This window comes from Nicotiana tabacum, chromosome 4 (assembly GCF_000715075.1).
Source record: "Nicotiana tabacum cultivar K326 chromosome 4, ASM71507v2, whole genome shotgun sequence".
Taxonomy (NCBI): Eukaryota; Viridiplantae; Streptophyta; class Magnoliopsida; order Solanales; family Solanaceae; genus Nicotiana; species Nicotiana tabacum.
In genome coordinates this window covers 34,931,924-35,004,012 of record NC_134083.1, presented here as the reverse complement: position 1 = coordinate 35,004,012, position 72,089 = coordinate 34,931,924, and the positions used below count along the sequence as shown (strand labels likewise).

General features: G+C 38.2%; 3 protein-coding genes across 8 annotated transcripts; 1 reads left to right on the top strand and 2 right to left on the bottom strand.

The window, feature by feature from the left end:
* Window positions 1-42,982: 42,982 nt before the first annotated feature.
* On the top strand, window positions 42,983-51,394 carry LOC107803230 (zinc finger protein BRUTUS-like At1g74770). Of its 3 annotated transcripts, XR_012708615.1 has the most exons (13): window positions 42,983-43,388; window positions 44,449-44,667; window positions 45,502-45,696; window positions 45,777-46,063; window positions 46,376-46,607; window positions 46,786-48,485; window positions 48,962-49,183; window positions 49,285-49,422; window positions 50,111-50,345; window positions 50,446-50,505; window positions 50,610-50,681; window positions 50,773-51,039; window positions 51,193-51,394. XR_012708615.1 is itself a non-coding variant. In XM_016626877.2 (12 exons), exons 1-12 carry the CDS (start codon window positions 43,137-43,139, stop codon window positions 50,872-50,874), a joined length of 3,714 nt encoding a protein of 1,237 aa, XP_016482363.2. In that variant the 5' UTR covers window positions 42,983-43,136; the 3' UTR covers window positions 50,875-51,214. The 3 variants fall into 3 exon arrangements, 2 of the variants coding, with proteins under 2 accessions (XP_016482363.2, XP_016482364.2); XM_016626877.2 differs by having other exon boundaries at window positions 50,773-51,214; XM_016626878.2 differs by having other exon boundaries at window positions 42,984-43,831; window positions 50,773-51,214.
* Window positions 51,395-52,137: 743 nt separating this feature from the next.
* LOC107803232 (LOB domain-containing protein 27-like) lies at window positions 52,138-53,595 on the bottom strand. Its single transcript, XM_016626879.2, has 2 exons — window positions 52,653-53,595; window positions 52,138-52,474 (listed from the first exon to the last, which is right to left on the bottom strand). The coding sequence occupies exons 1-2, from the start codon at window positions 53,453-53,455 to the stop codon at window positions 52,372-52,374; spliced, it is 906 nt and encodes a 301-aa protein (XP_016482365.1). The 5' UTR covers window positions 53,456-53,595; the 3' UTR covers window positions 52,138-52,371.
* Window positions 53,596-54,987: 1,392 nt separating this feature from the next.
* Window positions 54,988-64,852, bottom strand: LOC107803228 (uncharacterized). Of its 4 annotated transcripts, XM_016626872.2 has the most exons (17): window positions 61,706-64,852; window positions 61,479-61,607; window positions 61,154-61,345; window positions 61,027-61,079; window positions 60,619-60,922; window positions 60,373-60,439; window positions 60,080-60,253; window positions 59,003-59,116; window positions 58,192-58,379; window positions 57,859-58,071; window positions 57,494-57,769; window positions 57,210-57,357; window positions 56,967-57,100; window positions 55,894-55,980; window positions 55,756-55,815; window positions 55,633-55,646; window positions 55,401-55,539 (listed from the first exon to the last, which is right to left on the bottom strand). In XM_016626872.2, exons 1-16 carry the CDS (start codon window positions 64,409-64,411, stop codon window positions 55,641-55,643), a joined length of 4,851 nt encoding a protein of 1,616 aa, XP_016482358.1. In that variant the 5' UTR covers window positions 64,412-64,852; the 3' UTR covers window positions 55,401-55,539; window positions 55,633-55,640. The 4 variants fall into 4 exon arrangements, 3 of the variants coding, with proteins under 3 accessions (XP_016482357.1, XP_016482358.1, XP_016482356.1); XM_016626871.2 differs by having other exon boundaries at window positions 54,988-55,646; XR_001651984.2 differs by having other exon boundaries at window positions 55,633-55,815.
* Between the last annotated feature and the right edge of the window lie 7,237 nt (window positions 64,853-72,089).

Here is a 72,089-nt window from a genome sequence, read left to right as displayed (position 1 = left end):
ATAATAGAGCTGATCATAATCAAGCCTGCCATACAACCCCGTGTGACAAACATGCAAACCATTCCTTGGAACTACAACAAAACTGTGGTGACCTACAAATGCAAGGAAATCATAGAAGAAGTGGGGGAAACTAGAGGTTTAACTCGATCGTGGAGGTGTTACTCTCCAGAAGAGTTGAGGAAGTCCAAGCAAATCAGAGAAGGCCAAATGCCAATAAAGAAACTAGTCACTGAAGAAGAGGCAGAAGAGCTTTTGAAAAAGATGAAAGTTCAGGATTACTCAATCATTGACCAATTGAGAAATACTCCTGCCCAAATCTCTCAGTTATCTCAGCTCATACACTCAGAAGAGCATACTCATGTACTAATGAAGATCCTGAATGAGGCACATGTCTCAGAGAAGATCACCGTGAATCAGTTAGAGAAGGTGGCCAACAGATTTTTTGAGGTCAATAAAATCTCCTTTACTGCTGATGAACTTCCCGAGGAGGGAGCCGGGCACAATAGGGCTTTGCACCTGATTGTCAAATGTGAGGGTCATTATATAAATCGAGTCATGGTTGATGGAGGCTCGAGTGTAGATATATTCCCTCTCTCTACCTTGCAAAGAATGAAGGTCAATACAAACAGAATCCGACTCAACAATGTTCGTATCTGAGCTTTTGATGGATCGGCGAGAGATACCATTGGGGAGATCAACCTCACCATGACGATTGGGCCGGATGATTTTGAAATTGTCTTCCAAGTAGTGAACATGGAAACTTCTTATAACTTTCTTCTTAAAAGGCCATGGATCCATACGGCCCGAGATGTGTCATCCACCTTGCATCAAATGCTCAAATTCGAACATGAAAGGCAAGAAATTATTGTTCACGGAGAAGACGAGTCATCCATTTATATAGACCCATTAATCCTGTGTATTGAGGCCAAGGAAGGATGTGAGTCCATTGTCTATCAAGCTTTCGAAGTGGTTGTTGCAGACCATATTGAGGAAGGAAAGCCCATTATGCATACTCGTCTCTCCGCCACATATGTTATGGTGGCTGCACTTATGCTGAGACAAGTTTATGAGCCAGGAAGAGGCTTGGGGGCATCATTTCAAGGAATTTCGGAACCAATTTCTCCGTTCAGTAACAAGGGTACTTTTGGTTTAGGCTTCAGGCCAACACAAGTAGATGAAGACAAAGCCAAGCACCGCAAAAAGCATGGGTGGGTCATGCAGCAACCTATCCCTCACATTTTCTACACTTTTGTCAAGCCACGACTCCAAGAGGGTCAAAATTCCTCGGCACAGGCAAATATTGATGAAATCTTCCATGGCCTTAGCCAGATGTTTTCTGAAGTGAATATGATCCAGGCTGGTAAAGGCACTAGTCATGCCGATATGCAACTAATTGGCCCAGACACCATGCTCAACAACTAGGAAGCAACTCATCTCCCCACAAGGAAGGAGTCTTGGTAGTTTGCTTTTGCATCTTCTTTTTTGTTTGGTACTTTTTGTTACTTTTAGGGTTGTAATCCAAACATCTCAGTATTATTGTTTTATTTTTATGTTAACCCTTTTATCCTTTCATATTCAATGAAATGCAGTTCAGTTTCGTATTATGTTTTGTGTCTTTTCCTTTTCCTAATTCCTGTCATTTTGTTTCCATTTCGGTTTTGTTAATGCCAGCTTTAATAACATGACATGCATGCGGAATTCACGCCCAGATCTTAGAAAGCTGTCTAAATTCGAAATAATACATCAAGAGGTTGAATATGATGAAGATGAGGTTGTTGAGGAAATAAAAAAAGAGTTTGAAAAATTTGAAAACAAGCCTAAGCCCAACCTCAATGAAACTGAGCTAATTAATATCGGAAGTCATGAAGAAGTTAGAGAAACAAAGATAAGCATTCATACCAAACAAAAAACCAGAGATTCCTTGATTTAACTTTTATTTGAATACAGAGATGTGTTTGCTTGGTCTTATGATGATATGCCGAGTTTAAGTGCTGATCTAGTGGTTCATAAGCTTCCCAAGTATCCTAATTTTCCACTAGTCCAACAAAAGCAACACAATTTTAAAACAGACATGAGTGACAAAATCAAAGAGGAAATAATGAAGCAACTGAGCGCCAATGTGGTCAGAGCTGTCTGATGCACCACCTGGGTGGCAAATGTACATGTGCCAAAGAAGGATGGATAAACCAGAATCTGTGTTGACTACAGGGACCTGAACAAAGCAAGTCCAAAGTATAATTTTCCTTTACCAAATATCCACATTCTTGTAAATAATTGCGCAAAGCATGAGATACAATCATTCGTGGATTTCTATGCTGGGTACCACCAGATTCTAATGGATAAGGATGATGCAGAAAAGACCGCTTTCACCACTCCATGGGGTATTTATTGTTATAGGGTCATGCCATTTGGTTTGAAGAATACAGGGGCAACTTACGTGAGAGCCATGACTACCATTTTCCACGACATGATGCACAAAGAGATTGAAGTATATGTCAATGATGTCATCATAAAATCAAAGACACAGGTTGATCACGTGCGCGATTTGAAAATGTTCTTCGAACGGCTTTGAAGGCATGACCTTAAACTCAATCCAGCCAAGTGTGCATTTGGGGTTCCATCTGGGAAACTCCTCAGTTTTATAGTCAGCCGGAAAGGCATCGAATTGGATCCATCTAAGATAAAGTCCATTCGAGATCTGCCACCCCCGAAGAACAAAACGGAGGTCATGAGTTTGCTCGGGAGGTTGAACTACATCAGTAGGTTCATTGCTCATATCACAACCACATGCGAGCCCATCTTTATGTTGCTGAAAAAGGATGCTGCTACCAAGTGGACAGACGATTGCCAAAAAACTTTTGACAAGATCAAAGATTATATGTCAAAACCCCCTGTATTGGTCCCACCTGAACTTGGTAGGCCTTTTTTTTTCTATCTATCGGTGATGGATAATTCCTTTGGATGCGTTCTGGGGCAACATAATGCAACAGGCAAAAAGGAACATGCAATCTATTATTTGAGCAAGAAGTTCACCAATTATGAGGTTGAGTACACCCTTTTAGAAAGAACATGTTGTGCCTTGACTTGGGTCGCTCAGAAGCTGAGGCATTATCTTTTGGCCTACACTACTTACCTCGTATCTAGAATGGATCCTTTGAAGTACATCTTCCAAAAGCCAATGCCCATTGACAGGCTCGCAAAATGGCAAATCCTGCTCACAGAGTTCGACATCATCTATGTCACTCGCACCGCAAGGAAAGCACAGGCTTTGGCAGAGAATCCAGTTGATGATGATTACAAGCCACTTAGCACATACTTCCCAGATGAAGAGGTTAACTCAATAGAGGAAGTAGTTCCGGACGACAACTATGTACGAAAAATGTATTTTGATGGGGCTATCAATATCAAAGGAGGTGGGATCGGGGCAATCCTCGTCTCACCTATTGGACAACATTACCCTGCAACGGCCTGACTTTGGTTCTTCTGTACCAATAATACAGCAAAATACGAAGCTTGTATCATGGGTCTGAATATGGCCCTCGATCTGGAGGTGCATGAACTATTGGTTATGGGAGATTCCGACTTGCTTATCTGTCAAGCCCAAGGCGAATGGGAGACTCGAGACATCAAGCTTATTCCATACAGACCATGTGTACAAGACTTGAGCAAAGGATTCAAATCCATCGAATTTAGGTTCATTCCCAAGTTTCACAACGAGCTAGCCGACGCCTTGGCTACCTTAGCCTCCATGCTCCCTTATTCAGGCAACACTCATATTGATCCATTGCAAATCCAAATTCGGAATCAACACGGTTACTACAATACAATTGAGTCAGAACCAGATGGTGAACCATGGTATCATGACATAAAACGATTCTTGAATACAAAGGAGTACCTAGAGCATTACAAGGGAGATCAAAAAAGAACTATAAGGCGGCTCGCTATTGGTTTCTTCCTGAATGGAGGAATTTTGTACAAAATTACCCCATATTTAAACTTGTTGAGATGCATAGACTCTATAGAAGCTGAACGGATCATGAATGAAGTGCATTCGGGGGTGTGTTGGCCTCACATTAATGGATACATTTTGGCGAAGAAGATTCTGCGGACATGGTATTATTGGCTTACTATGGAGCGAGATTGCTTTATGTCACGCCTCAAACCTGAAGAGGAGTGGCCGGCACCCGGTACCATACTCGGCCCGAGCATACCACTCTGTAACTGTGAACTCTAGAGGGGTAACCCTCAATCTAGGCCGATGAGGCCATATTCTGAATCATCTGAAAATATCGTCTCTCTCATTTGAGGGGTAAACATACCCAAAGATGCATATATATATATATATATATATATATATATATATATATATATATATATATATATATATATATATGTATATATATATATAAATGTGCAGGCTGACGAGGCCGCCATGAACATCTACTGATATACAAACTATACAGGACTTGTCTACAAACCTCTAGAGATAGTTGAACTGTATCATGGTCGGGACAGGGCCTCGACCTACCCATCAAACCTGTATATATAAAACGGACTCCAAAGTCTAGACCTGGTAACTCCGGGGAAGTGGAGCTTACCAACCAAGCTGATATTTGGCTCTGTCTACTGGGAAGGTCTATCCAGCTGTCTATCAGGACCTGCAGTCATGAAATGTAGCATCACCAGTAAAGGGACGTCGGTACAAAATAATGTACTGAGTATGTAAGCCAACAAAATAACTGAAAGCTAAAACTGAACTGATGATATAATAACTGAATGTAACAGGGAGTCAAAAATAGTTTGAAGATATGCTTACCTGCTGATACTGACTAAGCTCTCTCCATATAGTATGTAAAATAGTTGCCCGGCCCTATAAGGCTCGGTATGTGTAACTACATTGTCGTAGTAGGCTCACTCATAGGCGCTCGGCCATACTAGGCTCTGTATCTCGGCCATTTTGGGCTCGATCATAGGTGCTCAGCCACAGTAGGCTCGGTATATGACTTACCATCTGATCAGAGGTTGCCCAATAGGGGCCTGCACACCGATTATAGCTCGATGATGGTGAAAATACTGTAATACTGTGTGTGTGTGTGTGTGTATATATATATATATATATATATATATATATACACACACACACACACACACTCTCTGCTCTCTTGGCTAAAAGAAGACAACACTAAACTGAATATGAAGTCCCGATAAGGAGAGTACTATAACTTATGAGACTAGGATAATGTACATAAGTTCAAGAATATGAACTTCTCTTTATGCCTCGTTATCAAACTTATGTAGTTACGGGATCATGCCAAAATGAGAAAAGGTTTAGCCTTAACATACCTTATTACAATCTTTCCAATCACCAAGTTGAACTCGCCTCTTCTTACCTTAATCTACAACAACGATAATAATACTATCATTAAGCTACGAAAGGTACAACTATCGCACATCGAACGACAAGCTTATTTGTATTAAAACGGGTAGTATCTCCCCTATAATCCTTACTTTCTCCAAATTCGAGATAACACCAACAACACAAGAATACAACAATATCAACATGTATACATTATTTTCCAACCTTATATACACCACAAAATACTACAAAATAACCCAACACACCCCACTCTCTTCATACACAAAATGACCACCGTGGTAATGTCAAACAGCCCAAAAATGTTATGACGAACAACCAGCCCACCACCCTGCATTTATGTGGTGTTCCTCCAAACCCTTACTCCTCCAAAACTCCACAAAACAGTAGTAAAATACGCATCCCAACAGCACCACAAAACAGTCCGCTACAAGTGAATAACTCGAACTCGCGGCTTCCGATCACCGTCCCGTGAGTTCTTACAAATATTGAATGACTTACTATGCATCTACAGAAGAAAAAAATGGATGAAATAGAGAAGTAAACTTACCTTATTTGTTGGATAACTCAGCTCCTATCTTGGTTCTTCAAACTCTAGGCTTTACCTCCAATTAGGACTTGAAAGGGAGAGAAAATCAATTGGGGCTTGTTGACAAATTTTGGGAGGATTTTTGCAGAATGTCTGGTTATTTTACACAATTATGAGTCTAATATATGAAGGGGATAGGTTTTTAAAAATGCCTCTTTGGACGACCGGAACTGGCCCATTTTTGGACGACCCGATCTGGCCCATTTTTGGATTCTCGTTTAAGCAAGTAGGTGACAGTCTATGCAGTCTCGCAAAAATGCCCATATCTCTATACTCTGATATCGTATTGACAAACGGTTTAATGCGTTAGAAAATAGACTCATAGATCTTTAATTTGATGGGTGTAACACCCCATAAATCTAAGTATATTGGGACAAAATGGCAGTTACTTGTGATGACTTTTATCGACTTTGTTCCACCACTCGCTTGACTTCAAAACATAACACACGACTATCATACAACTAACATAACTCATAAAATAACCTCCTTATCATGTTAAACACCCTGGTCTCACCCCAAAAGTGCATGCTATAACATTCCCAACTTGTCGACTTTCGACAAAACATTATTTTCTTCAATTCCTTTAGATTCTGAACCTTCCAACCCTCTTTGTACTTGTTGTTCATGATCTTTAATATTTGTAACTTCTGAGGTAACATGATTAACTTACTTTGTAAACTTTACAAATATGATTTCATTTCTGAGCTTACATTAATTGACTTATGACGTACTCGTACATACGAAAATATGGGTTGTAACATCATTCCCCCCCTTTGGAACATCCGTCCTCGAATATTGACTGGTGCACTTATCAGTCTTATAACCTATAGCTCTTATAAATAATTTATTGCTGGCCTCTCCATCTAGGCAACTGTTCTATGAATAAATCCATAGGCCAGGGCATTCCCCCTTTAGGCCTTTTTCTCACACCACGACTTGTGGTCGGAATCCTTCCAATCTCGTAATTATTGCGACCTTCTATCATGCAGCCTGTACGACTTTGTCCTTGTATTTGCGCCTATGTGACTCTTCTGTTCCTTTTCCTCCAACTTTTAGCCAATCTCTGGGCCTCACTTTGGGAACATATACAAAACTATGACAAGTTGTTCTTCCCGGGGTATATAGGTGTAGTGTAAGTTTTTTGCTCAGTACTTTGTCAAACATACGCCTGTTGAGATATCTTATTTTGTAGACTTGTAAATATTATCCTTATGGATTTACTACATCTAGGTAGGTTATACTACACCATCACACTTACTTCGATTTATTATTGCCTAGGTTTGCTACCCAACTCCATTTTACCCTCTCGTTGCTTATCCTATATGTATAAATCTAAGTCCTTTAGTTCTTCCTCATTACCGTTCATTTTAAGAATGACGGCCTAATATCATCTCATACTTTGGAAATTTTATCTGCTTATTGTTGATTCACCTTAATATTGATCTCTAATCTACCACTGATAACTTGAAACCTCTTACGTAATACATTGTCCTTAGGGATCACGTCTCATCAGGGAACATCTGAAGTTATTTGCTTGATCCACCTAGGGACGATACTATACTTCAATAACCGTATTTCATCGCATCCTAACATGATTCATCTTATGAGGGGTATTGTAATCTCATGCAATTCATGAAATCTCTTCTCTTTGAATCATTAACCAATCAATGGCCTTAACATCATCCTCTTATCTATCACAATTACACCCTTATTCTACTACTAGGGCAACATTTCATCTCTTCAAATTGCTCATAGTCTTAGACTCCTCTGAGTTCATTCAGGCTATACTAAGTTTTTTGTATAATTTACGGAAACCATCAGCTCTCTTGTTTTGATGGGCTTAATTCTGAGGCCTTACCTATTCTCGTTACCTTCTCAATCACCTCTGCTTATCCTTACTCTTGTCCACCTAAAACCTCGTTGCTATACCATACTTTAGCTTGCGACCTACACATATCTATTTATAGTACTCATAACCTTCCTTTAACTTTATAGCACCATACATTTCCTTATGTTATTCTGGAACTTCAAGCGAGACATCAAATCATCTTCAACTCTTCTTTACTCTCTTAACTAGACCTCTCGGTACTTGGAAACTATAGACTAGAAGATATGTCACTGACAACACCACTATCATTTGTGGATACTGAATCACGACGCTTCTAGCCCTCTATCTAATGTATGGACTATTTACAACCTTCTACACTTGAGCATCTCGTACCTTCTTAACCCTTACCTTACTTAGCTTTTAATCTCGCATTGTATCTTCTGTCTCTTACATAACCTCCCTTCCACATAGGTAGAATTCGCATCCACAACTTGAATCTCTACTATAAACTTGCATCTCTAGTGCTTACATAATCCTGCGGGAGCTTCATACTTACTCCTTATGAGGCTGGTACTTTTTTTTATCTGGCTTTATTGTAGAGTCGTTATAGAATATGGCTGTTGTACTATCTTTCTTGTACCCCTAATGTTAAGAGTGATTTTGCAATGTTCAGAATCATGATTTCTATAATTATATTGGTCTAATAATCAGACTCATGATTCACTTGCCTGATGTAACTCGTTAGTTTCCTCTTCTCTCCCAGACTTTAAGTAGGCTTAAGCTATCTTCCGATATGCTGCTCAGGGTATTATTACTTTCGACTTTGGTGGATGCCATGGAACATCCATAATATAATCTTCTAATAATTCAAGACTTTGTCTGTGAGGTGGACTCAATTCTTTCTTTTAACTTTATACCGGAGTCTCATATAGTTGTAAGAATGTCAACATATATGCTGCATGCATAATACTCTGAAATGTTAAGTGCGGTCATAATGTAACTAACTCTGGGTCATTGATTGAATAATTCCTTTCATGCCTTCTCAGTTTTCTTTAAAAGTGCGCAATTACTTCTCCTGGTCGTTCTGCCACTTATTGCATGAATACTTGGCTTATCTTAGTGCCCACACCTATTGGAATTTCGTGCAACTCATATGATCTCAAATATTACTTTTGATTTTTACTTCTCGTTCATTAGCCACTATAGGTGCCACTTCTTATAGAGTGTATACAATATTGTAGTGAGACTGTTGTTACAAGATCATTTCTTCTTTAGGTCACTATGCTTATGTTGAAGCCTTCTTCCTTATTTCCTCAACTAGTCTTTAGTTGTAGCACATAGGGAAGACCCTTTGACTCCTGTAAAGCTGGGAGATTTTAACATCCTATACCCGACGAAAATTTTGATGTACTGACTTGCCAATAATTATCTTTAGTTACTTATCTTGGCGCCCTTATGCTCGTAGGGTTACTTCTGCACTCAAATTTTTATTATCTCCTTAGTGGCACTCTCTCTTTTATTTCCATAACACTTATACGGTACCTTTTACTACCCCAACTCCTATCACAATATTTCTCAAGGATTACGATGTTGTATCTACGAGACCGAATTTCCTATGTTGGGTTTCACTTCGTTTATCTTGCATGATCTACTGATTTATCTGATACCTTTTGTCTAGACATGGATAGGCTCTTCCTGAATTCCTGAATGAACTACTAACTACTCGTCAGTCCATACTCATATTTACATTCTGGGTAACCTCTCTTGGGTTATGTCTTCTGTCTTAACTTAACTTTTGCACTGGCTCCTAATGTATCAAGTGTTCATTCGCACTTATTTATCAATAACATCTGGTGTGGGAACCCTTACTGCTTCTCCCTAGCGTCGTGCTTGCATAATGTTCTGGAGTCGTATCATGTCTGTAGGATCTGAATAAATGCAATATCATTCCTTTCGCCATTTACTGCATTCTTCCTTTACTATTCCATAGTTACCTGAACCACTTAACTCTAACTTAATACCATATTACACCATCTTCCCATCTTTAGGAGAGTATTAACATTTAATGCTATGAAGACTGACTTATAAATATTTTACCTCTTCATCTTTGATGTCTTTTCACGTCTTTATTGACACTTACTCGCCTTGTAGTAACCCTTATGTACCAAGGATAATTGAATATCTTGCACACGGCAGTATCAGATACCTAGTGTAACTGGAACACTTAGTCCCTTAAGCTTAACATTGCTCAAAGTGATTGCTTTAGGGAAGCGTCTTCCTAAGTGACCGTTAAAGGTTATTCTTCTGTTGTCGATTGTATTATTGTTTGAATGCAATCTTTGAAATTCTCTTGATGTCGACTATCATCACCTCATTCGATCCCTAATTAATGTTCAGTTTATCTTGTTCACTAGCCCATGTTGATTTCTATTACTCCGAGGGTCTAAATGTTTTGTTTTGGTAATCACGTTAGACGCACCAACCCATTTCTCGAAATGAGGATATGACTTTTGGCCTATACTCTTTTATTGTCTCAAGGCCTGTCACCTCTTGTCTTTTCCTTCACTTGACTATAGACTCTGTCATCATATCATATTTTGATTTACCGTTATCACCCATTTATCACATCTTACTCATAATACTTCATTTACTCTCTTCTTATTCTCCTGCTAATACTTCTGTCTAACGCATTATTCTGAAAAATTCAATAAAACATTGTTTCACTTTTAGCTCCCCTGGCTCAATCCACCATTTTGGGTTACTCTAACCCAACCTGGATCTTGATATCACATCCCTCTCTTAAACTATATATGTTAGCTCCCATAGGGCATAACTGAGATGGGTGTGGCCAATTGTACACACCTCTATTTTTGTTGAAGGTAACTTAGAATCCTTTTATTTCTCTGCCTGACGTGGAAATTCGGATAATCTTCATTAACTAGGTACCTCGTACCCTTCTTCACCATGCTTCTGCTACCTGTTGAAACTTATACTTTTACCTTCTGATACTCTCATGGCCTACTATTCATGGGGTATGTTAGATATTCTCATCTTAGGGTAAATGGGAAATTCGCACATATGGTAAGCACGATCTAATAGGGTCTCAAACAGGGCCACGTAGTCAAGAATTCTCTGTCTACTAATGCCCTTACCTGCTGTTGTATTAGCCCTCTAGATCGCTATAAGTTTTCTAATTGAAAGCATCTCTATATCATTAGCAAACATAAGCTTTGTGTTGAACTCTTATGAATCAGCTCTGTAGCACGATTTGGATTTGAATGAAGGGTAACAGACTCCTAAATGACTTGTAGCCTCTTGATTATAGGTGTGGTGCACAACACACCCATAAATAAGACTCTACTAGACACGACTTGTAGACTCCCTAGGATAAAACTGCTCTGATACCAAATTTGTCACGCCTCAAACCTGAAGAGGCGTGGCCGGCACCCGGTACCATATTCGGCCCGAGCGTACCACTTTGTAACTGTGAACTCTAGAGGGGTAACCCTCAACCTAGGCCGATGAGGCCATATTCTGAATACCCAAAAACTCATATATATATATATATAAATGTGCAGGCTGACGAGGCTGCCATGAACATCTACTGATATACAAACTATACAAGACTTGTGTACAAGCCTCTAGAGATAGTTGAATTATATCATGGTCGGGACAGGGCCTCGACCTACCCATCAAACATGTATATATAAAACGGACTCCAAGGTCTAGACCTGGTAACTCCGGGGAAGTGGAGCTTACTAACCAAGCTGATATTTGGCTCTGTCTACTGGGAAGGTCTTTCCAGTTGTCTATCAGGACCTGCAGGCATGAAATACAGCGTCCCCAACAAAGGGACGTCGATACAAAATAATGTACTGAGTATGTAAGGCAACAGAATAACTGAAAGCTGAAACTGAACTGATGATATAATAACTGAATGTAACAGGGAGTCAAAAATAATCTGAATATATGCTTACCTGCTGATACTGACTCAACTCTCTCCATATAGTATGTAAAATAGTTGCCCGGCCCTATAAGGCTCGATATGTGTAACTATACTGCCGTAGTAGGCTCGCTCATAGGCGTTCGGCCATACTAGGCTCTGTATCTTGCCTATTCTGGGCTCGCTCATAGGCGCTCGGCCACAGTAGGCTCGGTATATAACTTACCATCTTATCAGAGGTTGCCCAATAGGGGCCTGCCCACCGATTATAGCTCGATGGTGGTGAAAATACTGTAATACTGTATGCATATGTGTGTGTGTGTATATATATATATATATATATATATATATATATATATATATATATATATATATATATATATATATATATATATATATATATACACACACACACACACACACACACACACACACACTCTCTGCTCTCTTTGCTAAAAGAAGACAACACTAAACTGAATATGAAGTCCCGATAAGGAGAATACTGTAATTTATGAGACTAGGATAATATACATAAGTTCAGGAATACGAACTTCCCTTTATGCCTCGTTATCAAACTCATGTAGTTACGGGATCATGCCAAAATGAAGAAAGGTTTTGCCTTAACATACCTTATCACAATCTTTCCAATAACCAAGCTGAACTCGCTTCTTCGTACCTTAATCTACAACAACGATAATAATACTATCATTAAGTTACGGAAGGTACAACTATCGCACAATGAACGACAAGCTTATTTTGTATTAAAACGGACATCATCTCCCCTATAATCCTTACTTCCTCCAAATTCAAGATAACACCAACACAAGAATACAACAATATCAACATGTATACATTATTTTCCAACCTTATATACACCACAAAATACTACAAAACAGCCCAACACACCCCAATCTCTTCATACACAAAACGACCATCGTAGTAGTGTCAAACAACCCGTAAATGTTACGACGAACGACCAGCCCACCACTCTGCATTTATGTGGTAATCCTTCACACCCTTCCACCTCCAAAACTCCACAAAACAGTAGTAAAACACGCAGCCCAATAGCACCACAAAATAGTCCACAAAATAGTCTGCTACAAGTGAATAACTCGAACTCACGGCTTTCGATCACCGTCCCGTAAGTTCTTACAAATATAGAATGACTTACTATGCATCTAAAGCAGAAAAAATGGATGAAATAGAGCAGTAAACTTACCTTATTTGTTGGATAACTCTAGCTTCTATCTTGGTTCTTCAAACTCTAGGCTTTACCTCCAATTAGAACTTGAAAGGGAGAGAAAATCAATTGGGGTTTGTGGGCAATATTTGGGAGGATTTTTGCAGAGACTATGTCTAGTTATTTTTTCTTATTATCAGTCTAATAAATTAAGGGGATAGGCCTTTCAAAATACCTCTTTGGACGACCGGAACTAGCCCATTTTGGACGACCCGAACTGGCTCATTTTTGGATTTTCGTTTAAGCAAGTAGGTGACAGTCTGCGCAGTCTTGCACTAATGCTCATATCTCTCTACTCCGATATCGTATTGACAAATGGTTTAATGCGTTAGAAAATAGACTCATAGATATTTAATTTGATGGGTGTAACACCCTATAAATCTAAGTATATTGGGAGAAAATGGCAGTTACATTTTACCCAAAGTTTCAGTAAAACTTATGAACGTAACTTGTGATGACTTTCATCGACTTTGTTTCACCACTCTCTTGACTTCAAAACATAAGACACGACTATCATACGACTAACATAACTCATAGAATAACCTCTTTATCATGTTAAATACCTTGGTCTCGCCCCAAAATTACATGCTATAACATTCTCAACTTGTCGACTTTCGACGAAACATTATTTTCTTCAATCCCTTTTGCTTCTGAACCTTCCAACCCTCTTTGTACTTGTTATTCATGATCTTCAATATTTGTAACCTCCGAGGTAACATGATTAACTTACTTTTTAAACTTTTCAAATATTATTTCATTTCTGAGCTTACATCAATTGACTTATGATGTACTCGTGCGTACGAAAAAATAGGTTGTAACACTTCAGCTTTGTTTGCAAATGTCACCAATGCTAGATTCATGGCGACCTGATTCACTTGCCTCCATTGGAGTTGCATCCTATGTACTCTCCTTGGCCTTTCGTTGCTTGGGGAATGGATGTTATTAGTTCGTTGAGCTAAAGGCTTCAAATGGGCATAGATTCATTTTGGTCGCCGTTGACTACTTCACCAAGTGGGTGGAGGAAGTTACTTTCAAAGCAGTCACCAAGAAAGCAGTGGTAGACTTCGTTCATTCTAGCATCATCTGTCATTTTAGTATCCTAAAGACCATTATCACTGACAATGCAGCCAATCTAAATAGTCATCTGATAAAGGAGGTATGTGAGCAATTTAAAATTGTGCATAGCCATTCTACCCCTTACCGACCAAAAACCAATGCAGCCGTTGAAGCGGCAAACAAGAACATCAAGAAGATTCTCATGAAGATGATCCAAGGGTCTAGACAATGGCATGAAAAGTTTCCTTTTGCTCTTTTGGGATACCGCACGACTGCTCGCACATCTGTTGGTGCAACTCCTTATCTGCTTGTATATGGAACTGAAGTTGTAATACCAGCAGAAATTGAAATTCCCTCTCTCCGAATCATTTTGGAATCGAAGATTGAAGACACTGAGTGGGTCAAGACTCGATTAGAACAGCTAATGTTGATTGATGAAAAACGGCTAACAGCAATGTGTTTTGGCTAGTTATACCAGCAAAGAATGGCACACGCTTATAAAAAAAAGTGCGTTCGCCCCGAACTGGCAAGGACCCTACATCATCAAGAAAGTGTTACCAAAAGGGGCTTTGCACTTGGTAGATGAAGAAGGACTGGTACTAGACATGACTATTAACGCAGATGCAGTCAAAAGATATTATGTTTGATACATACCCATTGCAGAACTTCCATGCATCGATTTTCTCCGATCGAGATAACGAAGGATATCTTTGCTCACCACCCCAAATAGGTGTCACCCTTTTGTTTGACCTTTTGAGCCATATTTGTCTTCTTGGTTTCCCCTTCTTTTGGAACCCGTGTACTTGTAAAAAAAATTCTGAGTCAGTGAACTACGTCCGACCTGATTCCGAAAGGATACGTAGGCAGTCTTACCCTTGGTTCGGTCCCATCATAACAAAAAAATCCATATTTCCAATACTCCAAAACTGGGGCAGAAGTTTATTTTATTTTACGGTTTTTTCTATAAAAACGGTTCCAAAATTTGTAATTCAGTTCAAGGTTCTTATCGCCTTTTCCCTTTTAGGAACTTCTGATCGATCTTTGAGAATGCTTGAAGTCTCCATGCCAAGGGCATTTGGCAACCTTCCGCATGCAGTATCTTAGTGAAAAATAAAATAAAAATAAAAAATAAAAAAATGAGAGAGTCTTATCGGTGAAAACTTGTATGGGCACTGTACACAGTGAGCAGAGAAATGAGAGTCTTATTGGTAAAAACCTAGATTAGCACCATAAGGCGACAGTGAGTAGAGAAATGAGGGGGGTCAGTTAGCGAAAACCCGCAAAGGGCACTACTAGCCGAATGAGGGTCTTTGATACTCCGGTATGAGCACAACTAAGACAGTTTCAAGATGAACATTTGCCCGGATTTTGAGAATAAGACAGCTCAGACGGATCAGGCGTCTAGTCCAAAATGCATGTCATGATTCATTGAAGTCGGCACACACCTCCAGATAAGTCTCCCTATTCCTCTCCCCCAAAGGGACACCTTTTGTTTAAACACAATTCCTTTTTCTTTTTACTTTCAATTGATCTTATGTTTTTCCCATAATTCTTCTTTGAGTCCCTTCCGGTCTAATCTTGCATCAAAAGCGAAGCAAAGAAATGGCTGCAAAACTGGCTATAATTTTCCTGTAATACCGAGTACAATTTTGGGCATATACGGCATTAACAAAGGCACGAATCCGTCTTTGATCTCTTTTACTAAGCCGAACAAACTATCTCAAAGAAACTAAAAAGGTCGCCTAAGCAAGACTTGCTTCATGGATAAAGTTCATAATCACTACGAACACAAACTGATATTGGGTGCAAGACAACTAAGTTTGATTTTAAAGAAAAAATGTCCTCGATTTAGGGACAAGGATTAGCGGTACTATGGACATTCGGGTATGAAACAGTCAGGGCAACGTCGGAAAGCCAAGTCTCCAGAAAGCGATATAGAGTATCTGAGCATCTCGGTACCACTCTGATAGAATCAGTTCTTCGACAACGGAGTGGCCGTGAATTCAAACTCCTTAGGGCATCAAGGCCACAAACCGACCACCGCTTTGAAAACTCATAATTTTTCTTTGTTTGGAGCAGGAACAAAGCAGTGCAGAATGGTGATTGTCAAAGGACGAATGTCACCAAAGTTAAGTTCCTCAGAATCTCTATTTTATTTTGTTTTCAGCATGCATCACTACTATTCATACATCTCATTTACGTAGCTTAACTCAAGTAGAACTGTTTTGCCAAGGGGGATCCAGCTCATAGTTTCGGGTAGAAGTATCCTTCGCCCAGGTTGTTTTACGTAGCTTAACCCAGGTAGAACCGTTTCGCCTAGGGGGATCCAGCTCATATTTCCGGGTAGAAGTACTCTTCGCTCAGGTTGTTTTACGTAGCTTAACTCAAGTAGAACCATTTTTACCTAGGGGATCCAGCTCATATTTTCGGGTATAAGTACTTTTCTCCCAGGCTTGCTTTTCGTAGCTTAACCCAGGTAGAACCTTTTCGTCTGGGGGGATTCAGCTCATATTTTCGGGTAGAAATGCTTTTCGCTTAGGCTTGCTTTTCATAGTTTAACCCAAGTTGAACCTTTTCTCCCAGGGAATTCGGCATTATATCAGTAATACAGGGTACCAACCCCCGGTAACATTTCCTTTTTAGTAATACAGGGCACCAACCCCCGGTTATATTTCCTTTTCAGTAATACAGGACACCAACCCCAGATTATATTTTCTTATCAGTAATACAGGGTACTAACACCCGGTTACATTTCCATATAGGACATCAAACCCTGGTTACATTTTCTTTTCAGTAATAAAGGGAACCAACTAGGGGTTGGTTCCCCTAGTTACATTTTATTTTCAGTAATACAGGGCACCAACCCCTGGTTACATTTAATTTTTAGTAATACAGGGCACCAACCCCTGGTTATATTTCCTTTTCAGTAATACAAGGCAACAACCCCTGGTTATATTTCCTTTTCAGTAATACAGGGTGCCAACCAGTAATACAGGGCCCCAACCCCCGATTATATTTTATATCAGTAATACAGGGCACCAACCCCTGGTTATATTTTCTTTTCAGTAATACAAGGAGCTAATCCCTGGTTACATTTCATATCAGTAATACAGGGTACCAACCCCTGGTTACATTTCATTTCAGTAATACAGGATATCAACCCCTGATTACATTCTTTTTCTCTAATATAGGGTACTAACCCCTGGTTATATTTCCTTACCAGTATCAGGGTACACCAATCCCTAGTTGTATTTTCTGACATATGGTCACCACTCCCTAGTCTCCTTAACAGTATAGGGTACACCAATCCCTAGCTATGTTTTCCAACATAAGGTCTCCACTCCCTAGTTGATGTGAGCTTAAATGCAGGGTACACCACTCCCTGATCTCCTTACCAGTATAGGGTACACTAATCCCTAGCTGTGTTTTCCAACATAGGGTACACCACTCCCTAGTTGATTTGATCTTAAATGCAGGGTACATCACTCCCTGATATCATTGCCAATACAGGATATATCATTCCCTGGCCATATTTTCCCAACATAAGGTACATCAATCCTTAGTTGAGACATCTTTTTAACAATAAAAGAGCACTATAAAAAACACAAAAAATTATCATGATAGTTTAGAATTTTGTTATAATAGCTCACGAAATTTTCCTAGTGAAATCTGGGGAAGAAAACTTTTGTTCGTTTATTTGTTTTGGTGTCTGAGCAGGTTTTACATCGAGGCACAATGTTCGAGATGACCAAAAGAAGAATTCTCAATCCAGAATAAAGAAAAGAAAATAAAAAGAAGTGAATCCAAATGCATAAGCAGATGGAAATGATATGGATTGCTCAAGACGACTGATGTTACGAGCTTTAAATTTTCCATTTTGGTCAGAAAAAGCCGTAGAAGAATGAACTAGAACCTTCGCTAGATAGCATCAAGGTTCAGATCAGAGTCCGCGTGAAAAACCAGTCAAGACTCAAGATCAAGTTTTAGAAGACTTAATAGATAGGAATCTTATAACTGATAGCTGATAGGCTTGTTTAGTTTTTTTTGATTTTGATGTAATAACATGACTACGGACCGGAGCCTCGACGGAACCTCACTCGACTCTCCAACTCAGCATTCCATCCTTTTTCTTGAACTACACACGGCCTGATTTTCTTATAACCCGGGATATGTAAGTTGTCCAAAACCAGGACTCAGTTGCACTCTTTTCTCTCATCTCTTCCCTTTTGAATAATGGTATGGCCAAAAATTAGTCGTATCGTTCATATTTTCTTTGCCTAAAAACTATTCATGTTTCCAAGCAAAGAGGGGCATGTTGTGAGCACCTAATTTTTTACCATGCTTGAATTTTTCACCACTTTTTAGTATGTAAATATATTTTAAGTTTAATCTACATATTTTAGCTCTTATTTCACCTTTTATAGTTATTACTTAAGAAAATTATATCTCACACATCTCACCAATACCTCACTTCTCACTTCCACCACTCATTTTACCCATTTTTCCCCAACTCCCTCACGTTACTTAGCACACATCTTACCACCAACACATTATTCCCTCACAACTCATTCTCTCACTCTTCCTTTTTAACAACTCACACTCCCAGTCTTTCTCGTTAACAATTCACACTCTCACTCTCTCTTACTTATATAAAAATACTCTATCATACACATATTGAGAGATCATCTCTACAGACTCTAAAAGAACACAAAAACTTGAGAACGTGAAGTAAGTTTCTTGAGAGCAAAATCTTCCAGAAATACATAGTCCTTGAAGTCATTTTTTATCTCTTTCTTCTTCGAAAGTTGCTGCGTTTCTGGGTTTCATCACCGCTGGGTTTTCACTATTTTCTTCCTGCTGTTGCTGTTCCGTTTTGGCTGGAGTCTTGGTTGCTGGTTCATTATCTTGCTGGTTTTTCTTCTATTTTTTGCAAACTGGGTATTTTTCCAACTCTGTAGTTTGGTTCTTAGTTGCATAAAGCTATTGCAATGAATGTGTTGATGTGTTATTACTGTTTCTTTACAGTTGTGTGATCTTCTGCTCATAAATGAGTGTTCAAACTTCATGAAACATGTGTTCTCTTTTCCTTGAAGTTCCAGCTTCTTCTAACTTCTTTGTAAGTTAAAAGTTATATATGATTTGTTTAGTTGCTTAGAGTTTGTGCTGGTAGATCTAACTCGTATAATGGCACAACTTAGTTTAAAGAACAAGTGATGTAAGATAGATTTAGATAGATTTTAAATCTTCTATTAGTTATAGTTTAGAGTAGATGTTTGTGTTTAGTTTAAAACTCATCAGTGAAACATACATAGTGTTTTGAGATACCTTGTTACATCAACGGAATATTAGCTTCTTTTGTTCTTTCTTTAGTTTAAATAGAAGGTGCACGTTAAACGTTTTTATCTTCTTTTTTTATTAGTTTCTCTAAGTGGTCCTAAGTAGATAATAGTGTTTGAAGATAAAAGAGGAATATGTGTGAATACTGGGAAGTTTATTGTTATTTTGAGAATTAAAATATTGAGTCTTAGACATCATGTTTGTCCTTATTTTTAAAGTTTTAAATCTCAGTCATTTGGGTCAAGGTGAATAAATTCATGTGACTAGAAATTGATCATTTATGTTTAAGTCATTGGATCATTTATTTGGAATTAAAAGAAATCAGATAATCAATTATGTTTCATTTCTTGTCTTTATTTTTTTAGTTAGCTGTATTTTTTTTTGTCGATAAACACATTATTGTTAGTGTTTGTGAGTTTTAAACTTTGATATTAGATTGAAAGAGAGGTTGAGGTTTGTTTTTAGTTTAATTTTTAAAAAAATGCAAATAGAAAAAAATAAGATTGGGTAGTGGTTTTGTAAAGTAGAAAAGAAAGGATTTTTGGGCTGAAATACTAGGCCCCACGTGATTAAGTCCAAACTATTTTAATAGATCGTTCATTTTCCTTTAGTAATTTCAGCAGGCTCATATCTTCTTAATAACAAGGCTGGTCCAACTTTCAACGCCATGGCTATCTCACAATTAATTTCCAATAAATATCAGTTTCTCCTTTAAAAATTAAATTAATTTAATCGCTTTCTTAATTAATTAATTTAAACGCTATGCAGTAGTAGGCACGCTTTAACTTCACAAAATCTCTTGCGTAGCGTGATATTTAACATTCAATAACTTAATTCAACAATGTCATACCATACTCATTAGTTTTAGTTAATTTTTAATTTAATTATTCTTTTGCTAAACTCGTGGATTCGCTTGCGTAGCGCGATAGTTAAATTTTAATAATTTTCAAAATTAATTTTCTCAAAATATAGTAATTTCTCAATAGTACTACAAATAATTGATTGTCGTGATTTCGGATTCGGTTGCGAGGCGTAATTATGATAAGTTAATTAATTTTGTTTTGGATCACGCATTCGTTTGCGTGGCATGGTTATGAAAACGTATTATTACCCCAAATCATTTTTTTTATAATTCTAATAATCAAGAAATAAAAGCGGATAGGTAAAACATAAAAATCATATAAAATACAGTTTTGTCCAAAATTAATTCAAGCCAAGTTATAGTCAATAAAGCGACCGAGCTAGAACCATGGGACTTGGGGATTGCCTTACACCTTCTCTCCAGTCAACAGAATTCCTTACTCGAATTTTGTTTTCGCAGACGAATAATGTAAGAGTCAAATCTTCCTTTGAATAAGGATTCAAATAAAAGGTGACTTGAAACACCTAAAAATCAAATTCCAAGTGGCGACTCTAAACAATAAAATAATATTTATTTTAAATTGTCACTTTGATTGAAAAAACTCTTTAACCCACAGCAATCCATAACTTACATATTTTTTGGGGGAGGTAAAAAGGGGTGTGACAGTCTATGTCACTGATCCTAACCATTCTACATAGAGAATATATGTCAAAGTATTATTGTGCCTCAAATATTTATCTATCTTTCTTCTATAAGCTTATTTTGTTGTAAGGTTTCTGAGCTGAGCTATAACCGTGTGCAAGAATAAGCAATCTTTCTTCTAAGTTCAGCCTTATTTTCTGGCTTGCAGGTAAATAGAGCAAAGATAGCATAGACAATATTTATCATTTCATGATTATTGTATATATTAATTTCTTTTACCTATTATCTGATTCATATACTAATACAATACTTAACAGATGCTTCATAGTTTTTTTTTGTATGCACTACCAGGCATAACAACTGAATATCTTTTGTTCTGTTACGCAGACGGGGGTTTTACTGCAACTTCAGTCCAGAAAGAGATCACATTGTGGTCCCTTCGCAGAAGTAAAAAAGTAAAGTCAAGAAAATTCTCTTGCAGCATCGACACTACCCTAAACTTGATCATCTTCTTTAACTAAATTATCTTTTGTTAAAACAATTTGAAGATCATGTCCTTAAGGAGGTGCATATTGGATGATTTATGCCTGGTTTCTTTAAATGAGTTTGCCCTTGAAATAATGCCTGGTTTCTTTAAATGAGTTTGCCCGTGAAATAATGTTTGATTTATCATCTAGCAAGACGGATTCTTGTTATTAGGAGTTGCCAATTTTGAGGAATCAATAGATCAGTTTAGGATCCATAGACAAGCATGTTCATTTCTAACTCTTTTGTTTTATTTTCTTTTCCTCCAAAGATATTTTTTTCTTAGTTGCATTAGTTAAAATAATGACACATTTTTTAGTAACTAATATCATGATATCCTCTGTGATGAGCTAAACGGCCTCTTCCTGCAGGACCTAGAAGATTTCTGTTTCGTCAAATACTGGGCCATCTCCAAAGTGAAGAGGTAGTCTGCTAAAAATATTTGAGTTAATTATGCCTTTTGTGCTAAAACTTTCATTTGAAACTTTGGCCAAGCAGCTATACGATTCAGTTATGCGTATATGTCAGTCCTTTTCAATTTGATTAAGGCAATAATTCAACTTTTCAGGCTAAGTTTAGTAAAGCCGAGAAGAATGGGAAAGATTGAACATGTCTGTTGACTTAATAAAAAAACAGAGTAAAAGGTTAATTGAAAGAGCGGCTCTCGCTGAAAAGGATATGAAATGTGGCATGTCCGAGCTTATTTTCTTCATTCATATACTCATATCTAATCTCTCTAATATGCCTGTTTTAACAGATTCAGTACACTTCTGGTTACTCTTGATGGGTTGCTTCACTCGAAGATACACATTTTCCAAATTTTATGGGTATTGCATCAATAATACCTGGTTGTAATTGCTACTTATGGTTGACTGGATAACAGTAACGTTGTAGATTCTTTTTATGTCCTCTTTTGCAGATATTATACCATCCTACCATTTTGTATAATATATCGAAAAGCTCGCTGGTTATGATAGTCCAATTTCTTATCTATAGATGGAACACTATTTCATTGGCACCAGAACACTTGAAAAAAAATAAGTAGAATGTTTAATATGTTGGGCTCGTGCGATAGCACGTGCAATCTTCATCTAGTGTGGAAAATATTTGGCCTAAATCAATGTTGAAAAAAAGAGTACTTAATTTGGAAATTGAACTTATACTCCGGACATGAGTTTCATTTGAAAAGAAAATTAAAGTTGTCTAAGTTATAACCATTATTATTACTAGATCACTTGTAATATATCAAACAAGTTTTTCGTTTTAACTTCTCAAACAAGTTGAAAAAAAGGTATTTGCATGTCAATAATGTTATTGTTGCTAGACTTGTGCGCCAATAAGTAGGACACACGCTTTCTAGTAGCCAGTTTTTAGTTGAATTATATTTCTCTAGTTTAGAAAGTCTATTGGAGAATTATTTCCTGTATGATTGTTCTGAGACTTATAATATTTACGGTCAAGCGACTGTATTAATTATTAGTTAACAAAGTTATCCTTTTTTTTTCTTTTTCTTTTTTGAAAAAAATAAAAAAGAATCTATGTCAATGATGAAGGTTACAGCTTGTGTTAATTTATATTGTGTGGACAACTCAAATCTAGGCAAAGCTTGAAAATTATTCTTATTTAAATGAAGGTTGCTACTACTATACAATGAGGACTCTAATATGGCCAAATTTTTATGACATTTGTCATGACATAATATCCATTATAACAAATTTGTGGTTCATGACATTTGTCATGACATAATATTCATTATAACAAATTTGTGGATCATGCCATTTGCCATGACATAATATCCATTATTAGGCCAAGGATTTCTTGCTATAAATAGAGGAGTTTCTCCTCATTTGAAAACGCACCAATTCAAGAGCTTTTCACTCTTGTCTTTCTTTCTCCTCCTTTATTTCATTATAGAGTATTTTGTAAGAGAGTGAGTGTTGGGAAATACTTGTGTGAACCCTTTCTTTGGAGTGATCTGGTGAGGTTATTCTCTTGGGGTATTTGGGATTAATTAGAGTATTTACTCTAATTTTGTACTCTTTTTTGTACTCTTGTTGGTATAGTAAAATTGCTCCTCTCCGTTTGTGGACGTAGGTCACCTTGACCGAACCACGTTAAATTTATGTCTTCTTTATATTCTTTAATTGCCGTTATTATCAACTTCCATTGTCTTTGTTATTGTCATTATACCGTTGTTTGGCTAAATTCCGCAATACCCGGGTTCCCGATCCTAACAAATTGGTATCAGAGCCAGATCTAACCGGGTTAGTTTAAATAGCCAAAATGACTCTAACAAAGTCTTATGTTGAGAAATTTGACCGAAGTGCAAACTTCGAAATGTGGCAATTAAAGATGAAAGCTATCCTAATTCATGATGGCTTAGATTTGGCACTACAAGGAAAGGAGAAGATGCCGGATAAAATGACGGACGAGGAGTTTGCCGTCATAGACAAAAAGGCAAAAGCAGGTATTATTTTAAATCTTTCAAATGAGGTTTTGCGTGAAATTGCAGCAGAAAGCTCAGCCAAAGGCATATGGGAAAAGCTTAAAGCCCTATATATGAAAAGAACAGTAGAAAACAGACTTTACCTAAAGCAAAAACTCTACACTTTTCGTACGGCTGAAGGTACCTCTATACTTACTCATCTTGATACTTTTGATTCTCTTCTTATGGATTTAAGTAACATAGATGCTGAAATCAAAGATGAGGATCAAGCTGTGTTATTGCTTGTTTCCTTACCCCAGTCGTTTAAACATATAAGAGATACTATGCTTTATGGAAAGGATAATATCTCTTATAAAGATATCAAATCTATTTTGAAATCAAAAGAACAAATAGATAGAGATATTACTGAAAAAACTAGTGGGAACCAAGGGGAAGGCTTATTCATAAGAAGTAGATCCAATAAGAAAGATTCAAGTAGTGAGAAACCTAAATCAAGGTCAAAATCCAGATACAGAAATGTCATGTGCAAATATTGTCATAAGAAAGGTCACATTATTTCTGAATGCTTTAAATTGAAAAACAAAGAAAAGCATACAGAAAAAAAAAATGAGCACAAAAATACTGACACTGCCGAAGCAAGTGTAGCTGCTGATGAGACTGAGGGAACTATTTTTTTAGCAACTAATAATAGTTTCAAATCTAACAATGAGTGAATTTTAGATTCGGGATGTTCTTATCATATGTGTCCCAGTCGGGATTTATTTACCACATATGAATCTATTGGAGGTGGAGTTGTCTTGATGGGCAACAATGCTGCCTGTAAAGTTATTGGAAAAGGTACAGTCCGAATCAAAATGCACGATGGTGTGGTGATAACTCTCACCGATGTTAGACATGTTCGTGACTTGAAGAAAAATCACATCTCTTTGGGCACTCTAGAATCTCTTGGGTGCAAGTACACAGGTGAAGGTGGAGTTCTAAAAATTTCTCATGGTGCTCTTGTGATCATGAAATCACGCAGATCTGGTACGTTGTATACTCTTTTGGGATCTACTGTTACAGGTGCTGCTGCAGTTTCAATATCAGATAAATCAGATTCTGACATCACCAAATTGTGGCATATGCGATTGGTGCATATGAGTGAAAAAGGTCTTTTCATCCTCAGTAATAGAGGTCTCTTATGTGGCCAAAGTACCTGAAATATGGAGTTCTGTGAATATTGTGTGTTCGGGAAGCAGAAAAGAGTCAGCTTCAAATCTCCAGCGATTCATAGAACAAAAGGTACTTTGGATTACATTCATTCAGATCTTTGGGGTCCTTCACATACCCCATCAAAAGGTGGTGCCAGGTATATATTAACTTTCATTGATGATTATTCAAGAAAAGTTTGGGTTTATTTTCTGAAAAATAAAAGTGATATTTTCTTAAATTTCAAACAATGAAAAGTTTTAATTGAGAAGCAAACAGGAAAACAGGTTAAGCGGCTTAGAATAAATAATGGCTTGGAATTTTATAATGATGAATTCAACGAATTTTGCAAGAATGAAGGAATTGCCTGACATCGTACTGTGAGTATGACACCTCAGCAAAATAGTGTGGCAGAAAGAATGAATAGAACTCTTTTGGAAAGGGCTCGTTGCATGATTTTAAATGTTGGGGTTGACAAACGCCTTTTGGGCAGAAGCTATCTCTACAGCTTGTTATATTGTCAACCGAGCTCTTTCTGCACCTTTGAACTTTAAGACTCCAGAGGAAATGTGGTCAGGTACTTCTGCTAATTATTCTGATTTAAAGATATTTGGTTGCCCTGCATACATGCATGTAAATGATGAAAAATTAGAGCCAAGGGCTAAAAATTGCATTTTCCTTGGGTATGCATCTGGGGTGAAAGGATACCGACTATGGTATCCTGATCCCATGGCACCAAAATTTATAATTAGCAGAGATGTAACCTTTGATGAATCCTCTATGTTACATTCTAGAAAAGAGTCTTCTAGTTCTTGTAATACAGATAAAGGAAAGAGTACACAGAACCAGGTGGAGATTGAGATTGGCATTCCTTCTGAGCCAAGCTCATCAACTTTGGAGCAAAATACAGTTGAAACTCCTGAAGTTGAGACAGAAGCTGAAATTCCTGAAGTTGAGACTCCTGAAGTTGAACCAGAAGAAGAGGAGTATTCTATAGCCAAACATAGACCAAGAAGAGAAGGTAAACAACCCTTAAGGTTCGGAGATTATGTTGCATTTGCTTTTTCAGTTGCACAAGAAACTGAAGAAATTGGAGAACCATCAAAATATTCAGAAGCGGTTTCTGGTGTTGACTCAGCCAAGTGGCTGATTGCAATGAATGAAGAAATTGAGTCTCTCCACAAGAATGGTATTTGGTCTCTTGTGAAGCCGCCATCAGGAAAAAGAATTGTTGGTTGCAAATGGGTCTTCAAGAAAAAGGATGGCATTCCAGGGGTTGAAGATGCGAGGTATAAGGTACGATTAGTTGCAAAGGGCTATAGTCAGGTACAAGGAGTTAATTTTAATAATATTTTCTCACCTGTTGTTAAACATAGCTCTATTCATGTCTTGCTTGCTTTCGTTGCCATGTATGATTTGGAATTAGAACAACTTGATGTTAAGACAGCTTTTTTACATGGCGAACTTGAGGAACAAATATACATGCATCAACCCGAAGGATTTGAAATTGAAGGAAAAGAAGATCATGTTTGCTTGTTGAAGAAATCCTTGTACGGATTAAAGCAGTCTCCAAGACAATGGTATAAAAGGTTTGATTCCTTTATGTTGGGTCATGGTTATTCGAGGAGCATGTATGATAGTTGTGTTTACTTCCGGAAGTTAACTGATAGTTCATTTGTGTACCTATTATTATATGTTGATGACATGCTCATTGCTGCTAAGGATTTAACAGAAATTCACATTTTGAAAAGTCAGCTGAAAAGTGAATTTGAGATGAAAGATTTAACAGCAACCAAGAAAATCCTTGGCATGGAGATCAAAAGAGATCGAAAAGCCAACATGTTATTTCTGACCCAGAAGAAGTACGTGGAGAAAGTCTTTGAGAGGTTTGGCATGAAAGATGTTAAACCAGTTAGTACCCCTCTTGCTGCTCATTTTAAGTTATCAGATGCTTAGTCCTCGCAGTCAGAGGAAGAAGAGAGGTACATGGCACATGTTCCTTCTTCCAGTGCAGTCGGCAGTATTATGTATGCAATGGTCTGTACACGTTCAGACATTTCACAAGCAGTGAGCTTGGTAAGCCGATATATGGCTTACCCTGGTAAAGCACATTGGCATGCTGTGAAATGAATTCTCAGATACTTGCGAGGTACTTCAAACACATGTTTGGAGTTTGGGAGAAATACTAACACTTTGGTTGGTTTTGTAGACTCAGATTATGCAGGTGATCTTGACAAAAGAAGATCCCTGACAGGCTATGTATTTTGCATCGGTGGTTGCGCTATTAGTTGGAAAGCTACATTACAACATGTAGTAGCTTTATCTACTACCGAAGCAGAATATATGGCAGTGACCGAGGCGATCAAAGAAGCTTTATGGTTGAAGAGTCTATTTGCGGAACTCAGTTTACACCAAAGTGGTATTACCATTTTCTGTGATAGTCAAAAGTGTCATTCACTTGACTAAAGATCAAATGTATCATGAGAGGACGAAGCACATTGATATAAAGTATCATTTCAGTCTCTGTTCAGAAGATCAACACTAGAGACAATCCTGCTGACATGTTCACAATACCTCTTCCAGCTTGTGTTAATTTATATTGTGTGGGCAACTCCAATCTAGGCAAAGCTTGAAAATCATTCTTATTTAAATGAAGACCGTAATATGGCCAAATTTTCATGACATTTGCCATGACATAATATTTATTATAACAAATTTGTGGTTCATGACATTTGCCATGACATAATATCCATTATTAGGCCAAGGATTTCTTGCTATAAATAGAGGAGTTTCTCCTCATTTGAAAACACACCAATTCAAGAGGTTTTCACTCTTGTCTTTCTTTCTCCTCCTTTATTTCATTATAGAGTATTTTGTAAGAGAGTGAGTGTTGGAAAACACTTGTGTGAACCCTTTCTTTGGAGTGATCTTGTGAGGTTATTCTCTTGGGGTATTTGGGATTAATTAGAGTATTTACTCTAATTTTGTACTCTCTTTTGTACTCTTGTTGGTATAGTGAAATTGCTCTTCTCCCCTTGTGGACGTAGGTCACCTTGACCGAACCACGTTAAATTTGTGTCTTCTTTATATTCTTTAATTGCCGTTATTATCAACTTCCATTGTCTTTGTTATTGTCATTATACCGTTGTTTGGCTAAATTCCGTACTACCCGGGTTCCCGATCCTAACAAATTGGTATCAGAGAAGATCACTAGCAGGCTATGTATTTTGCATCGGTGGTTGCGCTATTAGTTGGAAAGCTACATTACAACATGTAGTAGCTTTATCTACTACCGAAGCAGAATATATGACAGTGACCGAGGCGATCAAAGAAGCTTTATGGTTGAAGGGTCTATTTGCAGAACTCAGTTTACACCAAAGTGGTATTACCATTTTCTGTGATAGTCAAAGTGCCATTCACTTGACTAAAGATCAAATGTATCATGAGAGGATGAAGCACATTGATATAAAGTATCATTTCATCCAAGAAATCATTGCTGAAAGAAAAGTCTTTGTTCAGAAGATCAACACTAGAGACAATCCTGCTGACATGTTCACAAAACCTATTCCTTTATATTTCATTAATTTAAGAAAGTTGAACAAGATTTTAAATTCTCTCTGTCTCCTTTCTAGTTTCTAATCTTAGGAACTGTTTAGACGGACTGTACGGGGTCGTTTGATTATCAGTATAAAGAAAATAATTTCAATATAAAATTGATATATTATTTTATTTAGCATTTAATGTGCATATTGTTTCTAGTATAAGCAACAGGATATAACCTTGGATCATGATGTAGTATTATTTTATACGTGATTCAACGTGTAATAACTAAGATGACGATTAAATTATCCGGAATAAAATACGTAAACGACTAAAATTACATTGATTCGATTTTGTTACTTTGATTTACTTTTAGAAAAACGACAGGTATAAATACATTTTTTTCATACAACCATATATTTCAACTTTAATGTAATTTATGAACTTAACGATCCTGAATTTAAAAAAAAAAAAAAAAAAACTGGGCTTAATACTTCTGAATAGTTATAGTCGAACATTTCCGGCACCTTTCGGAAGGAAGCGTTCTGAAAAAGTTGACCCCAAAAAAGATGTGCAACGGTAAAAATTGTGGAGATAATTGTATTTTTATTAAAAATCTGTCAGTGAGTGATGAAAGTGGAAAAAATAACTGTTAAATCCATTAATTAAAATTTCTATCTTAACTAATTAAACGAAGAGCTCATATTTGGACGAAGACAGGCTTGAGAAGGATATTCGAAAGAAGCTTCTGAAACGAGGGAGAGGAGTGGGTGCTAATTAATTACATCATTTTATTAAATTAAGAAGCAATCAACTTAGATCGAACTTAGTCAACATCGAGGAACGAAGAAATTATAAGAAGTAAAAAAAGGGTTCTGTGTCTCATTAGAAATACCATAAGGCAACAATTATAATCGAGACGTCCTGAAATCATATTAAACAATAGCTGAAGCTTATTAAATTTTGCTTCTGCCAATATAATTTTATCAATGGCAGAGCCACCGGTAATCAATGGTCAAAGGCCGACGGACACGAGCTATACTGTGGTCCGCACGTGCCTAAGCTGAGCTGGACACCCACGTGTCATGCTTCATGCACGTAACACTTGACAAGGCCAAGCGTTCCCATTTGATTCCCAAAAACGCACAAGAGAGAATCAGAGGATTAGGAAACAACCAAAAATGTTTTGTGAATCGTAAGTCCTTTTCTAGTGTTCGATTATGGAAAATTTAGAACTTCACTTCTAATAACAACAACAAGCCGGGAAGGATAGGGAAGGATAGTGTGTACGCAAATTCTATCCATACTTTGTGAAGATAGAGATACTATTTTTAATAAATTTTCGGCTCAAGAACAACATAGTTACAATAGAGTTTAAAAAAATGAAATTTAGAACTTTACTTATTGGAAAAAAAATCATTTATCTCAACTTTTAACATCAATATTATTATTTTAACAAGCACGTCATAAAATTCTTAATTAACACTAACAAATTTCATCAAAATGTTATTATCAATATTAATAAATACTCCATAATATATGCCTTTCGTCCCATTTTACGTATAGCTTTTTATGGAACACGAAATTTTAAAAAAAATATTTGAACTTATGATATAAAGCAAGTCATTTTTTTTTTGTATAATTATAGTTGTTTACCCTCAAAATCGGACAGCGATTAAATTTGTAAGTGGTTTTAAGGATACGCGGATTTATTTGACACAAAGCAGTAAAGAAAAACAAATTAAATAAATAAGGATGAAGTAAGCTCAAACCACACGAGGAAGACGATTTAAGCCTTTGTGAAATATCTGCCCTCGATCTGGGCTCGTAACAACAAGCACTGACGAACGAAAGCGGAAGAACTAATAACAGAAAAAATAATAATATATTGCCTTGGAATGCGTGTTATAATGTGCTTTATGAGTTATCAAACCCCCTTTATATAGTAGAGGAGTTCTATTTTAGGTACAATTCTATAAAAGGTAAGAAATCTCATGATTTACTGAATGACGGTTCCTTATCGATACGGTCACGGATATTTTGGTCTTCTGTTGGCTCTGCTCTTCAAGCTCGTTCGAGGCTAGGATCGATTCTGGGATCACGATCTCGATATTCTCGAAGGCAGGCGTTCTGCCCCCGGGTTCTAGCCAGGTGGGACTCGGGGTCGATCTTCAGTCCTTTATTGTCATGTCTCGAGCCTAACTCACTATGTTGGAGGCTAGGATGCACCACGAGTTCGATTTCGACCGTATATAGATAGTCCCCTCGTTTTTCGGAGAGTAGACGACGAGAAACGACATGAGCTTCTGACTCTTACTTCGATACCCCATGACAGAAACGATAAAACAAACGAAACGTCTCGTCAGTCAAGTCTTAACGGTTATGTCAGTCGCCGGTCGGCCATTCCTAGATGCGAACTGCCGCTGAAAACTATAAATACCTCTTCCTTTGTTCATTCAAACTTTACATCCAAGTCTTCTACTCTCGTACCTTAGAAATTTCAACACTTTCTAGCACTTATACCCCGGTTATTTGAGATCTTTTGTAAGAATTCTTGTTCGTCTCCATCTCAAGCCATCAAATGCATTCCTTTAACTTCCTCTTTTCCCTCATTTTACCTCCATTTTTCAAAGAAATGGCGAAGACGTCAAAAATCGTTCCTCAAAAAGAAACCCATTCCTCCTCGCGGCCATCTGTCGAGGCCAAGGAGACCACTTCGCGTACTGCCGTCGAGGAACAAGTACCGGAACCTCTTCTGAAAATATTCATCTCCGGGGGGTGTCCGGTCAATGTTGACTTTAAGGTTGAAAATCCTCCGTACAAGGCCGGTGCGAGGAGGTCTCGAGGTACATCTGCTCGATCACTGAGGATGTTCTCCCCACGGTCAAAAAGGATTGCAATTGGGTTGGCAAGCACGTGGTGGTTCCTGACCCCAATGAAGCCATCACCACCCACGTAGAGGGATACTTAAGTGTTTACACTTATCCCTTTACACTGGGCCCATTGGATCCGGTCATCATCGACTTCTGCAAAATATATGAGGTATGCCTCGGTCAAATTCACCCTTTACTCTAAAGGATCGTGATCCTTCTCTGGTTCTTTGAGAGCAAGATCGATGGATGCTCGTTCACTGTCAACCACCTTGTGCGCTTATACAGTCCTCGAATCTTCCGGGGTGGACTGATAAAGCTCGTGCATCGGGCCAGCAAAGCCCTATTCTCGAGTATTGATGAAGACCGGGATCGAGGCTGGCAAGGCCGTTTCGTCCGAGTGAGGACTTCGAATTTAATCCCAGCTGAGCATATGCCATTTCTCGAGAAGTGGAATACATCACGTAAGTATAATTTTTCTTTCAAAATTTGATCTTATGCCTTTTTCCTTCCTTCTTATCGGTGCTTTGTGGTGGTGCAGTTGTTGCTCGGGTCCCAAACATAGTCCTTCGACTCAAGGAGTGGGTCGAGGGCATCGTATCATAAATGCCCTGTTTCGAGCGCTCGTGGCACGAGCTTTCGAAGGGCCGTTGGGAGGCCCGTTCCCATGGTGAGATTCCTTTCTTGAGTAAGTAATTTTTGGGTTCCTCTTATGTCATTAAGTTCTCACTTGTTTTATTTCTTTTCGTAGATTTATCCAAGGATGTCAAACTGAGGCCTCCAGCCGGTAGCGAGGTCTTACCTACCGAGTCCCTTGCTTCGAGACAGGCCGAAGAGAAGAAAAGAAAGAGGGCTCTGAGTTCTCCGAGCTCGGAGAAGAAGAAAACAAAAAGAAGGCTGGTGCACAAGTCTAAAGAAAGCACCAGTGCTCGAGCACCATCTTCGGATTCACTCTATCGGTTGAGAGATGAATCCAAAGAAAAAAGTGAAGCCTTAGATCTAGTGGCCCTCATGCCGTCGCAACTCGAAGGGCAAGGGGCCTCCAAACTAGAAAGAGGTGAGGCCGATCCACCTCAGGTTAAGGAGGCCGACGAGGAGGCCGGGGCCGAGGCTTCCCGAGATATAGGCAATGCCCTGAAGGAAGTGCACGGTGTGATAGACATCACCGAGTTGCCTTCGTTCACTGAGTCCATGTATAACGAGGCTCGGACGGTGAAAGAACGTCCCAACGAGGGGGTCCACAGGGTGGATGACACCTTCCGTGGCTTTTTTGATGGCGTGGATTCTACCGCCACGGAGGACGTCACCGAATTGGGTGACTTAGAGGTGCCGAAGAAGAGTCCACCTTCGGGAACAAACGGGCCTTCCTCAAGCCCAAAATCGATCAACCGATTCCCGGCTCTGAGCGTGGATCCTGACCGGAAGCGATCCATCGTCATCTCCATTCCGGAGGATGCCCGAGTCCTCTTCACCACCGTAGGGGTGGCCAGTTACCTTCGGTGTCTAGTGACTGAGGAAGGCTAAGCCAGGATGAACGAGGTAGATGCACCCTACCTGTTCAACGAAGCACAACAGGCGCTAAACCGAGTAATTTTAGATATTTCTCAATGACTTTAACTTGTACTTAGACTAATTCATAGATAACCCTAACATTTTTTTTGTGTTTGTAGGCCTTCGGTCCTTTATCATGAAACTTTTCTTAGATATCGGGACAAGCTGAACCAGCTTAAGGCCGAGGTCTTACTGAGAAGAGAGAAACTTACAAACTTCTCAGCGAGCGGCATGAAGGGGAGGCTAAGAGCCTCCGAGTTGAGCTGGAGGTGGCCCGGAATGATCATTCCGACCTGGTCAAACAGGTAAAAATATTTGAAGTTAGTGATGATGAGCTAGACTCGGTGACTAATGGTCGGAATCCGTAGGTCTAACAGAAAGGGCCGAGGTACGGGCCCAAAAGGTTGAGGAGCTCCAGTCTCAGCTAAGCTCGGTCGTCTCTGATCGAGAAACTCTCGCCAATGAGCTCGAAAGGCCAAGTCGGTGGTTGTGGTGGTCAAAGCCGATACCAATAAGATTGTGGCCCAATATAAGGCAGACACTGAGGAAGCCCAGGATAGAATGAAGGATATCGTCGAGCACGCAAAGCGGCAATCCCTAAGGGAGGCCCTCGAGGAAATTCATGCTCGAGGTTTCGACTTATCGATTGAAATTGAGAGTGCTAAGGGACTCGAAGTCGAGGCCAAGAGGTTGGCATATCCCGAGGATGAAGAAGACTCCGAGGGTTCGAGCGAATCCGAGGGCGGAGGAGAATCCGAAGTCCTTGGCAATGAGGCGGGCTCCGGTGAAGACCGGGCCGTTTAAGTGTCTCGTATATTTTCCTTTGTTTTTTGTGTTTTTGTACTTTTGTACTTTTTGTCAAGGCCGTTTGTCCTTTGTAACGACTATATGTATATATAATACAAGGCTTCTTCTTTCCCTTCAACAATTTCTGAGTTTGTTTTCCTTTACTTTATTCTTTATGTTTGCAAAGATCGCAATATCTTAGCATTAAATAGTTAGGTTATGTTCGAAGGTTCGAACAGGCTTTGTCTTCGACATTATTTTGTTTAAGGCATCGTGGGGGTTCGGTATGACCGGAAATTTTTCCCCAAAGTACTTATAATTTTTTAGATTATAGTTTACCGAGGGTAGCCTTTAGAACCAGTTTAGAAATTTTGAAGACCTTGTTTTTTGTTACGGGTCTCGGACGTCACCGAGCTGTTTAGTATGTCCGTAGCCTTTTTAGTTCGGATGTTTCCCAGTGGGCTTATTACCCCGAGTTATCCGGGCTTGCCTAAGATAACAGTCCCCGAGTGGGGATGGTCGTAGCCTTTCAGGTTCGGGCATTGCCGAATAGGTCTTGTGCCCCCGGGCTTTGATAGCCCGGGCCGTCCGAGTTTGTCTTTGGACGACAGTCCCCGAGTGAGAGCAATCCTTTGAACCCGGATAAAGGCGGCCCTTGGGCTCGATATCTTTAGGGGATCGAAAGTGGGAAATTCTTTAAGAGGAAAATATTATTAAGGGACAAGATATTTATCTGCAAGGTAGAAACTTCTTTTTACTTTTGTGCGTAATATATAAGATTACACATGTGTACAAGCTTTATTTCAGGGCTCGAGCAGTCTATATGGGCACGGTTCATTCGACCGTTTGGCCCTTACAGTAAATTCTATCGATCGAACATAGACTATTCGGTCACAAAGTTTCTTTCCTTGCTAAAATTGTCTGAGGGTGATGCCCCACAGTGTTCGAGGCCGATCATAGAGAAGCCTCAAATATTGCTATTGTGTTCTTCAACATCGGTTCATAGACGGCCTTCAATTCTACGTTAGCACGATTTACTGTTGCCTCGTTAAATACCTTGCCGGAAAATCCATTTAGGACAAAACCGGTTCAAGGGAAAAGAGTGCAACGCTTGCTTTCAGGCCTAAAAATTGTATCGTTCTTTGACAGTTGCCTGCTAGTGTTAGTTCGAAATGGAAATAAGTAAAAGGAATGAATGGGGTCGTACCTTAGCAGTAGTATCGCTTCAAGTGAGTTATGTTCCAGTTGTTCGGTAGTCGTTCACCATTCATTGCTGCGAGTTTGTACGATCCTTTTCCGGCGATCTCAGTAATTTGATATGGCCCTTCCCAGTTCGGCCCCAGCTTCCCTTCGTTCGGGCTCCGGGTGCTTAGTATGACCTTTCTTAACACTAAGTCCCTGACATTGAAGTGTTGAAGGTTGTCCCTTCGATTGTAATACCTCTCGATCCGCTATTTTTGGGCGGCCAATCGGACAAGGGTGGTTTCATGCCTTTCATCTAATAGCAGCAGGCTCGTATTCATGGCCTCGTCGTTTGATTCCATGGTTGCATATAGGAACCTGAGACTTGGTTCTCTAACTTTGACCGGTATTAGAGCTTCATCATCGTAAACCAGTGAGAAGGGGGTGGCCCAGGTACTGGACTTCGAGTTCGTGCGGTATGCCCATAGGACTTCGGGCAGGATTTCCTTCCATTTTCCTTTGGCGTCGGTTAACCTCTTTTTGGGGTTTTGGAGTATTGTTTAGTTGGTCGATTCTGCTTGTTCGTTCCCACTAGGGTGGTAGGGCGTTGATAGGATCCTTTTGATCTTATGGTCTTCGAGAAACTTGCTTACTTTACTGCTGATGAATTGATTTCCGCTGTCACACACGATCTCGGCCGGCATTCCGAACCGACATATGATGTGGTCCCAAATGAAATCGATGACTTATTTCTCCCTGACCTTCTCATATGCCTGGGCTTCTACCCACTTAGAAAAATAGTCATTCATAAATAATATAAATTGATCCTTACCGGGTGCCCATGTAAAGGGGCCAACGATGTCCATCCCCCATTTCATGAATGGCCATGGTACAAAACCGAATGCAGCAGCTCCCCGGGTTGATGAATCATCGGAGCATGTCTTTGACATTCATCACATTTTCGTACGAACTCTTTCGCGTCCTTTTCCATATTGATCTAGTAGTAGACGGCTCTGATTATCTTTCGAACTAATGATTCGGCACTTGAATGATTTCCATAGGTGCCTTCATGAATTTCCCTCAGAACGTACTCGGTATCTCCTGGTCCTAGAAATATCGTGAGGGGGCCATCGAATGTTCTTCTGAACAAGGTTTCGTCTTCGGACAAGCTATACCGGGATGCCTTCGTACGCAGGGCCCTTGATTCTTTTGGATTCGAGGGCAGTTTTTCGGTCTTCAGATATTCTATATATTTTTATTTCTCCAGTCCCAAGCCGGGCTCTTTAAGTTTATCTCAGCGTGGCCTTACTCTACTACTGATCTCATGAGTTGTATGACCGCCACCGAGTTGAACTCATCGTCCTCGACCGATGATCCCAGGTTAGCAAGGGCATCGGCCTCACTATTTTGAACCCGAGGTACATGTTGTAGAGTCCACTCTTTGAATCGATGTAATGTTACCTGCAACTTATCCAGGAACCTTTGCATTCGTTCTTCTCTGACCTCGAACGTCCCATTAACTTGGTTCACCACCGAGAAGGAGTCACACTTAGCTTCAATTACCTCCTCCCCCAAGCTTTTGGCTAGTTCGAGACCTACAATCATGGCCTCATATTCGGCCTCGTTGTAGTTAATTTTACAGTCCTAATAGATTGTCTAACTACATTTCCTGTCGGTGACTTCAATACGATGCCAAGTCCGGACCCTTTTGTGTTTGAGGCGCCATCCGTAAAGAGGGTCCAGATCCCCGAAGAAGTCCCCGAGTTCAACAATAACTCTCTTTCGACCTCGGGTATCAGGGCCGCGTAAAGTCGGCCACGAAGTCTGCTAAAATTTGAGATTTAATGCCAGTCCAGGGCCGATATTCAATATTGTGCCCACTGATTTCCACGGCCCATTTGGCCAACCGCCCCGAGAGCTCGGGCTTGTGCATTATATTCTTCAATGCGTAAGTAGTCACAACACATATGGGGTGACATTAAAAGTACAGTTTCATCTTTCTAGAGGCGCTTAGCAAAGTGAGCGCCAATTTCTCCAGGTGAGGATATCTAGTTTCAGCCCCACCTAAAGTCCTGCTAACATAGTAAATTGAAAATTGCGTACCTTTTTCTTCCCGGACCAGGACTCTACTTACCGCTACTTCCGATACCGCTAAGTACATGTATAGTTGCTCATCCGTCTTCGGAGTATGAAGCAGAGGTGGGCTCGATAGATATCGCTTGAATTCCTCCAAGGCCCGCTGGCACTCCGGTGTCCATTAAAAGTTATTCTTCTTCTTTAATAGTGAGAAGAATTGGTGGCTCTTGTTAGAGGACCTCGAGATGAATCTCCCCAGGGTGGCTATGCGTCCGGTTAATCTTTGCATGACTTTCATGTTGTCTACAACCGTGATATCTTCGATGGATTTGATCTTGTCGGGATTGATCTCGATTTCCTGGTTGGATACCATGAATCCGAGGAATTTATCGGATCCAACTCCAAATGCACATTTCTTCAGGTTCAGCTTCATATTGTACTTCTTCAATATGCTGAAGGTTTTCTGCAAATGTTTCAAATGGTCCTCTGCTCGCACGGACTTAACCAACATATCGTCAATATAAACCTCCATTGATTTTCCTATTTGTTCCTCGAACATCCGGTTTACTAGGCGTTGTTAAGTGGCACCTGCATTTTTTAATCCAAATGGAATCACGTTATAGCAGTAAGTGTCGTACTTAGTGATGAAGGAGGTTTTTTCCTGATCGCCTGGGTTCATCCGTATTTGGTTGTACCCGGAGTAGGCATCGATAAAATTGAGAATCTCGTGACCGGCTGTGGCATCGATCATGCGATCGATGTTGGGCAAAGGGAAGGAGTCCTTGGGATATGCCTTATTCAAATCCTTATAATCTACACACATTCTTAATTTATTCCTTTTTTATGGACTACCACTACGTTCGCTAACTAATCCAGGTATTTAACCTCCCGAATGGACCCTATTTTAAAGAGTATAGATACCTCGTCCTTGATGAAAGCATGTTTGACCTCGGAATGAGGTCTTCTCTTCTGCTTGACCGGGTGGAACTTCGGGTCTAGGCTAAGCTTGTGAGTAGTTATTTCCAGCGGGATCCATTTCATATCAAGGTGGGACCAAGCGAAACAATCTTCGTTAGCTATAAGAAATTGAATGAGTTTTTTCCTTAGCTCAGGGTTTAACCCTGTGCCCAGGTATATCTTTCGATCGGGAAAGTGTTTAATTAATACGACTTGCTCCAGTTCCTCGACCGTTGATTTTTTAGCGTCGGAATCGTCGGGGGCCGTGAAAGATTTGGGGACTCTGTAGTTGTCGTCCTCATCTACCCCTCGTTCCTCCGATTTTGTCGAGGCTGGTATCGGTGATTGCTATTTGGCCCCGTCTTTGACCATCCAATTCAGATCCTCTGATATCAAGAATGTGGATGTCGGGATCACCTCATCGACCGCGAACATCTCCTTAGAGGCCAGTTGTTCCCCATAAATTGTTTTGATTCCTCCGGGTGTTGGGAATTTCAGCACCTGGTGTAGTGTTGAGGGTATTGCTCTCATGTTGTGAATCCATGGCCTCCCGAACAAAGTGTTGTATCTCATATCCCCTTCAATTACATAGAACTTGGCTTCCTATACGGTCCTGACGACGTTCACCGGTAATGTTATCTCCCCTTTAGTGGTCTCGCATGCCATGTTGAACCCGTTCAGGACTCGGACTGCAGGTACGATCTGATCTTGTAGGCCGAGTTGTTCCACGACCCTCGATCTGATGATGTTGGCCGAGCTACCTGGATCAATTAACACACGCTTAATTTGAGATTTATTTATGAGTACCGATATTACCAGTGCATCATTGTGGGGCTGCACGATCCCCTCAGCGTCTTCGTCGTTGAAGGACAAGGTTCCTTCCGATACGTAATCCCGAGTCTGTTTTTCCTTATGATGGATACTTTGGTGTGCTTCAACATCGGCCCCTGGGGAAGGTCGACCCCACCGATGATCATGTTAATGACGTGTTGAGGTTCCTCCTTCTCGGTCTGCTTATTAGAATCCCTGTTCCTGAAGTGGTTCTTGGCCCGATCACTCAGGAACTCTCGGAGATGTCCGTTGTTGAACAATCGGGCCACCCCTTCTCTTAATTATCGACAGTCTTCTATTCTGTGGCCATGAGTGCAATGATATTTGCACATTAGGTTGGGATCCCTTTAGGGTGGATCCGACTGTAAAGGCCTAGGACATTTGGTATCTTTGATGCGTCCGATGGTAGATACGATAGCGGCGGCGGCGACGTTGAAGTTGGACTCTGATAATCTTGGCGCTTCTTTAGGTTTGACGGGCCTGTCGAAGCTATTTTTGCTCATTAGTCCTGGGTTGCTCTGACCTCAGTCATTTCTCCTTTAATTTCTCATAGAGTTCTGTCTGGACCCACTTCTTCTACGGTCTTCATTGTATGGTTGATATCGATCCCTGTTTGATCTCGGTTCACGATCGATGTCTCTCTTGACTCTGTCGATGGTTCTGATGGGATACACGGACCCGGAAGGGGTCCCAAGCTGATCATCTCCGACCCTGATTTTTGATTGATACCGGTTATAGACATCGGCCCAAGTCACAGTCGGATATTCTACTAAGTTTTGTTTCAACTGTTGTGAAGCCAACGAGCTCCGAATGTTGAGTCCTTGGGTGAAAGCCTGAACGGCCCAATCATCAATGACCGGTGGAAGGTCCATCCGTTCCATTTGAAACCGGGACACGAATTCTTTGAGCATCTCATTATCCTTCTATTTTACTTTGAAAAGGTCTGACTTCCTGGTCTCGACCTTAATAGCCCCGACGTGTGCTTTTATGAAGGAATCTGCAAGCATAGCAAACGAGTCAATAGAATTAGGAGGTAAGTTGTGATACCATATCATAGCTTCCTTTGACAGGGTCTCCCCGAACGTTTTCAATAAGACAAACTCGATCTCGTCATCCTCCAAGTCGTTCCCTTTGATGGCACATGTGTAGGAGGTCACATGCTCATTTGGGTTGGTCGTTCTGTTGTACTTAGGAATCTTGGAATGCAGAACTTCTTAGGGATCGGTTTTGGAGCCGCGCTCAGATGGAAAGGTTTTTGAACGAACTTCTTGGAGTCTAGGCCTTTCAATATCGGCAGTGCCCTTGGGATTTGGTCGACCCTGGAATTGTAGGTCTCCATCTTTTATCATTAGCTTCGATTTTCTTCTCCCCTGATTCTACCCATTTTGTCAAATCTTCGAGCATCTTTATGATCTTGGGGTTAGTCCCCGAATTATTTTCACTCGACCTCTCTACGACCGGTTCATCCCTGCGGGCGATTTCCTGGGACGGATCGCGTTCAATTCTGCTCGGCGCGCGGCTTTGGTTATGTAACTGGGCTATCGCCACATGTTGAGCCTACAATATTTCGAAGATCACCCGTAAATTGATCATGTCTCCTCCAATATTTTGTGTATTTTTGGCTGTCGATCGGGCTCCACCACGGACGCTATTCTCGGGGTCGGTAGGCAGATTTAGGGGTGGACATAATACCGACCGAACCAAAAAAATTGATCGAACCGTAAATTTTGGTTTTTGAGTTTCGGTTATTCGGTCGGTGTGCGATTTTTAAATTATTAAATTTCGGTATTCGGTGCAGTTTACGATTTTGGTATTTCGGTTTTTGGTTAAACCGAAAAATCGAAGTTATGAGAGATGAGTTGAGAAAATCAGAAATATACTCATAGGATATTAATTATTGGGTTTGAACATATGGGTTCACTCACCTCCCTTTTAGCCCAATTTATCCAATACCAATCCACAAATCTAAATCCCAATTTACCCAATTCCCTAACCCTACAGTCTAGTACTCTTACGTTACTTTCAGTCTACCTTAGAAATTAGAAAATAAAAATTATCTATTTGTCTTAGTTCTAAATTCTAATTAGGGTTCTTGAGAGTTGAGACCAGACTTTCCTTCTTCCTCTCGTCGCCTGCTGCTGCTGCGCCTGATCGCCTGCTGTGACGCCTTCTTCCTCTTCCGTCGCCCGTCGCCTCCAGTCCTCCACACCTCCTTTCTTCTTATTGTTTTGCAAATCCATTTTCATATTCATTTAGTTCATGTTTCATTACTGCCTCCTTCAAGTATTCCAACTCTTTAACTACAGTAGTCTGCATTTGGCAAAACAAAGATTGATTCTCCATAAAGAGCATGCAATCACAAGATGTGTCAAGAGTCTCGGTAGTACTTGAAAAGTGAATCAACGGTCAAGAATTGGATAAAATAGACTTACAACAGGAGAACTGTCTATTTCTATGAGCACAGTTTGCATGTTGACATAGATTTCGGAGTTGCTAGCTTTTCGCCTTATACTTTCCTTTGCACTTTCAACCATCTTCTTCAGAATCAGCTGGTTAACGTTAATTACACAAAGTGTTAACTTTCAAATTGGCAGCGCCAGAGGCAACAAACTAAAGCAGTAGCATATATCACTTCTTACAAATTAATTTGGCTATATTTAACTTGCACCGTTAATAACCGAAAAACTAAATCGGAAATAACCGAACCGAACCTAGAAAAAATCGCATCGAACTGTAAATACTTTGGTTTGGTTTGGTTTGCTTATTAATATTACAAAACCGAAAACCGATAAACCGAATCGTACTTTCATACTAACCGACTGATGCCCACCCCTAGGCATATTTGTGTTGATGGCCACATGCGAGTTATTTTCACCGGGTGTTAATCGGGTCCGCGACCAAAATTCCGATGGGATCAACGGGTTGTACCTCGTCACTGGGCATTATGTTGTTATTTTCACCATGATAACCGGACTCATTGTCAACATGTAAGGGTGTTGACTGAGAGTTTGACATTTTGAGCTTTAACCTGAAATTAAAGACACTTCAAAGAATAAGTGTAAAGTAGTGTGTGTTATGAAAATTTGTATCAAATAACCACTATTATCCTTAGCCCCACGGTGGGCGCCAAACTGTTTACCCTCATAATCGGATAATAATTAAATTTATAAGTGGTTTTAAGGATACGCGGATTTATTTGACACAAAGCAGTAAATAAGAATAAATTAAATAAATAAGGATGAAGTAAGCTCAAACCACACGAGGAAGACGATTTAAGCCTTAGTGAAATATCTGCACTCGATTTGGGCTCGTAACAACAAGCACTGACGAACGAAAGCGGAAGAACTAATAACAGAAAAAATAATGATATATTGCCTTGGAATACGTGTTACAATGTGCTTTATGAGTTATCAGACCCGCTTTATATAGTAGATGAGTCTTATTTTAGGTACATTTCTATAAAAGGTAAGAAATCTCACGATTTATTGAATGACAGTTCCTTATCGATACGTGCCATGATTTCCGCTGTAATATCCGACTGGTCACAGATATTTTGGTCTTCTGTTGGCTCTGTTAACAATATTTCTTCAAGCTCGTTCGAGGCTACGATCGATTCCGGGATCACGGTCTCGATATTCTCGAAGACAGCATTCTGCTCCCGGATTCTAGCCCGGTGGGACTCGGGGTCGATCTTCAGCCCTTTATTATCATGTCTCGATCCTGGCTCATCATGTCGGAGGCTAGGATGCACCACGAGTTCGATTTCGACCATATACAATAGTATAATGAGAAATTTTAAAATAAATTATAACTGTGAAAATTACCGTTAACAAAAACAAAACAATTCATCATTAGAGTACCTTAGAAACCAATTATGGCTTCTTTAAGCCCACGACAGAAATCAATCATTCTTTTTGGTATAGTGTTCGTGCGAGTAGTATTTACACATTGTCATACCAAATACAATGCCGTGGCAGAAAATGATTGGTGAAAGCGTCCTGACATGTGGCTCGAAGACAAAATCAATCAATGTCAAGGGAACAAGACAAGGCGCCAATGGCAGTTAGGTTCCATGTCTCAATCAGCCAGCGTGGCAGCTTCACATCAAATCAAAACATAGATCAATATAAAAATAACTAATTCATTTAAAAAAAGGATTTAACTGAAAGAGGCACCAAAGAGGCCTTAGCTTAATTCAGAGAAGAGGCCAAGCTTGCCATTATATGCCCATTGAACTTCAATGTTGAAGCTTCCCCTTTGGTCTTTTTTCCCATTGATGGTAGGTGGCAGTGGTGGCGCTTCGTCAGCTGCAAATGGGCGGCGGAGAACCCGAAAACGAAGTGGACTTGCCGTCTTCTTTAGCTGGTGTGAAACTGGTTGAAGCACCTATTCTTTTTTTCGTTATTTCTCATAAGGCTATTACACTTGAGCTTGCCGACATCCATCGTGTAGCTGTGGACGCATTGGATACTGCCTCACAAGGCGTTGAATTAGTTGACGATCTTAGCCGCCGGTTAGATTTCTTGAAAATTGTATATAAATACCATTGCGCTGCTGAAGATGAGGTAAAATGGTTGTTTCATAAATGTATTAATACGTGGACACGACTGTATATATGCTATAAGAAATCTGTTAAATATCTATAGATATTCGACGGTGAACCTAGTTTTTATTGTATAGTAACTTGACCCGATGTAGGAATGCATAAACTTTAAATCCTGTATTTTCCTATGAATGTTATTGATTTATTTGTATCTATCCTTGAATGAGGTTCCAAGAAAGGAAAATAAGAGAAAACAAACATGTCGAATTGAACTTCACTTTCATATCATGGTTAATAAGGTTGTGGTCTTGTAGATTCTCAATATATAACCAAGATTTATACTGATTGGTGTTTTTTTGTTAATTGTGACAAAAATACTGATTAACTCATTGCTGGAATTCATCATCATGAGGAACCTGCAAGGAAAAGAGTTGACTTTAGGATGCTAAGGGAACAATTCAAAAGGTCCCAAACTACAACACAAAACACATTAATTTAGTGCATGGACTCATTAATTATTCAAAACCTGCCCAGAGGCGGATCTAGTATTTTAGTTCTATGGGTTCAATATTTAAAGTTATGGGTTTATATCTACTATTTATTGCAATTTTAGTGATTTTTTACCCATAAATTTATGTTCCGCGTCGAAAGTATTGGGTTCAACTGTGGTTCTGCGGTGCATCTTCCCCTGAACCTTCCCTGTTATTTCTATTTCAGTCTTCTACATATTAGCATCTTCATATTAGGCTGCACTTTTTATCTATAACGATACATAGGACAATATGACATATCAACATAATTGTGTTCATTTTCAGTTTCCACCTTCAAATTACATCTACTCTTCTCAGAGCTAGGCAGATTTATGTTTTAAACTTGTTAAATTCAACGTTTAATGTTCTTAGACAATAAAGATTATACTTGTGACACTACAGGTTCAGATTTAATACTTGTTAAAATTTTAGTGTTTTTTCACATAAATATTTATGTTCTGTGGAAAAAAAGTAATGGATGTAGTTGAACTCATTGCAGAGAGGCTGCATCTGCCTCCAACTTTTCTGAGGTCGGAATGTTAATCTTGACAGGTCGTCTTTCTTGCACTTGATGCACAAGTGAAGAATGTGGTCTTTACATATTCTTTGGAGCATAAAAGTATAGATGATCTGTTCTGTTCCATCTTTGAATGCTTTGATCGTTTACGAGAGGAAAATGAGGATTTTGCCAACCTGTTCAACGAACTTACGTGTTACATAGGTACCATTGAGACTATTATCTCTCAGCATATGATGAAAGAAGAGGAGCAGGTATTCACGAAAATTTCACTATCTATTAGTTTGAATAGTATTTCATTTTTCGCTCTTAAAGCCTTTATTGGTTTATAAATTCATCAACACTTGTTTGAACAAAAGGAATTACTATGATTTATGCCTTGCCAATGGAAAAGGAGAGATTTACAGAGTTGACATGACATATTTCTTCTAATTATATTGAGGACACTTAGCTCTATTTTTAGCATACAGCACATTACAATGTTATTAGGATTTTCACCAAGGGGTTTCTACATGCCATGTAAAGACCACTGGAAACTATATTAAGGAACTAGAGCTCTGATAATCTGATTCTGTTCTCCTTATAAACACTTTTCTAGTTCTTTCCGTTCATATGTTTTGACCTTTTTCTTTATGGAAAGTTATGGTACTTAACCTTCAACTTAGATTTTCTCTAACAATTTCCTTCTCTCATTAAGTGAGTTGGAATATTTCACTTTTTTGCTCCATCATGTAATTGGAGGGTGAGAGCATTACGGACTGATCTACTTATATGGTTAACCCAAGTCTGATAACACAGCTCCATCTACTTATCTACAGCATTAGCTTAGAGTTCTTTTGTCAATAAATATTGGGGTATATTACACTAACCACCACTTGAAAATTAAAGTAGAAAAAGAAAAACCACTTAACATATCTCCCCTTAATCAGTGAAAATCTGAGGTAATCTCAGTTTTACTGATTGTCTAAAATTAAAACAGTTCGAGTGCCTCAAATATGACATGTTAGTTCTTAACAAAAGATTCTGTTTTTTCCCCTTCCTTTTGGTCTCTTTTCCTGAATACTCTGGCATGTAATATGTGAATGCAGGTCTTCCCTTCGCTAATAAAGCAGTTCTCGTCCAAAGAACAGGCTAGGCTTGTCTGGCAGTACCTATGTAGTGTTCCCCTGTTGTTACTGGAGGATTTTCTGCCTTGGGTGACAACTACTCTTTCTTCAGTTGGAAAGACAGACTTTCTGAATTTCATTCATGTCGTTTTACCCGAAGAGACACTGATCCAAGAGGTACATTGCAACCTGAATTTCCAACTACACAGTAAATAGTTTAAAGTGCCTAATCTAACATGTTGATTTTCATTTTGAAGGTGATCATCTCATGGCTTGATAGAAAAGGAGCTAAATCTCATTATGGAACAGCCAACATGAAGCACATCTTAAAGCTGGAAATGATGGTGATTCAGTCCAGTGAAATGAAGCTACTGACAGAGCAGAATCCAATTGATGGTTTCCATCTTTGGCATGCTGCAGTCAGAAGAGATTTGAAAGAAATTCTGGAGGAACTACATCAATTAAGAAGCTCATTTTGTTTATCAACCTTAATGTCATTGGTAGCTCAGTTGAAGTTTTTCACAGATGTTCTCAACTTCTACAGGTTAGAGCTTGCTCATAGAGTAACTTTTGTTGCTAAATTCTTGTAGTTGTGACTCAAATCGCTTGTATAAGGCTCAGTGAGCTTTTTAAATAGCAATCTTAGCTAATTCTAAGCAACTAGATGACGATCTTTCGTGAGATAGAATGTCCAACATCACTAAAAGTCTTAATTCAGGTGAACTAAAAGTCTCAATTCAGGTGACGAATGCTGTAACAGTTGTTGTTGAATGCTGGTTTATCATTCTGAATTTTGATAGGTGTAGCCCAACTTTATATCTGCATTTTTTTCCCTAACAGTTACATTAATTTACAGCATAGCACTGGATCAAATATTCTACCCCTTGTTAGATGAACTCATCAAGAGTGAACCATCAGCTTTTCATGAACAATTTATTGAAGGAAGTCAAATGGAAGAACTACAGAGATTATTATACTGCAAGCTACAAGGTGGGATACAGTTAAATGTTCTCATAGAAATGCTTTGCCAGGAAGTAGAATCATTTGTTGGGAGGATCAGCAAAAAGCTTCATTTTCTAGAAACAGAGGTATATTTTCAAAATTTTATGGACAACTCAACTCAATGTTTATAAAAGGACTCTTGTAAAAAGCTTCATTATTATCTTACACAACATTTTCCCAGCAGTGCTATTTCCCGAAGTATTACACACTAGTTGGAAATTTGATGTTATCCTGACTTCTTCTTTGTTCCCTGGTTACTTACAGGTTTTTATGGTGATTAGAGAGAACTGCAGCCATGAATTGCAGCTCTGGTTATTGTACAGAAGCCTGCAGATGTTGCCACTTGGGCTGCTAAAGTGCATGATTATGTGGTTCTCGGCTCATTTATCCGAGGATGAGTCAAAACTGATTCTAAGTAATGTCTTGCTGGGATCTCCTGCTGTTAACAGGTCCTTTGCTTCTCTCTTGCATGAGTGGGTCCGGACGGGCTATTCTGGCAAGATTTCTCTTGAAAAGTTCAGAAAAGATTTGGAAGAAATGTTCAGTAGCAGAAGCTCCTTGCTGGAGAAGTCATTTAATAGTGGTGGAAGTTGTTCATCACAATTGAACATGCAACCATTTGATAGATCTAATAATCTGCTATTGCAACCAGCTTCAGTCATGACATCAAACAACACTGTATCTTATCACCCTCCTCCCCTTGGCATCATTGAGAAGCTTGATACATCTTATTCTAACGGGATCAATACGCATATATTTTTCTCTGACTCACAGAAAAACTTGTCCTTTCTTCCTGGAACTTCTTCCAGATCAAGCAGTCACTTAAACTTCTCATATCATGAATTTGTACCAATAGACTTTGTTCTTTTCTTTCACAAAGGCTTGAAAAACGATATACAGTATGTTGTCTCCCTCTCAGTTAAGCTAGCTGAAGATGTTGGAATTCTTGCTGAATTTCAAAGACACTTCCATCTTCTACAATTTCTATTGAAGCTTCATAGTAATTCTGAGGATGCAGTTGCCTTTCCTGCTCTGGAATCAAGGGTAAATCTCCAAAACGTTAGCCATTCTTACACCCTTGACCATCATATGGAGGTAGAGCATTTCGACAAGATTTCTGTTATCTTAAGTAAGCTCACCAGTTTGCGAGGTGATGACATAATTGATGGTGAGAAGCTTAAGTATAAAAGGCTTTGCTTAAAGCTCCACAATGCATGCATATCTATGCAAAGAACATTAACTGACCACATCAACCACGAAGAAATTGAACTCTTGCCACTATTCAGAGAATATTTTTCCATTGAGGAACAAGAAAAGATTGTCGGAAACATGCTTGGACGAACAAAAGCAGAGTTTCTACAAGAAATGATTCCGTGGTTGATGGCATCTCTAACGCCAGATGAACAGCATGGCATGATGTCCTTGTGGCGCAAAGTTACAAGACATACAAAGTTTTTCGAGTGGCTGGGAGAATGGTGGGAACCTATAAAGAGAGATGAGAGTGTAAATGTAGAAAAGGAACCGAAGGTTTCTCCTTTATTGTCTATTGATCCTCTGGAAGTTGTCTCTACATATTTGTCAAGAAATGGTGTTAAACAAGGAATCTGGAATGAGAAAAGAACAGACTTTTCATCAGCAGAATATGTTAATTGCAGTATTTGTCAGCATGGATCTTTTACTTCAGATAAAACACACAGTGCCAAGGGAAAACAAAACGTTGATCTATCTGAAGATACAGCACGATTGTCTACTGAGGTTGACAAGAAGAAATACACTGAGGCAGTTGACCCTGATGCTCAGAAAGAGACAATTTGCCAGGGTATAGAACTATGTGAGAAATCGAGGAAACAGGAGCACCATCTAATGAGTCAAGAGGATCTGGTTTCTGTAATAAGAAAAATATCCTGCGACTCCTCTTTGGATTCTGAAAAGAAATCACACCTCATGCAGAGCTTGCTAATGAGGCAAGTACATGGACTATTATTGCATAACACCTAAACAATCATTGGTATTTTGAAAAACTGAATTAATCCAACACCTAATTACTAGAATTTCCAGTTTTCAGTTTGAGTTTTTTTCTAGAAGTTCAGCAAATATAGTTGTCATATTACCTTTTAAATGTCCAAAGTTGTTTCTCTTCACTTCGAAACGGGTGCCTTAGAAAGTAAGGACAAGATACAATGGATAAATCTACAAGGATAACGAACCAATTAAACATTTAGAAAACTTAGGTTTCCTGTCAAATATTGAGATATTGCAAATAAAAGTGAAATTCTTTTTCCTGGAATTTGTGAATGTGTTCAACTTACAATGGGTTTACTCTTAGTGAATGAACACTTCAAATGCAAAAACAATGATATTTGTTCTTATCAAGAATTTCTAAATTCATTCATCTGCATTTTTTTATGGTGTTTGACTAGAGCTAATTGCTTTCTTTCAGTCAATGGATTGTGGCGCAAAAGATATCTAATTCTGAGGCTGCTGCTGCGAACGATATGGAGAAATTCCCTGGTCAGTATCCCTCTTATCGCGATCAAGAGGAATCCATTTTTGGTTGCAACCATTACAAGAGGAATTGCAAGCTTCTTGCTCCATGCTGCAAGAAGTTCTTTACATGCATACGGTGTCATGATGATACTACTACTGATCATAGTCTGGAAAGGTGAGTGCCATGCACTGAGTCTCCATTACTATCTCTAAGTTCAGATTTTTCTTTATTTCTACTTTTGAGATATCCAAATTCTGGTTATGACATGCTTGCAGAAAAACTATCACCCAGATGATGTGTATGAAGTGCTTGAAAATACAACCCATCGGTCCTAGTTGCTCAACTCCCTCCTGCGGTAGCTTCTCCATGGGTAGATACTATTGCAAAATCTGCAAATTGTTCGATGATGAAAGGTGAGAAAATCAGGTTAACATTTTCTCATTGATCTTGTTAGCACCATATATAGCCTTGAAAAAAGAAAAGGAGAAGGTGGACATGAAAAAATGCATAAATAGGTAATCAATTGGTAGTTTAAAGTGATGGATTTCTAATTGGTTTTAGCTACTATTAACTAGCGTGATGGACTTCTTATGCTATGAAGCATTATTGGCTGAAGAATCTTTCATGTTTGAGAAGAAGAAAAAAAAAACATAAATGGAGTCCTTTTCCGGGCGAACTATAAAATTTATTGCCAATAATATGTCAAAATCTGGTTAGCAAATGAGGCCTTGGAAAATTCGTTTAGGTGAAGAAGAGGAAAAAGTTAAATGGTTGCTGTAAGCTTATTTCATCATTTATATGCTTATGTCTGCACTAGCCACAGCGAAAATTTCCTCTCTTTCTGGTTGGCAACTTTTAACAAAAGCGATTCAGAAGTCCATTCGTGGGTTATATATTGCTACATAGCCTTTTATTCAAATAAGCAAAATTTATGGAGCCTGCACCAGGTTCACATTTTAGGAGCTCTAAGTATAATTGAGGATACAAGACAACTAAGTACAACTTGATAGAATTGCATTATGCACCCCCCTCAAACCTCCCAAAAAATATTATGTGCGTTGTACTACATTTTTTTGTTCTAAAACAACAGATTTTGAACAGGCAAATCTACCACTGCCCTTTCTGCAATCTGTGCCGGTTGGGAAAAGGATTAGGCGATGATTACTTCCATTGCATGAATTGCAATGCTTGCATGTCAAAGTCTCTGTCTGTTCACATATGCAGAGAGAAATGCCTGGAGGAAAACTGTCCGATCTGCCACGAATACATTTTCACTTCGACCAATCCTGTCAAAGCTCTTCCTTGTGGCCATCTGATGCACTCTGCATGCTTTCAGGTATTAAGCTCATACTTTGTTTCTTGATTTAATAAATTTAGAGTGAACTTCCATACTGTTCTGCTAATTCTTCTCAATTTTTTCTTACTACTTCTTTTAGGACTACACTTGTACTCATTACACCTGCCCAATATGTAGCAAATCACTTGGGGACATGCAGGTCAGAAAACTTTTTAGTGTAGAAACATCTTTTACCCTTTTTCCTAAAACTGCTACAGTCTTACATTTTATCAAATGTGTAGCTTACTTGGTGCTTAATTTCAGGTGTACTTTGAGATGTTAGACGTGTTGCTGTCTGAAGAGAAAATTCCTGAGGAGTATTCTGGCCAAACTCAGGTTCACTTTTCTATTTATTGATTTTCATGAATGGACTTGCTCTAATTGGGTTAGGCATATCAATCCCTTCTGACACTAAGGTTAATAACAGGCTATACTATGCAATGATTGTGAAAAGAGAGGAACAGCTTCCTTCCACTGGCTCTATCACAAATGTTCCTATTGTGGTTCATACAATACAAGACTTTTATGATCAGAATCCAAAAGGAGTACGAACAGCTGATTCTATGCTCCCACAATGTAGATAACACAGTCGCCCATGAATGCTTGGAATGCATGAAACACTTCTGTTTATCCTTTCATCAGCTTATGAGTGCAGCACATTCCCGGATTCTGATACGTTGTAAAGTTCTTAACAGTGAGTATGATGGTCCTAACTTCTGATATGTGACAATTTTGACCAAGTTAGCAGAAATAAATAATACACGAAACATATTTATTTCTTGTTCATTTTTCCAAAATATATTCCTGACACGATTTGTTATATATTTTTCAATCTTTTGATGAATAGATGGTTGAGTCTTGAATTTCAAGCTGAGCAGTTTGTCTATATTATTCAAAGCGACTCTTGTTTTGGTGGCACCAAGCGGATGAAAACTTAAGCATAATTGTCTCCTAATTCTATATGTCTATGTTTTTTTCATATATGCCTTTAACTGTATTGATTTTATCAATCAACTAATGCACTTGATTGATTGTTTTCTTGATATTGCAGCAACCTCTTCTATTATCTGTAAGACTGTTTTCTTTCAGCCAAATATAACATTGCTTCCCTTTAGTTTCTGCCTTTTCTCGAAGACTAATGTCATTGTAACACTAAAAATCACATAAATCAATGTCTTATTGTCGCAACAGAAACAAAATCTTGTCTTGCTCATTCCTCTAGAGAAATATTTGCTCTATGTCCCAATCATAGATTTTGCAAGTGCTGTAGTATGTGATACTACACTATCTGTTATATCATGTCGATCATTATAGGGCATGCTAACACTTGGTTCTCTCAATTACAAATGTCTTCATTTTCGCCTTGCCCCAATTAAAAGTTCTATGTATGTTCATTATATAAGCTGCTTTCTCGCAGATTGTTTGCCCTTACTCAGTTTTTCTACACTGTAAAAATATGCACTTTCCTACCATGCTCTTGACTGGAAACATCAAGGAAACTTTCCATCAGAGAAAATAACAAATCTTCGTAGAGTGATCACTCGCATGGTTATTATAATGCTCATATTGTACTCAGATTTAGCTCTTGATATTCTTTTAGAAAAAGGTAGTTCATCACAAAAGGATTGCTTCCCTCTACATCCCTAGTCTAAATTTGTAGTACTATTAAACAGATGACCAGAAGAGATGATATGGATTTAAAAAAAAGAATAAGTTAACCTTAAATTCGGGAAAAGAAGTAGCGATTCCACTTAGCAACTATGTCTTCAGGTGGTAGGACAGATATGAGGTGTATACATGGAAGGATTGTTTTATACTGCAGCAAAAGACGCAAATCGTCTTCTACAAAGGCAACAAGCTAGTGTCCAACTTTCTAAAAACCAAATATAGCAGGACAGGTGGAATTAAAGTATTCTCAAAATGGCAGTACATTCTCGATGTTTTGTATCCTAACAAGACAAAATTTTGAATGGCAAAAGAAAAAGCCAGTCTGGTATCATTCTTCTTACATTTTCGTTGCACGCTATCAGTTGACACTGGTAAGAGTGAAACATGCTGCAGCACTCTTTAATTCATTCTCAGCAACATGCTCCACAGAATGTCTCGTGTCTTTCAATGATGATTCCGAACTGCACGAGACAATTTTTTCATTTCAGAACCACAAAACAATGACAACAATAAGAATATATCAATAATAACAACCAGTAGAAGAGTTCAGCTAAATGCATGAAAAATCTTCTAACTTAAGTGTGTATCAGCATTCATTAGTCATTACAATAACACAACTTACCAGGCCAATGAGCATACCTTGAGTCATAGGCTTCTTTAGAATCAATATAAGACTGTCTATCATCAATAGTGTCAAAAAACGGATGTATCTCATCGTAGTCTTGAGTAACTTCTGGTGGGACAGAAATTGCTTGTGAAGCTGGCAACTGAGATTGCATGATCATTGTGTTGTTATTGCAAGCACTATTACCATATGATTGTTGAATCCATAACGAATTGACAGCATTATTATCTTTAGGGTCCACAAATGTAGTGTTGTTGTTGTAAGCAGCATAGCTGTTGTTTGAGTAAGAGGGATAAGATTGGACAGGCAATGCATTATATTGCTGTGAAGGCGCATCTTGATGGAACAGTGTTAATCCATTTCCATTAGCGGGCTGAGGAGGAGGAGGAGGAGGAGGAGGAGGCATTCCCAATTGTATCTGAGAAACAGAATCACTGAGTGCTGTGGATGAGATCTCTTGTTGTTGATGCTGCTGTCTATAGAAGGCTAATTGTGCATGGACAGCTTGAAGTTCCTCCTCATAGAGTTGAATGTTAAAGACGAGGTTTTGTATCTCCGCGACACATCCATACACAGGATGCTTATCGCGGGCATTTGCTTGATAAATAATGGATTTCATGGCCACTTTCTTTTGAGATGGATCAAGCTGCTTTAGTATTTTTAGAATGTTGCTGACCCCGAAGAGCCTGTGTGCGTTTTGGAACATTTTGGGTTGATCAGCTGGGAAATAGGGAGCTAAGGGGCAGTCGGAAGTGCAACGTCTCCTTTGGTACTTGCACGCAGCGCAGGCTTGGCTGGTGCCACCCTTGAGAGTCATTGTGTGATCTTCAAAGCATCAAACGGACTTGGAAAAAGTTTCAAGAATGGCAAAGCAATAGGAAGGAAGAAGGGATATTCAAGATTTGAGAAAGATAGGGAATTAAAGGGAGTGTGGTGAAGGAGTATAGGGAAGACAGAAAGAAGCCAAATGGCAGAGGATTGAGTCTGGAACAGGTCTGTTTAATAGCGGATTTTGCTGAGGGCTGGTGAAAGACTCAGTAAAAGTAAAGAGATTGGAAGAGAGAAATTCGGGAATGTTGGAAATGTTTGTTTTTTGGTATTTTCAAGTCCTTGACCGTTGTGTTTATTGTTTTTACTCAGAGCATAGCCTAGTCCTTTTTCCCTCAGCAAAAATAGGACTTCTTTTCCTCATTATGTGGCGCGCTTGTGGTTACATCTCATTAACGCTTTTGATATTATTTTTCTAGCTTTTATCACAGCGGAAAAAACAAAAATACAAACTACTAATTTCTAGCTTTCATCACAGCGGAAAAAACGAAAAGAGAAAATACAAACAACTAATTTCTAGGCTAAATTGACTGCAGTTTACATTTTAGACATTAGATTCTATGCATCAAGTTGGGAAAACATAGTGTTTTTTGGTTTTGATGCTAATCATCTACTGTACCTAAAAAAGTTTAAGTGTCATGGACACTATAAAGAAGGCCTAGTCACTTTCCTTGATTAGTATTTTCCATTTGCTTAATGGCATAAATTATATATAACATAGAATAAAACTGATTCTTTATTTGAATTTTGTTATAAAGCTTTAATTATATTTCTTTAACGTCGAGGGTCATGAAGTAGCTATATTGTAGTGCCTTCTCTTTTCAACTCCTTTTTCGTAAGACAATTTTTGTTCCTATACAAGTCTCTATGAGGTTTGTGAAAAAACACAACACAAAAAGAGAGCCAGAGATTGATCAACCAAAACCTCCACAAAATTACAATTTACCAAAAGAGGGATATACCATCCCAACAGTGTGAATAGGAAATAGAAAAAAAATAGGCAAATCTTCATTCTCTGTAGTCACCTCCCAAGTGTGACACATGCTCCTGAATGTATTCAAGGTGAAGACGATAATGCCAAGAATGACCAAGGAGTTGCTCGCCAACTGGAGTTTTAAGGGGTTTGATTAACAAGAAAAATAGAGTATAATCAATCGATACCTGCTTTTATCAGGCGGACTATGTGGAAAGAGAGAAACAACAGATGTCTTGAGAAGATAGCAGAGCCTATCAGCAGAATTAAGCTCATTTGTTTACATTTGCTGTCTTGCTGGTGTAAATTTGAATACATAGAAAATGCTGACAGTACGTTAGACTTTATCAGCTCCCTTCAGGGTAAGTGGGAGACGGATTCTTAGACTTCTTGTTGTACATATTTCAGCACCCTTAGTGCTGGTTTTAAACTTCATGAGATCTTTATCTTCACTGATTATATCCACACACAAATATATGAAAAGAGAAAACTGGCAAGGGAAATACTGAATCACCAGTCAGCAAGATGTTTTCCTGCTTCACAAACTATTAGCAATTTTTCTTTCTTTTCATTCTCGTCATCATCTGTCATATACAAAATTCCCATCAATTCTAGAGCACTCAAAATTTACTCCCCCTGAAGTGAGGGGGGTGGGAAGCACGTACTATAAACTGCATCACTAAAAACTTACGACCATTATACACAACTTCCTTACATTGAAAGGTATTAAGATGCAAATTTCCTAGCATTTCCTGTGTACAGAAGCAAATATCATGTAAAAGGTACTTTGCTGCCATTTGGAAGTAGAAATCCAGATCTCTCCAGGTCAGGCAACTGGTAGCAAATGCATCATGCCACCTTATTATAAGGATTTCCAAAAATTTAGAGAACTGGCAGATGCAAAAACATGCTTCTGCCGACGGTATCCAGGTATCAAGGGCATTGGTACCTGCTCTTGCTTTCCTATGATCTGACGTGAACCAATGATGAAACAGAGTTTTCAAATTGGTACCCGCGTGCCGATGACTCCTATAATCTTTTCATCACAACAAAACTTGACTGTATGCTACTACAGCTTGGGTTTGTACTTTGTACAGCATCTACATTTTCCAAATAAGAATTTGCAGCTTTTTAGCTCAGTCAAAACAGCATGTGAAGGTAAGATAATAAGTTTGCCGCTTGAATGGAAAAACCTGCTGATTCACATCTGCAGTGTGGTATAGAGGCAGGCATGTTTTATAAGCTGAATTCCATTTAATTGAAAGAGAGGTATCATCTTCTAAGTCATACTAGTTTACAGCTTCAAAGAAGAGGACCTGCGGTTGCAAATGCCCTCTTTCACACATAACAAGAACATCATCCCAGCTGCCAATAACCTGAATATCAAATACCCCTAATTTACAAAAACTAGAATAATAACAAGACGAATCGGAAGAGGAAGAAGAAACTTTTACCTTCACAGTTTTGTCATCATACATGACCCACCGTCCATGATCATGACCGTAGGCAAAGCAGTGATAATGCTGCCCATAGTAGCAAACCTGAGGAAGCATAAAGAAATAAAGTAAACAACTTGTTAGAGATTTGTATATTAGCAGAAAATATAGAGTACTTCTTAGTAATAGAGAATCTAAATGATTGAATATTGGAATGCAACAGGTTCAAACAGCGAATGGATAGTGAGAATTCATATAGCCAACTCCATCTAGCTTGTGACTGAGGATACTTCTTGTAGTTATGGTTATTTTTTTATTCAGTAGGGGTGTCCGCCATAACTTGTGCGCGCATCGACTATTCTACAGGGTACCTATTATTTTCCACCAACACAAGTACAAGATAATTCTGTCCAAGGCTTGGGCAAATGGATAGAAATCAAAATATTTTGTCTATGGAGATTTGAACGCTGGTCTCCATGGTAAATACCCACTTTATTGAAATTAATCAAGCTCTGAAATTGAAACAGCAAAGCTAATATTGTTGAAATTCCAAAATGGAAATTAAATAAACTCAGGATTAATTGGAACGTCACCATTTAAACCAAAATCAATTAAGACTGCCCGACAGAAGTACTCGTATGAAAAGTGAACAGAAGATAATCCTTATCAATCCTTCAAGGAAAAATAAATTAGTATCAACATAATTCGTCGAGAGCCAAAGATGACTACCATCCGTTTATGTGTACAATCAAATTGGTTGAGAATGCAATATATGAAATAAACATGCAAGAATCATCAAACAGGAACATGAGATCATCAGAAAAGCGGATGGCACGCAGACGGCCAGCAACTTGATATCATTTCATTTACAGCTTCTTAATTTTCTTATTTAGAATTTGAATGTTAGCAGACAACATAAAACAACTTATCATGGACCAAGAATATCACAAAAGATCAAGTAATAAAATGAACGTGACCAAGAATAATGAAAATACTGATGATGCGATTAATTGGGACTATATACCCTCAGCATGTCAAGCCACAGGATTTTTTTTCAGAAGACAATGATAAAAGAGTCAAAATAGGTTTACCACTGAAATTAAGCGATGTTTGTTTTTAGGATCGAGGCCACGGTAAAGTACACCAATGTCCACCTCAGTAGATAGAGCTGATAATGTTGCCTTTATGTCATCTACATTCTCACAAGTATTTTGCCAACCTAAAACTGAAGGAAAAGAATAGAAAAGAAAATGAGGACCATGTGACAATTTTCTTGAGATATAGACCACCCATGGCAGAAAGAAAAAAAAGGAAAATCAAAAGAAAACAGATACCTATAGTAAACACATGCGGTGGAGTAGAGAGGATATGATGGATGTAGTTAAGCTTCCCACATCCACCAACCTCAGAATCACAAGCCAGCTGATGGTTCATCTCAACAAGATTCAGAAGCTCATCAAAGGAGCTTTCTGGACACATAACCTGAAGGAAAGGACATGAAACTTAAACAGGAGAAAGTAAAATGCTAACTGACCAAATTCTTTTTTATGAACCTCATAAAATTATTATGCAGAATGGAAATTAAAGTGCCATCGCAGAATTGCTTTGAAGAACATGCCTTCATTGTTCGGAGGGCACTGGCATTAATATTGTGAAAGAAAGATGTATACTTCAGATGTCTAGACTCCAATCCACAATTGTAGCAGTTCATTCGTTCAAAAATATCCATCCCGAAAAGAGAATGTACAACACAAGCACCATTTGAACAATCCCATGTGCCCATGCAGCTACTATCTGCAGATTCAGTATCAGAAACACCTGAAGCTGATGTAAACGACCGATGTAGGCAATCAAATATTACGCCCAGCACTTCAGATGCATCATTCATCTGACCCTGTAGATCAGTACTATGTTAACCAAAATTTGAGCCAGTTATTTAAACAGGCGGAAAGCCAGTTATTAAAAATACAATTTCAGATTCACCTCCTGGAAAAAATTACTATCAGGATACAGGTTGCTCAGGGCGATTCTCAGAGAAGAAGGAGCAACAGTCTCTCTGCATGTTTCAGTTGAAGCGGTGCTCAAAGCAGTAAATATGTCATATAAAGCACATATCACACATGGATCACCAACATGAACATGTTCGGATGCTGTTCTCAGAAATTCATCTCGAAATCGTCTTAGATGCCACAATGACTAAGGAAACACAATAAGAGGCATCTCAGAGCATGTTACATATGAATATCAGTAAGAAGCACAATACAAGTGAACTCATACTATGATGGAAAAAAAGGATCAGTCCTTGTGAACACAAACCTGTATGATGACATTTAGAAAGCAATTGTATTCCCCAACTTCATTCTTTAGTCCAGTGCCATATAAATCCATTACAGTTACATCTCCAGTACTCTTTTCATTGCTCAAAGTCCCAGCGTTGGGGAGCAAAATATGTCCATTCCCTAAACTTGGCAGCAAGGGCAGCTTCTCATGTGCATGGAATGTGTCTAGCATTATAAAAAAGAGTTAAAAATGAGAATGAGGGAAGAGCACTTTAATAAGTGGAGGAATAGTGAAATTGCTTCTCTATAAGAAACAGGTTCAACGAGTTCCAATGAAATCTCAGCTAGCAAGAGAGTACAGATATCGAGGTTGTTTAAATCTTCAAGCAATTGCCGGATTATCACAATTTTAGAAGACTTTACATTTTTTGTTACTCCTTCCATCTCATTTTATGTGAAGGTGTTTGACTGCACACAAACTTTATGAAAGAAATTTTTGACGCTTGTGGTCTTAAATATGCCATGACATATTTGTAGCTATAAAATTATGTCATTAAGGTAAAATGGGAAGTTAGTAAATTGTTTCTAAGTATAGAAAGGCGTAAGTCTTTTTCGGACAGACCAAAAAGGACAGCGTGTCACATAAAATGAGATAGAGGGAATCATATTTTCAGAAGATTTTACATTGACCATAGATAAGGAAAATGAGAAGGTACATCAGGCATATGTTCAGATTACTTTTATAACAATGGTAAAAACGAAAAACAGATGCAGAACAGCCCAAATGAATAAGCATCAAACTACTTTCAGAGAGCCAGTGACTGTAAAAGAAAGATAAATATGCATACCAAGGCTTTGCCGAACGGCCTTCTTAAGGTCAGCTTGGAACCTTTCTTCATCATCCTCCTCCACATGTAGCTGTCTCAATGTCTTTGTTCCACTATTTGCTGAACCATTATTTTCTAGTATTGAAATCAAAGGTAGATCAACTCAGAGGATCCATCATATTGAATTGTTCATAAACAGAATCCACAACCACAAGGTAAAATAAATTGAGGCGAAAACAAAACTACAGGGAAAAGGAAAAGCAGCTATCTCCACCCACCAGTTTAGCTTTTCATTTCTTGGGGAAGGGTGGGGAAAGTAAGAGGTGTTAGGCCTAATAACTAGTTGGACCCAAATTGACTGTAACTCCACAGTTTCCTCCTCCCAATTGCACATACAATTGGATAAAACTGTCCCACTGTATAGCTACAACATTAACATGCCTACTTGAAGATATAGTTAAGCAATAACAGAACTCCACTGTTATATCCATGAAACAAGAAAGAATTAAACGACTGACGAAATGGAAAGAGATTACAAGGATCATCGAGGACTAACTTGGTGGTAACTAATTTGTCGAATATGCAAATACAGATATGCGGTTATCAAATTAGAAAGCAGCACTACGAGAACTCTTCAGATCAACTAGCAAAGTATCAGGTCTTTACAGCCATATGACAATTAATAACTTGTATACGGGGTTTCCCCCACTTGTTAATAATATGATTTACCTTATATAAAAAAAAAAGATAATAACTAGCCAATTAACTCCAACTAAATTGATATAAGCTTTCTGTGCTATGCTCCTGAAATATAGCGTGTTTTCAACTTGATCCTTTGGTCGAAAAAACTATCATCCTTTCTCGGGGCTTGGGTCTGGTTGACTCATTTACAAGACATGCGGATTTGATACTTGTCAACAATCCACCAGCTTCTACCCAAGGTAGCAGTTGGGCCCAAAATTCACATGTAAATTTAGCAAACTACAGAATACACGCTAAAATTAGGAAACAAAGATATAAACTGCAGAAAACTGGTATTTCTTCAGGGCCAGCAAATAAAGGCACTACAGAATAGTTAAGTAAACAATCGTAACTCACCAGGTGAAGCATCCAGAGCTCTTGGTTCACCAACTTCAGTATTTTCCCTTTCGGCAGAAGCAGACTGAAACTTCCCATCAATAAGCTTAGAATCTTTCTGACGTCTGCCTCTCCTTCCAGAGCGTCGGGCAGATATCAGAGTACTATCCTCTGGAATTCCTTCATTTGACAGTCCTGAGCGGGAGAAAAAAATAGTATATAAAATTCATGTGACATCCTAACAGTGGCACTGCATGGCCAAGGGGTTTTTTTAGCTGGCAAAAATTGTTCCTGATATTGACCAAGGGCCTTACCAGTATTTTGCGTCATTCCTTCAGCACTGTGCTTTGGGACTTCTAAACTGTCCGGAAATCCATTCATCTGCATCAAGGATTCCAAAATTTGCAAGTCATATATTACAATCAATATTCGTCCTAAAACATAGTGAAGCATATCCTTCAAGAGTAACACCTAACATTCAATGACTTTCATTTCAAGAACAGAGAATAGAACGGGAAACTCTCACACAGATAGGAGAATCCAAGCATAGGAGTATTGACCTTCTTACTACTCTTCCATTGCTCATTGATTTCTTGACCATTATCACTGTGCTTGTAAATATCAGACTTCATAATTGCATCCACACTTCCTGAAACTGCTTTTGTAGTTCTCTTATTTTGCTCGGCCAGATGCTTCAATTTAGCCTCATTCTCCATTCGTCTTTGATATTCCAAAGTTTCTTCAAGCTTTCTTTCCTCTGCTTCGAGTTCAATTCTACGTCTATACTCCTGTTCATCCAAGGAATCACCATTTCCAACAGTTTCATCACCTTGATCCTCTCCATCATGAGTAACTGCAAATGAGCTGCAACAGCACAGGTTTTTGCAGATATTAAAGGCCATCATGCTTTCTGCATAACATGGAGTTCAAGCTAATGGGAAAGGCATTTCTTTAAAAAAAAGACATACCCATCTGCCATAGTCTGATGGCGAAGCAAATGCAGTTCATTACCACTAGTAGGCTGCACAAGTGAGAGTAAACTGATTATCTTCCAACTAGTATACACTAACAATTGCATCAGAAACAAAAGTCAACCTTTGAATCCTTGGTTTTCCGGTATTCTTTATTCTTTTTCTTATCCTTAATTTTGTCATGTGTATGTTTAGAATAACCATTGCCTCCGCCTGAACTGTTTTTAGAATCACGATCAAGTTCAGCCAGAAAAGCTTCCCTTGCAGCATCAGATTTCTCGGTAGCATCCTTCTCAGCCAGATCCTCCAAATTTGCCTGAAGAAAGAGAAAGTTAATCATCATCATAAAAGAATAGTAAAACAGGTAAATGCTAGAAATAAAGTAAGAGAGAGATCACAGTAACAGAGCAATAAAGGAACTATCACAAAAGTAGATGCTAAGTACGCACCCGCATAAATGATTTCAACAGTGTCACTAAAATCCTCCGATAATCCTGGGCAGATGCATGCTCAAGCTTTACTTTCAGCCGCTGCATCCCAGCAACCACTCGCATGATCCGAGCATCTATCTTACTCAGCTAAATTCGGGAAATTGAAAAACAAGAAATCAAGTAAAGAAAAAATGGAAATTTAATAAATAAATAAACCAGCTGTAAACCATAGTTGATGCACCAACCTCAATGGAGACATGTTCCTTCTGTCTCTGTAGTGCAACTTCCACACAAGAGTCCACCTGATGAAGGTAGTCCTTCAGTCTCCAGTCTTCCTCTTCACCAGATTCGAGGTCACATAGGTGAGATGTTCCACCAATGTAAGTTTCCTCAAAACCAAACCGACTGCCATTGAGAGACTCTGCTTCCTTCAGAACATTTGATATAGCATCCAACTCAAACCTACTGCCAATAAATGTAACTTCATTTTCACTTTCTATGAGCTCTTCTCGCCGCTTCCGCAAGACAGAATCATAACTTCGTCGGACAAATTCTATTGCATGTTCTCTTTTCCTACCCTCTTCTGAACAAAGATCTTCCACTGCCTGCAGTGCTTCCTCGTAACTTAAATGCTCATATTTTCTCTCACATAAACCCTGGAGGTCATAAAACTCCTTCTCAAGAAAGCGAAGAATTTCCATACCTTGTTGTGCTTTCTCTTCTCTTGCACGTACCCAGGATGCCAGTTGTTCCAGACTTGAAGGACCGGTGAATATCCAGGACAACAATGCAGCGAAATCAAGTTCAGCTCCATTCTGGTACTGATTACTAGACAAAACATATGCAGTTCTGTCAATAGAAACTGTATCTGGAAATGAACTGGGAGTAAGTTTGCAAGGCATGAAATGCTCATCAAACAATAAACATGAACTATCCTCACTGAAAACTACTTTCTCCAGGTCGTCAAATCCTTGACTAGCATTGCTTGCTCCATCACTAGCACTAATTTTCTCAGAATACCAACCTAAGCCACAACAATGAGAAAGCTCTTGCAGAAACTTTAGCACCTTTTTTAATTCTTGTGCATCCAGAAAGCAGATGCATAAGGGAGTTTGATCAACATTGTAGTTAAGAAGTTGAGAGCCAAAAGCAAGACCCTGAAGCTCTTCCACTGCAAAATGAACAACCTTGCTGAGGTGACTTGAAGCAAGATATTTATTTCCAATAAGAGCCTGGAATATAGCATGAATTCCTTCAAGAAGCTTTGCTCGGTCGGGATCATCAGATAGTGGCCACTTGTCAGGAAGGAAACAATTCTTAGTACCATTGTTTCCATCGCAATCCATCAACTCAATGTCTGATATTTTATCATATTCTCTGCTCTCAACCCTATATCCGTTTGTTCTATCCCCTAATTTCTTCTTTCTAGGTGACGAATCCCATTCGTCTTCATTGCAAAAAACATCAGAAACGTCATCCTTAGACTCTTCTGTGTTATCTCTTGGGTGTGTCTCATCAAGAAAACCATGTTCTTGAGATCTTGATTGTTCATCAAGCATCTTTGCTGCCGCACTAACATCTAACGGTTTCCAAGGACAATTCAGAAGCATCTCTGCCCACTCGTTCTCCACATTCTGAGGCAAAATAGACTGCAATTTAGGCAGCAAAGTTCCAATGTGCTCATGCACAACATGATGGTTGTGTGATTCAGAGTCGATAAATTTTTCACCACAGCGGCAACATGCCAAAAACTTCCAATCTTTATTGGTTTCAGCAAATGATAGAGCCTCAGAGAGCACTTCATTAGCCAATCCGCCTTTTGATGCATTTAAATGAGCCTTGAGATCTGAAATTGTAATTCTAAGCAACTCTTTCTTCCTGTCCAAAGTCATGGAGTTCCAATATGACTGCACCCAATTCTTTCTCTCTGTGGAAGACGCATTTTTCCTTGCATTTCCGCTCTTCCTCCTCTCACCAATTCTCTGCCCTGATCCTGTTGTCAGATCCGAAGCTTTATCTACATCATTGTCTGTCTCGACAGTTTCAGACTTCTGTTGCAACAGCCTTGCAGCAGCCACCCGGACTTCAATCTCCTTCCTCCTCTCTTCCGGTGTCTTAGTCGCCTTTTTAATCTCATTTGGCCTTCTTGCTTGAACCAACCTCAGCTCCATTGGGTCCTCGGACACCCTCCTAATCGGGATCAACCTGAATTTTTCCTCACCATTGCCTATATGCTTCATCCAAGTAGATATGGAAGCAATGTTTGACTTCTGAATTAAACCTCGGAGCTCATTCTGTACATGCTCAATCCGAGCATGAGGTGTCTCAACCTTCTGTTGGCTCTCCTCCTGTAAGCTCTCTTTTGCAGGATCTACGGGGTTCTCAATTGCCAATGCCCTTTCACACTCCTGTACAACTTCCTCATATTCCTTCCCCTCATTTGCAGCCTCGTATAACAAATTAGCATAGAAATGTGCAAACTCAATCGAGTTCGGAGACATTGATACTGCTTTCCTAGCACTCTCAATTGCATTCTTCAAATGCCTATGTTTCGCATTGGGGTCATCAATCACGGAAGCCACTTTAACACAAACAGTGCCCTGGACACGATGAATCAGAGCCGCGTAAGGTAAGTTGTCATGCTTGCTGGACAGCTCCTTCATCAATCTTAGAGCTTTTGTATGGTTTCCCCGACGCAGGGATGTTAGGGCACGCTCGCATTCAAGCTTAATTGAAGCATAAGAAGCTGAGAAGGCATTCTTCTCACCTTCAGCAACCGCCGAAGCATCCTTTTTGCTCGACGGCTTCTTCCGACCTGCTGGACTTACCGAGACTAGGTTTAGGTCCGATTCAAGCAGCTCAATTTCCGCATCGTCGGGTACAGGTAGAACCGCCACCGGCGCAGCCGAGGGTTTGGAACGAGGAGCGACGGTTCGCTTCTTATGCACCATTAATTTGTTCTATAGCAATTCAATCGTATGCATATACATACAATATATCTCATGCGCCTAAAAACCTATAAATATGTATATATCAATATATACGGAAATAATATCTCAGTATCTCCAATTGAACAGATATATGAGCCTCTATACAAATAGGAAGAGATAAGGGAGACTTGCTGGTGTGAGTAATAGAATGTGAGAGTTACGTCGGAATCGGAGTAATCGATCGGCGAATTGAAGGTGCGTTTTTGTATGTATAGGTAAGTACGTACAGAGTGAGTCGGACTCTGTTTTGCTCTATATCTGTGTTTGTGTGTAAACACCTAACAAACAAAAGGGAGTAATGGGGGTGGGTAACGAGGGGGGTGGGTAACGAGGGGAGTGGATAGCGTGAGGGGCGATGTCTGGGAAGTTGTGTCCCGACTCCTCAGCAACTCTTCAGTCTTTGTTGGCAGGAGGAGAAAATGGAGATTTTATGATTTTTTGTTCTTTGTTATAAATAAAATTATATTTACGGTGAATGGTCACTTTTAGACAGATTTTAGGTTTTGTTACTTGGTGGCTAAGTCACTCTTTCCCTATAAATAAAGAGGTTATATTCCATTGTAATTGGTCCCAAATCATTAAGAATTCTCTCTACTTTTCTCTACAATATGTTTCTTCTTCTTTTATTGTTTTATAACACGTTATCAGCACGAGACTCTAACCAATTGAGTAGAGGCATCTGCTTTGGTCATCGGGCTTTGGAATATGGTGCCCAACTTGTATATAATATTAAACATAATGATTATCAATTATTCCATGAACTTCTTTCAGGATTAAATTCTGGATTGAAGGTAAGTATTTTACCTTATTTTTCTTTTCTAAACTCTTGAAATTTTATAATTTGATTTTAAATACAAGCAAAGACAACAGAGTTTGATTATAACTCTAATAGAGTTTGTAAGAAATTATAACTACTCGAAGTGGTAAATTTTCTCTGTCTTGCCATGATCAAATTCATGTATGATTGTGAACACAAAAAGTGAAAACTCGTCCCATTGAATTTGCTTCATTCTCATTCTATTAAGAGAATGTGGTAGCAATATATAATAAGTCTAAAAGAAGACAAAATTATTACCGTGAAGGTATCAATGAATGTGGACGTGGCAATAGACGAAATTATAATCGTCATCATTATGGTAATGAGAATAATAAGGATTCTCAAAATAATCTTTCACTCTGTGAAAGTAATGTTTGTCAACAATTTAACATGAGATTTTGTAAAGCACGTATAGATGACTATGGTCCACTCATGATGTGAATGTGACAACGTCTGATTTATGAATACATATTCATTCTTGGAAGAATATGAACGTGCTAGTGTAGTGGATATACCACACTAATCTCTAGAAAAGGGTTTGAGATGAAATAAAAAAATAATTTCATTATTATAGCACGAATGGTCATTGATCACGTACCTATTGTGATCATGCCAAAATATTATGGCAGTGTGATTATTACATGGCAAAGTAATAGACGAAACATATCTTGCCTATAATGATTTTTACCATAATCATAATGGTATAACTTTCTCCTTGAAAGAGATATTTACCATATGAATATTGATAAATATGTGATAGTATAGAATTAATTGAAAACTCTAGAAGAGCCAATTATACTACTTTGGAGAAATAAGATTGATTATCAATAAGGTATGATGCCGTAGTAAGTCTCAAACAAATTTATTGAGTTTCTAAAGATCGCGAAAGCGATTGGTTATACTGAGACTATAAATAAAGTAAAGATTTAATATCTTCTATTACTACAACTTGTAGCGAGGTAATATGTATGTAAAAAGCTACCCGCTTTATTCTCCAGTTTGTACTACACAAAGAAAAGAATGCCATAAAAATGTAAAAGTTTATTGATATAAAAACACATATCATAATAAACTTGAAGTTTATTCATAATTGCACACGTCATGGTGCAATCCCAAGGTTTATCAATATTGATAATTTATCTAGTTGACATAATTGGTTTGGCCATATTAATTTAAATATGATGTGCAAAAAATAAAAGAGAATTCACATGGATAAATATTAAAGAACTAGAAAGTTATGTATGAATTCTCTTATGTTGTTTGTTCCCATTAATAGACCAACTAAAATTGGGATTGAATCTCATGAATGCCGAAAATAACAAAGGTGAATATGGGCTCATTCACCTGCCATGTATACTACATAAGATGCATCTATGAGATGGTTACATATACGATTATTATTAACCCGCAACCTGGTGTTTGTGAGGTAACTTGCTCAATAACTTAATTTAGAGCATAATTTTCAGATTTTCTATTCAAGACAGTTCTTCTTGATAAGTTGGTTTACATCACAATTGGTTTAGCAAAATGATTTATTGAGTGCCTCCACTTAATAGTTAAACTATTGCTTATGAGAACAAGTTATCTATATTAGTTTAATATACGTTATACACGAAAGTATATTACATTCTCCCCTCACAAGTGGTTCAGGGTCAGGAACCAAATAATTTTATCTTATTATTATTGATGTGCGGTGTATATTTTGATTAACACCATAATGTACAAAGATGAGTTCCCAAAGTTGAGGAAGCAAGTTAGTTTTTTTAACATGAGGGGGAGACAGGATAAACAGTTGAAAAAGGTTACGTAGAATGAATTATTATTTCTACATCTAGATCCTCAAATAAGATAATATGAACTTGAAGTTCATAAAAAGATAATTCATCTACAATGTATTACAAAGCATGCCAGACGCATTTGTTGACCCAAAGAAAGTAACTATATTCTCACTGAAAATGCTCTTATTAGAATAAGTCCTAGAAGAACAAAGTCTATGGTACGTTTAAAGTGTATAAACAAATCGGTTTTAAGTAAATTTCTTGATAAAGAAGATGAGCAAATGATCATATTAAGGAGGCAAGTGATCTAGAAGACCATATGACATAATATTTCATAAAATCTCAGGAGAGGTTCAAGTACTTGAAAATATGAATGAAGAGATCATTATGTTTTTATGAAAAATGGAAACCGATATATAATGTTCGTCGACGACATATATGATAACGCTAAATATATAAGAGGATCTTAAGTATGGAGAAACAATGAATTGGTTTCATATGAAAGACATGTAGTTTTAGACATGTAGTTCAAACACTCGAAAGTATAAAGTCAATAGTGTGTGCAATCACTTTCATGTATCTTATATGTTTAGCATGTCATGAAAACTTGTTATGCATCTAAAGTCTATTTAAATGGCTTATATGACTCAACTTATATGACGATCCCTGAAGGATTCAAATCGCTTAAAGCATATACAATTCTTGGTCCTGAAGTACCATGTCCTAAGTGCAATATGTGCACATATGTAGTTTGCTATAACTAAAAGGATGATAATATGATAGCAAGAATCTATATGGAGATATTGAAAAGGCCATTCCACGACATTTTATGAAGACATTACATATCTCTCAAGAATGATGATTTCAAGGTGCAACATATTCATTCAAGTCAATATGCCTGATTTGTTTATCAAATCTCTACCAACGATCTTTTGAAGATGGTACACAAAATTGGGATGTGAATGCTCAAAGATGTGAATTGATGCTCTCATCAGGGGGAGTTAATACGCGTTGTACTCTTTTTTCCTTACAAGATTTTATCCCACTTGGTTTTTCTTGCAAGGTTTTTAACGAGGCAACCAAAAGGCGTATTTCTAAATATGTGTACTCCTTTTCCTTTTCTAAATTTTTTTTCCACTAGGTTTTATTTTAATTAAGGTTTTAACGAGGCACATTATCTATTGAATAAACATTCAAGGGGGAGTGTTATAAATAAAATTATATTTATGGTGAATGTCTACTTTTAGAGAAATTTTAGGGTTTGTTATTTGGTGGCTAAGTCACTCTTTCCTTATAAATAAAGAGGTTCTATTTCATTGTAATTGATCCCAAACCAATAAGAATTCTCTCTCTACTTTTCTCTACAATACTCTTCTTCTTCTTTTATTGTTTTATAACAGTTCTCACTTACTTGGATTATTACTTGCTTTTATTTATTATCCCTCCAAATTAAAAAAATATCGTATTCATCCAAATCAAATCAAATAATTTAATATTACAATAAAAAATTAAAAGTATGAATCATATTTTAATTATAGATACACGTAATTTTTTTTCTATTAAAACACCATTTTGTTTTTATTTTGTTTTAAGTTTCATTACTCCACCTTTATGCTAGTAATTGTTTTTCACCTTCTTCTTTATCTTCCCTTTTTTATAGTTCCTTTCACATTTTTATCCCCATTCGATGAAACTTACCTTTAGAGCCCGTTTGGCCATAAAATATTTTTCACTTTTTTCCGAATTATTTTTACTTTTTGTCAAAATCAATGTTTGGCCAGATTCCAAATGAACAAATTCAAACATGAAAAGGATCTTTGTTATTCTTGAAGAATGAAGGGCAAAGGGATTGATCAAGAAAGATCTTTTGTTCTTCTTGTATATAAGATCGTGATTGGATCCGCATATGTTTTGGTAAAGCGAATAATCTTATTCTTTGAGAGGCATTAGTGCTTTACTAATAACATATATAAGGCTGACTTTTTTCAGCTTGATCGGAATCGATTCTATGATTGAATAGCAGAAGTGCTACTTAGTAGTAGAAACTCGGAGAGACAGACAGAGAGGGGACTCTTTCATACCTACTAACTCCTAGGATGATAAGTAGGTCCCTTGTTTTTGGCAGGAAGAGTTCCGGCCTTTGTTGCCCCTCGATAGAGTGAGTCTACTTAGCGAACTGGCAGGAACGGAGATCTATTGATCAATATGAATAAATGCGATAACGACCCAGGAAAATGGTGAAGTACGTGAATCGACTCCCTATTCGAGTCCAGACCTTTTAACATAAAATAAAGAATAAGGGACTGACTTCTTTCTTGACAAAGATCCTGAATAAATCGCACATGCTCCAAGAACTTCGCAAAATTATTAGGCACACATGTGGGTTATGGGTATACCAAGAGAAATGCGGGTAAGCAAAGTATTAATTTATTTCTCAGGGCAAGGGTCTAGGGTTAATACCAATCAATAAAAAAATTGGAACAACTTTGTAAATATATTTTCGGTATGGAAATCGAAAGAATCCAATTTAAGCAAGTTTCCAATTCAAAAATTTCTTGGAATTGATCAAACTTTTTCGATCCAAAGTGTTTCACGCGGGAATCCATCGTCTGTAGGATTCTTTCATAGAAATCGCAAAAGGGGTATGCTGCTGCCATTTTGAAAGGATTAAAAAGCACCAAAGTAATGTCTAAACCCAACGATTTAAAATAAAATAAAGATAAAGGATCCCAAAATAAGAAAACATATTTTTTATTGTCTTATTAACCGGATTAGACTGAAGAATCCAAATCCATTTTAAACGAGATAAACATAAAAAGAGGAAAGACCGCTCAATAAATGAAATTGCCAAAGGATTTTCCTTTGATAAAAATTCCAATTTTCACTTTAAGATGAATTTTGGAAATTTTCGAAAATCTGAAAAACTCCAAAAAGCTGTTTTTCAAAATTCACTCAAATCACTCACAAAAATTTAAAAACAATCCAAAATTATATTCATGTCCAAACACAACTCTAATTTTTAAATACTATTTTTACTTGAATTTTTTTTTTCGGAATTTTACAATTATTATGTCCAAACGCCCACTTAATACTCCTATAGTGACTCTTTTGGAATTAGGACTTCATATATTGTTGTAAATATTTATGGGAATTGGTTAAAGAGGAGACTAATGAAACTAATTAAAAAGAATGAAGAAAAGCCAAAGCAAGTTAAGTACCTCAAGCCATAATTGAGTACGAGGGGAAGGCATAATATGCTTAAGAATTGCGTCACTAAGACACGGCAACTTTCACATACGCAATTTGTCTGCCTTAGACAAGAATGTTTTGCATGATAAGATATTTTAGGCACTATTCAGATAAACCTCCCCCTCCGCCCCCCCCCCCCCCCAAAAAAAAAAAAAAAACAAAGCTAACTTCTCTATAGAGCACATTCAATAAAGAAGATATAAGGAAACATAAACATTGTACAATAAAACTACACCCAAAACTCATACAAATAGACAAGATACATCATACAAGGCATAGTTCATTTTACGTTTTGCTCTTTATTGGCTTTATTTGGGAGATAGGCACTCCAGGTGCCTAGATTTGTATAGTTATCTACTAAGGTAATAACAGTTAACAACTCATAATAACTCGAAAATTAACGAATATTTGTTGGAAGGGATATTGATATTTCTTACCTTTTAGATTTATGTTGTTTTTATTCTATCACTACGCTTATCTAACCAGAGGCGGACCGGTAGCTGTATAGTCTTTCAGAAATTGTATTAAGAAATTTGCTTATATATATATATATATATATATATGAAACTGTCCAAATTTGCCTCTCTCTCTATATATATAACAACTGATCTATTTACCTTTACAATTTGACAAGTTATTAAACTTCAAAAAAATATACAAATTGTATTGTAACAAACATAAGTTTGATCTATATTTACAATACTAGACTTTATTTATTAATTTTACTTTAACTTGCACTAATTGTTACAAAAAAAATTAGAAAAGAGCTAAGCTAAATTAATAATTTCATAAAGAAAGTTCATAACTATGGAAAGAGATTATTTAAAACTAACAAAAAAAGAAGACTAAGAAGAAGTGATGATAACGAGTTTGAAAAAGTAAAAAGAACCCAAATAATGTTGAAGTTTGGGTTCAAACACGCTACCAATTGCAGAAGTTGACCCCGATTGAACCATCCGACCAAGGCACAACTTTGGTTAAGTCAACTGCTTTATTTTTATAGCAACTTTTTTATTTAAAAAAGAATTTACACACATAAATAGTAAAAAATATTTACGAAGCGAATTCAGTTGAAACTCTTGAACCAATGTGGGTCCGCCCCCTGTATCTAACAAGTGAAACAATATAGTATACAAATTGTTTGAGATATTAACATTATACCATGTTTGCTGTTGAAATAAACTTTATCAGGAAAAAAAATATTAAAGTTTCTTTAACCACAAAAAAAGTAAAAGATAGGAGATGTTAAAGTTCGTACACTCTATATGCATGTAAAAATTAAAGACTGTAAAATTTCCTCTTTGTTTGTTTAAGTATTCCTCTTAGTTACAAACTTAGATGATTAAAAAAGATACTTTCCATTACATACCCCTTTTTACCTTTTCTCGTATTTTGCACTGTCGCGCAAAACATATCATTCACATTCTAATTAAACCAAATAAAATTCATTTAAGAGGGTGGTCCTAAAGACAAGAAACGCGACCAGCCTTTTGAGTGCAGTATGGTTTTTACGTCTTTTATTTTATTCCCATGTAATCCTCTTTCATCGAATCACGTTACAATAAATTAAATATTGAGCGAGTATCATAAAATTTCCCTAAACTATCACGTTTTTATCAGTTACATACTTAAACTATTCGGTGTCCCCAAACCCCCCTTTAACTATATCCCCCTATATATTAAAAAACCTTCCGTCAATTTTTTTCAATGAAATATGTAAGGTAACTCGCCGAAAGGCTCGTGGGGATAAAATTATACATAAAAATGGTCTTAATTGGCCGTTTCTAATGGTTAA

What these genes read in the sequence shown, in the direction of transcription:
- LOC107803230 (XM_016626877.2), top strand. Translation starts at nt 43,137, where the DNA reads ATGGGCGGCGGAGAACCCGAAAACGAAGTGGACTTGCCGTCTTCTTTA. An exon ending in ATTGCGCTGCTGAAGATGAG is followed by an intron (nt 43,389 to 44,448) that starts GTAAAATGGTTG and finishes TAATCTTGACAG; the next exon opens with GTCGTCTTTCTTGCACTTGA. An exon ending in TGATGAAAGAAGAGGAGCAG is followed by an intron (nt 44,668 to 45,501) that starts GTATTCACGAAA and finishes ATGTGAATGCAG; the next exon opens with GTCTTCCCTTCGCTAATAAA.
- LOC107803232 (XM_016626879.2), bottom strand. Translation starts at nt 53,455, where the DNA reads ATGACTCTCAAGGGTGGCACCAGCCAAGCCTGCGCTGCGTGCAAGTAC. An exon ending in AAAGAAGCCTATGACTCAAG is followed by an intron (nt 52,475 to 52,652) that starts GTATGCTCATTG and finishes TGTCTCGTGCAG; the next exon opens with TTCGGAATCATCATTGAAAG.
- LOC107803228 (XM_016626870.2), bottom strand. Translation starts at nt 64,411, where the DNA reads ATGGTGCATAAGAAGCGAACCGTCGCTCCTCGTTCCAAACCCTCGGCT. An exon ending in AATGGAAGAGTAGTAAGAAG is followed by an intron (nt 60,440 to 60,618) that starts GTCAATACTCCT and finishes TCCTTGATGCAG; the next exon opens with ATGAATGGATTTCCGGACAG. An exon ending in AGGAATGACGCAAAATACTG is followed by an intron (nt 60,254 to 60,372) that starts GTAAGGCCCTTG and finishes TCTCCCGCTCAG; the next exon opens with GACTGTCAAATGAAGGAATT.